Source organism: Stegostoma tigrinum, chromosome 23, assembly GCF_030684315.1.
Source record: "Stegostoma tigrinum isolate sSteTig4 chromosome 23, sSteTig4.hap1, whole genome shotgun sequence".
Classification (NCBI taxonomy): domain Eukaryota; kingdom Metazoa; phylum Chordata; class Chondrichthyes; order Orectolobiformes; family Stegostomatidae; genus Stegostoma; species Stegostoma tigrinum.
In genome coordinates, this window is record NC_081376.1 from 5,456,201 (window position 1) to 5,528,289 (window position 72,089).

General features: G+C 41.3%; 2 protein-coding genes across 6 annotated transcripts in view; one reads left to right on the forward strand and one right to left on the reverse strand.

Annotated features, from left to right (window-relative positions):
• Window positions 1-30,752: 30,752 nt before the first annotated feature.
• On the reverse strand, window positions 30,753-50,893 carry ubald1a (UBA-like domain containing 1a). Of its 2 annotated transcripts, XM_048551995.2 has the most exons (3): window positions 50,514-50,890; window positions 50,292-50,351; window positions 30,753-32,288 (listed from the first exon to the last, which is right to left on the reverse strand). In XM_048551995.2, exons 1-3 carry the CDS (start codon window positions 50,631-50,633, stop codon window positions 31,995-31,997), a joined length of 474 nt encoding a protein of 157 aa, XP_048407952.1. In that variant the 5' UTR covers window positions 50,634-50,890; the 3' UTR covers window positions 30,753-31,994. The 2 variants fall into 2 exon arrangements, with proteins under 2 accessions (XP_048407952.1, XP_048407953.1); XM_048551996.2 differs by lacking the exon at window positions 50,292-50,351 and having other exon boundaries at window positions 50,514-50,893.
• An 18,060-nt stretch (window positions 50,894-68,953) lies between these two features.
• The window catches only part of LOC125462244 (E3 ubiquitin-protein ligase MGRN1-like), a 149,119-nt gene continuing 145,983 nt past the window's right edge, over window positions 68,954-72,089 (forward strand). For all 4 annotated transcript variants that reach the window (XM_048552043.2, XM_048552044.2, XM_048552045.2 and 1 more), the window contains exon 1: window positions 68,954-69,427. In XM_048552043.2, the coding sequence (XP_048408000.1) occupies window positions 69,340-69,427 (88 nt within the window). In that variant the 5' untranslated portion in view covers window positions 68,954-69,339. The remainder of the gene's footprint in view (window positions 69,428-72,089) is intronic.

A 72,089-nucleotide genomic window follows, 5' to 3' on the forward strand; every position in this document is an offset into this window, starting at 1 on the left:
CACCACCAGTTACATTCAGAAACTGTGCCTGAAGTGCAAAAGTTTGACCAGCAAGTAATGTTGTATTGTGTTTAAAGTTGTACTGTGAGCCTTGAGTCAATTAGAGCAATTTTCCTTCAGCCATTCTCTGCGATTTTTGTAATATCGGTAAAAAGTTGGAGTGCATAGTGCGAATTGGCCAACCCATGAGTATTGGTGAGAGGATCATGCTAAACTGGTTGCGCCAACTGTTTCACATGATTGCTGATGCCACCGCTAACTCATCTGGTGGTACTCCGATACATCCCTGGGAGACCTGACATTTGAGGGGCTAGAATTGTATAGTCAACTGCGTGTGTCTTAAAAGGGAGCTGCATTGTGGTTACAAGTGTGGGACCCATTTGACAACTGTGTCTGCATTTTGAGAATTTGGAGAAATGACCAACCTTGCAACAGAATGGGTCCCAAGATTTTCGGTGATTACCTTGGAGGATGTTGTGGGAGAGGTGAAAAGAGGGAAAGGCTTTTTAGATAGATGCTTAGGAGTTGGAAGGATGAATTGTTAGTATGGTAACTCAGTGGTTGGCACTGTTGCCTCACAGCGTCAGGGACCTTGGTTCGATTCCGCCCTCTGGTGACTGTCTGTGTGGAGTTTGCATGTCCTCCCCGTGTCTGCGTGGGTTTCCTCCAGATGGTCTGGTTTCCTCCGACAGTCCGAATATGTACAGGTTAGATGGATTGGCGATAGTGCCCAGGGATATGTGGGCTATGTGGATTAGCCACGGTAAGTACAGTTATATGTATAGGAAGTGGGGTGGGTCTGGGTGGGATGTCCTTCGGAAGGTTGCTGTGAACTCAATGGGCTGAATGGCCTGCTTCCACACTGTAAGGATTCTATGAAGTAGAGGCGTAGGTCAGTGATAGGAGAGTTTCCACAAGAATGCGGCTGCATTACAGGAAATGGTTAACAACCCAGGTCAAGTTATCAATGTCAGTGAGTACTGGCAATTCCACTAACAGTACCACAAAGCTTATCTATTGCTCAGTACTATAGACCTCCATCTTCTATCAACTAACAGCTCCACTAATCAGCACCCAGCCCTGAAGTTTCTAGGCTTTATCTCATTGTCACATATCCAGCACTGTTGCTAGACTCATATCAACAGTTCACACAGGTGTGGACATGCTCACTGAGCGTTTTAACCTCTGGGGGAGATAATGCTGGCCATCCATGTGGCTACTGGTAAAGCTGAGGCAATTGTTATTGAAGGCATTTGCGTACCTTCATAAATCATAACGCTTCATCATCCCTCAATTGCTTCTGTCTCACAATTTGCAGATTGTTTTGGCACAGATTACTGACTACCCCTTCTGTCACCATAACCCAGACTTCGCCTTGTTTCCATTTTAGCTAGGCAACCAGTCAATGGGGGATGAGGAGGACAAAGATGTTGAAGACAGAAGCACCATCACTCAATCTTACAATAACAGCACAACCTCAGACACAGACAATGTATGTAATTTAGAGGCTAGAATAGCAGAGTGATCAGTACCAGTACACAATAGACAGGGCAGAAGGGAATGAAGCACAGGAGCCAGTTTGCTGCTGGGCACTTTCACACACTAGTTCTTTTGCAGAGGAGCAAGGTGGGCACCTTGATGTGCCAGGCTGTAGAAGGATGTGGACATACCTGTCTGGGTCAGCCTTCATTGCCAATCCTTAAATGTTCTTGAGGAGATTGTAGTGAAAAACCTACTTGAGTCAGATGGACTAATATTTGTTAGAAATGGATTTCCACGATTTTGACCCAGTGACACTGAAGGAGCAGCAATATGTTTCCAAGTCAGGTTGGTGAGTGGCCTGGAGGGGAGCTTGCAACATGTGGTGTTTCCATGTATTTGCTGCCCTTGTCCTTCTGCATGGAAGTGGTCGTGCATTTGGAAAGTGCTGTTTGGGTAGAATTGGTAAATGTCTGCAGTGCATCTTGTACATAGCACACACTGCAGCTACTGAACATCAGTTGGAGAGAGTGGACGCTTGTTGATGTGGTGTTAATCAAGTAGGCTGCTTTGTCCTGGATGGCGTCAAGTTTCTTGGGTATTGTTGGGTCTGCACTCATCCAGGCAAGTGGAGAGTATTCCTTGTGCCATGTAGATGGTGTACAGATTTTGGGAAGTCAGGAGATGAGTTACTCATTTACTCCAAGTCTCTGACATGTTCTCACAGTCATAATATTTATACAGCTAGTCCAGTTCAGTTTCAGGCCAGTGGTAAAACCAGGATACTGATATTGGAGGATTCAATGATGGTAAGGTCATTGGGTATCAAGGGAGATAGTTATATTCTTTCTTATTAGAGGTGGTCATTGCCTGTAATTTGTGCACCATCAATCCACCTATCAGCCCAGGCATTGATGTTTTCCAATGCCTTATTGCTTTCGGGCATGTAAGGGTCTAGGATTTCAGGAATCACGAATGTGTGAAACATTGTGTAATCATTGGCAAACATCCCTTCTTCTGACTTTGTGCTTGAAGGAAAGTCATTGGTGAAGCAGCTGAAGATGGTTGGGCCTAGGGCATTACCCTGAGGAACTCCTGCAGGATGCCCTGGAGCTGAGATGATTGACCTCCAATAGCCAGAACCATCTTCCTAAGTGTCAGGTGTGACTCCAACTACCAGAGAGTTTGCCCCCTGGTACACATTGATTCCAGTTTTGCTATGGCTCCTTGTTGTCACACTCAGTCAAATGCAGCCTTGATATCAAGGGCTGTGACTCTCACTTCACCATCGGAATTCAGCTCCTTGGTCCATGTTTGAGCCAAGGCTGTAATGAGGTCAGGAGCTGGGTGGCCCTGGCGTAACCCAAACTGGGCGTCACTGAGCAGGTTATTGCTGAGCAGGCGCTGCCTGATAGCACTGTTACTGACACCTTCCATCACTTTACCGATGATCAAGAGTAGACTGATGGGGCGGTAATGGGCCGGGTTGGATTTGTCCTGCTCTTTGTGTACAGGACATACTTGGGCAATTTTCCACGTTGTCGGGTAGACAGTGTTGTAACTGTACTGGAGCAGCTTGGCTAAGGGAGCGGCAAGTTCTGGAGCACAAGTTTTCGGTACTATTGCTGGAATGTTGTCAGGGCCCATAGTCTTTGTGGTATCCAGTGCCTCCAACTTGATATCACTTGGAGTGAATCGAATTGGCTGAAGACTGGTATCTGTAATACTGGGGAGTACTGGAGGAGGCCGAAAAGGACCATCATTTCAGCAATTTTGGCCGAAGATTGCTGCAAATGCTTCATCCTATCATTTTCACTGATGTGCTGGGCTCTTCCAATCTTTGAGGATGGGGATATCCAGTGATTTGTTTAATTATCCATCACCATTCACAATTGGACATAGCAGGACTGCAGAATTTAGACCTTATCCGTTAGTTGTGGGTTCGCTTAGTTCCATCTGTTGCATGCTATTTATGCTGCATGGCATGCAAGTCAAGCTGTGTTGTATTTTCACCAGGTTGATATCTCCTTTTTGATACGCCTGGTGATGCCCCTGACTTGCTTGCCTATAACTTTATTTGCCTATGATACTTGGGAATGAGACAATGCGGAATGTGCCAGGCAATGTGCTTACAGTTTGTGCTTGAATACAGTTGTGCTGTTGCTGATGGTCCACAGTGCCTCCTTGATTTGTGTTGCTAGATCTGTCTAAAGTCTGCCCATTTCGCTCAGTGCCACCCAATATAATGAAGGGTTTCTTCAATTGTGCAGATTTTGTCTGTGCATGGACAGCCATTCCCACTGATAGTGTCATGGACAATGTGCTTATCACAGCTAAGGCTGAGCTCCTCTTGTTGGTTCTGCCAAACCAATCCAGCAGTGAGATAATACAGTGTGAAGCTGGATGAACTCAGCAGGTCAAGCAGCATCAGTGGAGCGGGAAAACTTGACGTTTCGGGTTGGGACCCTTCTTCGGGCTCAGTCAGCAGGGATGCAGCCAAGCCATTCTAAATGAAGCTCCCCCACATGGAGTACATTCTGTGCCACTTGTTACCCTCAGTGCTTCCTCTAATTGGCTTTCAACTTGGAGTGGTATTGAATCATCAGTTGAGGGGGAGCAGGGGATATGTGGCATGTGTTAATGAGCAGGAGCTCTCTTTGCCCATGTTTGACCTGATTCCATGAGATTTTATGGGGTTCAAAATCAATGCTAAAGACTTGTAGGACAACCCCTTCCTAACTACATGTGGCTGTGCCACTCCCTCTGGTGGGACCACTACTGGCAGTGGTACAGGACATATCAGGGATGGTGACAGAGCTGTCTGAGACATTGAATAAGTCAGGCTTGTGGAAGCTCCCTCCCAGTTTTAACACAAGCTCCCCAGTGCTAGTGAGGAAGAAGGTCAGCAGATCTTTATGGCTTCCAGTGCTTAGGTCAATGCTTGGTACATTGTCACCCCTGTTTCTTTTTGTAAGATTTCAGTTTAATACCCCTGAGTGGTTGATTTACAAAGGACAGTTAAGAGTCAAACCTCAATACTGTGTATCTGGAGGCACGTGTAGGCTAGGCTGGGTAAGGCTGGCCAATTTTCTTCCCTAAAGGGCATAAGTGAACTGGATGAGTTTTTACACCAAAAATGTCATGATCATTCTTTGATTCCCATGATTTCATGATCTTCAATTTATTAACTAATTTTAAATTACAGCATTGGTCATGGTGGGATTCAATCCCAGTCCACTCACATTACCACAATGCCACTATCTTATGATTGTAGTGGTTTAAATTGCTCCTGTGCTGTGGTAAAGGCTGGCCATTAGGGCAATCAGATCAAGGTGAGTAAAATCCATGATGGATGGAGTGATTTTGTTGGCCGTCTCTAACCTGGCAGTAAAGCAGACTCAGAGACGAGAGCCCGTAAACACCTTTCACGTTGGAAGGAAATGCAGTTTTTAGACATTGCTCCCATCTGATCTTGCCTTGTCAACCCCAGACACATTTCGGACAACTCATGTGCTTGCTGCTGAAACCAGCATTTTGGGATGAAGTCAGAATTAATGACCTATTTGTATATTTCAAAGGCAGATCCAGCAACACCATCGGTGCTTTGTCTACATCTCTGGACTTGCCCTGTTTAAAAGAAGTTTAATCACTTTGGTTTTTGACAGGCTAGCACATTTCAAGGTCTAAATTCTATGTATGCACTATGCCTACCCAGCCTGCTCCAATCAATTTATGCCCTAATGTCCAAGAAGGTCTGTATACCGGTTTGTTGATGTCTCATAAGTTATAGTTTGCTGCTAACTTTCTAGATAGATTGTGCTGTGTCCTATATTCTTCAGAGAAGAGAGAAACTGTCTTGAAGACACATCTGCAACGGTTTGTCTTCTAACTCCTGCTCATTGTTTCAGCAGTTCTTCCAGCATCTAGCTTTGGGCCCCTCATATTTCCGACTGTGTTCTGATTACCTTTTTGTTCTGTAGGTACGCTAACAACACCCAGCTCTAGTTGACAATCATCCGTCTTGGTCCCTCCACTCTCCGCTTGCATCCAATGAGGGAGAGCCTCTACTTACTCCAATTAAAAGTTGTGAAGACATTGTTGTTGGCGCTATACAGTCCCAGGTGGAGCCAAACTGTCCACAACTTTGGCATTCTGTCTGGACTGGAGCTGAGATTTCGAACCCACATCAAATCCATTGCAAACGCTTCCACAATCATAACAGCACTCATCTCTATGTCTGACTTAACTGACTGCCTGCAGAGATCCTCATGTGCACTTGTCAAAATCAACTAATTCCAATTGGAAACAAAAAAGTCCTGGAAATCACAGTGGGTCAGTGAAGAGAGAACAAGTTAATTTTTGAGTCTACATGACTCTTCATCAGTGCTCTGATGAAGAGTCATGTAGACTTGAAATGTTAGCATTCTCTTTTTCCACGGATACTGCTGGTCCTGCTGTGATTTCCAGGATTCCAGCATCTGCAGTAATTTGTTCCTACATTCAGCTAATTCCAATTTATTTATTTGCCACCTGTCACCCTGCATAAACTTATGCCCTTCCAAAACTCTCCTTTTCAGAACTCCTACACTCTCATTATTCCCATATTCTCAATTATCAGTTCACCAGCCTTATCATTTTAAAGTACTCATTGTCATGTTCTAAGGCTTTGTTCCTGGATAACCTCAGCAATATTCTCCAAGATATAACCAATAACAGCAAAGAACTCTTCAATCCTCTAATTCTGATGACTTATAAATCCCCAGTTTAATTCCACCCACTATTGCAAGCCAAGTGCTTAAATGCCTCATTCCTAAAGCTTAGAATGTTCATACTAAACTTCCCTATCTCTTCACCTCTCTCTGTTCCTTTAAGTTTCATGGTGAAATTTACCTCTCAGAGCAGGGTCTTTCAGTGAATTGTACATATTTATCTCAGAATCACAGAGGCAAAAGGAGACCATTCAGGCCATCTGTGCCAGTCCTATCACTGAGTGTCAATCTCCTACATTTTCCCCATATCCATACAAACCATTTCTAACCAAACAACAATCCAATGCCGCTCTTGAATGTTTCAATTGAATCTGCCTCAACCACATTTCCAGGCAGCACATTCTAGACCCTAACTTCTCTGTGTGAAAATGCTTTTTCTGACATCATCCTTGTTTTATTTACAAAATACTTTAAACATCTTATCTTACAATATACCACAAAATCTGCAAATGCAAATTCACCCCATACATTTATATGTGTTCGTGCGCATGTGTGTGAGAGAGGGAGAGAGAGGAAGAAAGTGTGTGTGTGTGTGTGTGTGTGTGTGTGTGTGTGTGTTTGCATGAAGCTGACAATTAGAGTTAGAGGATTCTCTACACCCTATTAACAGAGCTACAATGGAATGATACTTATTGGATCAATGTTAGCTTAGGAGGAAAACTCAAGGTGACAAGTTGAGTCAGGCTTTCTAGAATTCAGACTCTTATACCAGCAATTCTAGCCACTCTTGTTATCTGGTTGCTTGCCATAGTTAGGGATTTAATTACAAACCAAATATTTGTGGTGGAAGTGTTTCATTCAGGAAGGTGCAAAACTTATTGCTTAAACTTTGCGAATTATGTCAGGCAAGGAATTAGTCCCTCACAGATTACTAAGTGATGCAAATAAAAAAATCGCTGAATGTTTTCAAAAGTGAACATTAAGGTCTGTACTGGAATCGTATGTTTATACTTGATTGAAATTTATTATACAGATATTACTTGTGTAGAGTAAGAACAATAGGGCTGTTCATCCATTTACCTTAAATTTTGCTCTGAGCCACAAATTGAAGGGCTTCAAGAAGTCTATGTCAAAATTTGGGGAGTATCCTTGTTAAAAGTATAATTGAAAACTTGGACAAATCATTATACCACAGTCAAAACTTGGTGGTGAGAACACTTGCAGCTATTGAGTGTATAATAAAATAACAGTTGCATTTTTGCTGTGATTCCATGAACCGACAATGTTCAAATATACTGACTTACTTACACTGCAGGAAGTCGCCCAGTTGCACATCATTCAGCATTTTACAACAGAAGAAGGGTGTTAGTGTTTTAAGTGATTATCTACACACCATACAATTGTCATACAAAGTATCTAGGGACAAATGAGTATTTTTTTTCGTCATCCATGGGATGGGGACATCACTAGCTGGGTCAGCATTTATTGCCCATCCCTACCTGCCCCTTTGAGAAGGTGATGTGAGCTGCCTTCTTGAACCACTGCAGTCCACATGTTGCGGGTTGACCCACAGTGTCCTTAAGGAGGGAAATCCAGGATTTTGACCCTGTGACACTAAAGGAACAGTGATATAATTCCAAGTCAGGTTGGTGAGTGGCTCAGAGGGGAACTTGAAGGTGATGGTGTTCCCATGTATCTGCTGCCCCCAGACTAGACCCCAATTGTTGGTAAGTGTTTGCTGTTGTCATTTAAACATAGAACATAGAACAAAGAACAGTACAGCACAGTACAGGCCCTTCAGCCCATGATGTTGTGCTGACCTATTATCCTACTCTAAGATATACCCTACATTTTACTATCCTCCATGTGCCTATCCTAGAGGATTGTCTCTAAATGTCCCTAAATGTTGCTTAAATGTCCCTAATGTATCTGACTCCACTACCACTGCCGGCAGCGTGTTCCACATGCCCACCACTTCCTGTGTGTAAAGAACCTACCTCTGACATCTCCCCTATACCTTGCTCCAATCGCCTTAAAATTATGCCTCCTTGTAATAGTCATTTCTGCCCTGGGAAAAAGTCATTGGTTATCCACTCTATCAAAAGTTCTCATCATCTTGTACACCTCTATCAAGTCACCTCTCAACCTTCTTCGCTCCAATGAGATAAGCCCTAGCTCCCTCAACCTTTCCTTGTAAGGCCTGCCCTCCAGTCCAGGCAGCATCCTGGTAAATCTCCTCTGCACCCTCTCTCAAGCTTCCACATCCTTCCTATAATGACACGACCAGAACTGTACGCAATATTCTAAGTGTGGTCTAACCAGGGTTTTATAGAGTTGCAGCATTTAAGCACTTGTCATGGAATAGACACACTTAAAGGTAAAGTGGACAATTCTTGAGTTCCTTCTGGGCTACCTTGTAACCCTCTAGAGCACTATCCAATCCTTGCTTCCTCAACCTTTAGTAAACTTCTTTCTTCCTGTTGACTAGGTGTTCAACATGTCTTGTCATCCAAGGTTCCATCACCTTACCATCCTTTCCTTGCCTCAATGTGACAAACGCAGTCTGGTGCCGAGGTCAATGCAAAGTGAGTGTGTCCAGTTCCTTTCATTTTTTGAGACAGCTTAGTGGTTGATACAACTGAATGGTTTGTGAAGTCATTTAACAGTCAACCACATTGCCGTGGATCTGGTGACACGTGTATGTCAGACAATGTCAGGATAATAGATTTTCTTCCCTAAAGGGCATTGGTGAGTCAGATGATTTTTTATGACAATTGATTCATGGACATTATAAGACTCTTAATTCCAGATTTTATTAAATTTAAATTCCGCCATTTGTTGTGCTGGAATCCCTGGAATAATGTCTGGATCTCTGTATTACTTGTCTAGTAACAACAACTCTATGTCATCATCTCCCATTGTGAAATGTCATATTTAACGACCTTACAGACTATCTCTTTGTGTGCATTTCTTCTCTAGCTTTGCGGCAGTTTTGGTTTCTGCTAGATGCCAAAATTACTGCATATATTTAAATTAAGTGTCAGGCCTGATTTGAAGGTGAAGCAATGTGAGATTACAGTAGATGGTAGGAAGTGCAGATGCTGGAGAACCTGAGATAACAAAGATGTAGAGCTGGATGAACACAGCAGGCCAAGCAACATCAGAGGAGCAGGAAGGCTGATGTTTCAACCCTAGACCCTTCTTCAGAAGAGGAGCAGGAAGGCTGACGTTTTTGTCTAGACCCTTCTTCAGAAGAAGGGTCTAGGCAAAAACGTCAGCCTTCCTGCTCCTCTGATGCTGCTAGGCCAACTGTGTTCATCCAGCCCTGCACCTTGTTATCTGAGATTACAGTAGAATGGTCATCCTCACACTAAACTTCAGTATATGGAACTGAACTCTGAAGGAGTGTCAAAGTAGGTTCACAAACTCCTTCTGATTGAAATGTTTACCACATGCAGTTGCTGCCACTATACTCTTCAAATATTTAGACATTTCCGCTCAGGGAACGGAACTCTGTGTACATGCTGTCCCCTGAGCAAATTTGCATCCTGAATGATAAAAGCAGTGAACATGGAGAATGTTGTGCTGAAACAAGTGTCAGTCACAGACTTGTGTAACTGCCCTAAAAGTCCGTCTTCAGACATTGTTAAGAAGCCAAATGTAACTGGCAAGCTATTGCATTTTTGTGATGAATTGATAGAGTAAACTTCAACCCTTTATGTCTGAGCATAAAATTAACAGAAGAAAAGTCAAGCATCTCTGGTAAACATGGCAGATTCCCTCTCTGGGGACATATAACTAAATGAGATGAGCTTTTACACCGATCTGGTTCATGGTTACCATTGCCTACACTAGCATTTTATTCCCGATGTATTCATTGAACTTAATGCTGCAATTGGATTTGACCTGCTCTCTCCAAAGCACTTGGCCAGGCCTCTGGATTATTAATCCTGCTATGTGACTGTTTCCTACATTAGAACAAGTACAACAAACACCCAATGGGAAAATAGACTGGAGGAATCGACATGAACACTTCAAACTTCACATTGGATTACACATGATACACAGCTCAAAATTAGGCTATTTGTCCAAGCCTGCCCATTCTGGTGTCCATTCCCACTCAAACTACCACATAGCTTTGCTCATCAAAATCTACCACTGGAACCATTCTCCCTCCTACGCTTGTCCACTTTGCCTTTAAGTGTGTCTATTCCATGACAAGTGCTAGCCAGTTCCATATTCTCACTAATCTTTGGCTGAAGAAGTTTCTGTTGAATTCTCCACTTGATTTCTTGGTGACTATCTTGTATTGATGGTCTCTGGTCACAGTCTTCCTCAGAAGAAAAAAAATCCCTATGCATACACTCTATCAAAAACTGTTCATCATTTAAATACCTCTGTCAGTGTTTAATCTTCTTTCATCAAGAATATGATCAAACCTTCTTGATACCCTACATTTCTGGGGTATTTATTGACTGGTGCATTTGCCCCACAAAATCTCTTTGTCCTTCCACCCCACCTGGACTTGCATCTTCCAAATAATAAGTGATCTCCGTGCTCATCCTGTCAAAATGTATTACCTCTCAATTATCAGAGTTGAATTTCATTCGGCAAATATTCGCTCTTCCTTCAATTTGTTTCAGCCCTCCTCAGTACTGACTACCTCTCCATTGTTCTCCCCACCCACTTCACCACCATGGCCATTTGACTCATACAGCAATTTAGCATGGAAGCAGTCCAACGAGTTCATGCTGACCGTAACCCCAAACAAAACTAGACCCACCTACTGCATTTGGCCCATATCCCTCAAAACATTTCTTATTCATGTACTTATCTAAATTTCTTTTTAAATGTTGTAACAGGACCCATGTCCATCGCTTCCTCTGGAAACTCATTCCACATATGAACCACTCGCTGTGTAAAAAAAAAAATTGCCCCTCGTCTATTTTTTTAAAATCTTTCTCATCTCACCTTAAAGAATATGTCCCGTAGTCTTGAAATTCCCCACCCCAGGGAAAAGACACCAGCCATTCACTTTATTTATACCGCTCATTATTTTATAAATCACTATAAGGTCACCCCTAACCTCCTACGCTCCAGTGAAAAAAGTCCCAGACTGCTTCAGCATATAACTCAAATCCTCCATTCCTGGCAAAATCCTGCTAAATCTCTTCTGAACTCTCTACAGATTCATTATATCCTTCTTATAACAGGGAAACCAGAACTGTACACAGTACTCCGGAAGAGGACTCACCAACATCCTGTGTGTCAATGCAAATCTGTAAATTGTGTTTTCAATTCCAAAGTTCAATTTGTTGATGCAAATTGTGAATAGCAGTGATCCCATCCCTTGAAATACCACCTCCAACCTACTGTCACTCTGAACAGCTACCCTTCACTGCCATTCTCTGCGTCTGCCTTAAAGCCAGCTAGCAATCCATTCTGCGATTTGTTTCCTAACTTCTCATTCTCTGACCTTTTCTCTCTTTCTAGCGTTCATGTTGATACTTTGCCTGTATTTTTATATTTATCCTGGTGTCATACTTATTACCCACCCTCAAAACACTAAATGCATCTCTTTATTTACCGGTGGGAATCCAGCTTTCAAAGCAAATTTATTTTTGGAATGAATTTGATTTGAGTCCTTTCCATTTCCTGGTTAAATATTTCCCATCCCTGTTCTATTTTCCTTCCGTTTTAACGGGGAAGGTCCTTTTAATCTTGCTATGGGTTGTTTGTCTACAAATCAAGCTCTCTTATCCTTGACTTTCCCTTTTCATCTTTAATACATGTGAACGTCAATACATTGTGGTCGTTATTTTCCCAATGGTTCCCTCCTTTTAGATTGACCAATTGCTCTCCACATCAGGTCGAGTTGCTCTTGGTTCCTGGTTGCAGAAACAAAGTACCAACTAAAAAAACACTTTAAAAAACTCTTCCTTTTTCACCTATTGTTTCCTAATATCCAACATTCTCTTCCCTGGAAATAACCTTTCCGTTTTGTCTAGAGGTTACATTACTTAGCATCAGTGATCACCATTGATTCCAACCATATCAATTGCATTATGGATGTCAGAGGCACATTTCCTCTGATGTACTGAGTATAAATAGTTATTTATTCTGTAAAAGAAAGTCATGTCTACAGCACTACACATCTCAATGAAAACCCAGGCGATTCTGTTTTAGCAATCTACATCAGGCTTGCCCATTTATTATACAATTACAATTCTCTCTTTAATGAAATAGCTTTATGTGGATCAAACCTCTACCTTTAGCCATGTCAGACGTCTTTTATAGTGAAGTGTGAGGCAGTATTTTTAACCATGGCTTGGGAACTGAAAATTGTGTGAGTACAGTGGTCCCAAAAGTGTACTCTGGAGTTAGGACTCAGATGTTCAGCCATTTAAAAGACCAGGGAGGGGGCTTGCCATCCTAGCAGGGATCTAGGTCCAATCCCAAGCCACCATCAATTAAAATGATTCAAGGTCAGGATGGAGGCATTTAACTGGCATGGAAGCTGACGCAAAAAAAAATTCACACCCACCTGACTCCAGGAGAACCCCACATTTTGAAAACCAAGCCCTACATATTAACCACGTACCTTGTCGACATGCTGGAATCTATAGAACTTCACTCTGCTGAAGACCATTTGGTCCATTATGTGAATATTGCCTCTTTGTAGGAATCAAGAATAAACATTACACTGCCTTATCTCCTGCATCTTTCTCTGTTTGAGAAAGTTTCTCTGAGTCTGCTTAATTGTTATAAGAAAGCATTGCATATTCCAACAATTCTATCCTTCTCCAGCATTACTTTTTGCTTCCTTGGTCATGTGTTAAGCTGTTAATCTCTCTCACTGATTTCCCTGTTCAAGAAAATAGTCCTTCTCTATTCATTTTATCAAAACCAATGACATTATTTAAAATCTCCACTAATTTACCCATTAGCATGTGCTATTGCTGTGGAATTAAACCTGGTATTATATCTCTCGTAATAACATTTGTTTTGCTGCCCTGATACAATCCTGCAAAGTCACTGCTCACACCCAATGCCTACTAGAGCCTGGCCAATGTTTAGAAAGATTTCGTCATTACTTCTTTACCATAGTCTTGTATTCTCCTTCAATGCCACAAAATTCTATTGATCTTTCCTGTAGCAACTCTGCACTTTGAATTCAGAAAATTAGTTAATTGAATGCCAACAAACACAGCTGTTTTTTTTCAGCAAGTACATTATCATTACACCAAGTGCTTTATTGATCATTCGTGATGGAAGTCCAAAATTCTCTTCAAGGAAACAAACAAATAACTTAAAAGAATTTCTGAGTGAATCATTGAGGAGCCATAAACATTTATGTACATGTTTTCTTCAACAGAATGCCTTAGGTGGTTATAATATTTCACCTGTTTTCCTTAGATTTTGTTCTCAAACTGCACAGTCCTGCTTTAGGAATTTGCTGTTAGCTCTTAGGTTTCAGTCGCACAATGGTTATTTGTAGTACTAGAGAATTTTTTTTGAGAAGACAACATTAACTTAGCTGTTACCATTCAGTTTGAAGTAACCATCTAGTGTAATTTGAAGTAGATTGTAAAAGGTATTACAGAGACTAAGCATTTGTTGTAGAACACAGACATGACAGAACACTGTAACATTCACAAAGAAAATGCTAACATACTAGGCAGGGTGCCAGGTGAAGAGTTCAGGCCAGCATCTGCGTGGAATGGATTCCACTGTCTGTTTCCTCTTAGAAGATCGCTTATCAGTTGTCAGTTCTAAAAAGAGGGTCAGATACAGAGCAGGAGACATATCCATGCAGTTTTAATGTGGTCAGTGAACCCTGGCACTAAGAGTATGTTAAATCAAAGAAGCAGGATTAACAGAATTTGCCAAAATCCAGGCTAATTGCCAGTGGATAGCCCTTAATGCCCAAAGGACATCAGGAAACTTCCAAGTGCGATGGACTTTGACCTGCTGTTCATGACAGGGAAACACTGACTAGGCTGCGGTTATTTTCCTTGGAGCATCAGAGGCTGACCTTATAGAGGTTCACAAAATCATGAGGGGCATGGATAGGATAAATAGACAAGGTCTTTTCCCCAGGGTGGAGGTGTCCAAAACAAGAAGACATAGGTTTAAGGTGAGAAGGGAAAAGGTACCTTAGGGGCAACTTTTTCACATAGAGGGTGGTGCGTGTATGGAATGAGCTGCCAGAGGAAGTGGTGGAGGATGGTACAATTACAACATTTAAAAGGCATCTTGATAGGTACATGAATAGGAAGGGTTCAGAGGGCTATTTCTGCGCTGTATAACACTATAACTCTATGATTCTATAACCGGAGGTTAAAGGAGTGCTACCCTTGTAGGTCGCAGTATCACTATTGAAATGCACTATCAGCAAAGTGACATGTGTACAACAAGTGAGATGCTGGATCATATCTAGCCAGTCTGCAAACCCCATCTTCATTCATTTGTCACTCTCTGGTAGGACAGAATGAAACACAGTGAGCCCTCTATTAAGGGAGAACATCAAGGATGCTCCTTACACAATAACAGACAATAAACTGTGAGATGTTCCAGATATCTGCACCTCCAGCCTGGGAAGAGTCTAGCATAGAAACACTATGGTCAACTATACAGCCACTGAGTGCGGTCCATAACATGCAGTTGTGGTTACAGCGGGCATCAGATTTCAGACAGTGTATATTTACTGAAACACAGACTTCTCACACATTGTTCCTCACTGAGAATTTCAGTGGAGAATTTCTCCCTGAATAACCTTCACGGAAATGATCTCTAGCCGATAGCTTCCTTCACTCTTTCTTACAGCGGCCTGATCCACATTGCATGCCTTCAAATAAATGTGGAAGTACTGTTGATGTCAGAAATCTGAAACAAAAGCAGAAGTTGCTAGAGAAACTCAGCAGATCTGGTCAGTGCAGAGAAAGCAGAGTTAATGTTTTGAACCCAGTGACGCTTCTATAGAACTGGTGTTCAGTATATATTCTAACTTGTCCGGTTGAATGGATAATTACCTAGTTGGCATCAATTGGCACCCAATGCTAGAAGACAATTCTTTACGAGCTGCCACATTCACACATTGTACTAGAAGTGTGCAATGTCATTATTGGTCAAGGAAGGCTTTTTTGGGGATTCTTATTATGGTCGATAAGTGCCTGAAAGTCACTGTCCCAATGTAGCATTAGCATTGTCATAATGCAATGTACAACCGGATAAATTATATATCTCAGAGCTTCTTATCAAGGCCTCCTTGCAAAAGATCCTTAGAAACAGTGTCAGTGAATAAAATGACACTTCAGAATGTTTGATGTAAGGGCTTAGGAGCTGTGTTACTGGCATGCTGTTCAATCTCTGCATTCCCTGCAGATTTTGGGTTTATGGAAATGGATCCCATGTTGGAAGATTCATTGGTATGACTCCAAGAGGACATTGTCAGCCAACCCAGTAAAAACTGCCTAGCCTCCAGATGGAGAATCAGCAGAAGACAGGGGAGAATGACCAGACTCTAAATCCACCAGCTTCCATGACCCTATTTACAGCTGTATTAAAGTCATAGAGTCAGTGATGTACAGCCCTCAGCCTTTGATGTTCCAAGGAAAACAGCCCTGGCCTATTCAACATCTCCCTATAGCAGGAGAAGAACTGAATGTTTGTGCCAGCAACTCATTCAAAAGAGCATCTGGGCAGGCTGTGTGGCATCTTCCAATCCTTGACCTATAAATGCATCCAGGAGGTAACTGTGACCACATTCCCCAAATAACACCATCTAATATGTCCATGTTAAGGGAAGCCAAGTTGCTCAGACATTGGGTTCGCCACAATCACTGGCTGCCCCAGGTGCAGGGCACTGTACACTGCACTGAGGGTGCTTTGAGTGCAACCTATCACAAACTTGCAGCATCTATTAACCAAAAAAGTCTTCAACCCTATCAGTGTCCAAATAATCTGTGACCATTGGTGCCAAATTGTGAAGGTGTGCACCAGATATCCGAGCAGCTGCCATGATGTGTAAGATCTGGAGAACTCACAGACGCCTCCTCCTTCCAAGCCCACGTGGGATTGGCTGATGAGGGACAAGTGCTCCAAACATGACAGATGTCATCTTTACAAAGTGAGATGCAGAACGGAGATGCCTCGCTGCCTGTGCTCCTACCAGGGCCACATTGGAACAGACCATAAACCTCCTTATGATAATGCTTGGACCTCCCCAGCAAGCCTTGCAGTTTAGCTTGGAAAGGGCACGTCACATTATTCTGGCAAACTGTGCCCTTCACAACAGGAGTGGACAAATGGGGAGTCTGGGATGCACACAATAAGGGGATTGGGACCAATCCTCTAAAGTTGAGGGTAAGAATCAGGAGGGCCATCCAGTTGATTGTGATAAAGCTATGCACCATTAAGTTCAAAACATCAGACAGAACCTCAATAAAATCCACTTCCAAGATGAATAAGCTGGGATTGAACTTTCTTACATTCTGTAATTGGTTACATGGCAACCATCCCCTGGGGAGTCGGACTTGTTTATTTCTGCACGCCTTGAACGTTTGTGCTACTAAACAAATGTTTTATTATCCCTTATGATTGCAGCTTTTTTTGAAATCAACCAGTTTGGACATGTTATGATTGCATAGTTGTTATCTTTAGCTGATCCCAGCATCAGGTAAATGGCAGGTTGCCTTTTATTGCAAGAGGATTTAAGTTCAGAAGAAAGGGCATCTTACTACAGTTATACAGGGCTTTGGTGAGACCACATCTGAAGTACTGTGTGCAGGTGTGGTCTCCCTACCTAATAGAGTCTATACTTACCATGGAGGGAGGATGGTAGCACTATCATATGAGAAGAGATTGGTTCACCTGGGATTGCACTCACTAGAGTTTAGAAGAATGTGAGGGAATCTGAGCAAAACATATAAAATTCTAACTGACTGGATGGACTAGATGCAGGGACGATGTCTGCCTTGATTCAGGAGTCTTAAAGAGTCATAACAGTCATACAGCGCATAAATAGACCCTCCAGTCCAACATGTCTATGCCAACCATACTTGCTAAACTGAAATAGTCCCATTTGCCTGCGTTTGGCTCACATCCCTGTAAACCTTTCCTATTCGTGTACCTGTTCACATCTTTTACGTGTTACAATTGTACCTGTGCCTACCACATCATCTCGCAGTTCATTCCACATATGAACAACCCTCTGTGTGAAAAAGTTGCCCCTCAGGTCCCTTTTAAATCTTTCCCCTCTCACCTTAAAAAATGTGTCTAGTTATGAACTTCCCCACTCTACGGAAAAGAATATTACTATTCACCTTACCTATGCCCCTCATGATTTTATAAATCTCTACAAGGTCAACTCTCAACCTCTTTTGCTCCAGTGGAAAATGTCCCAGCCTATCCAACCTCTCCTTATAACTCAAACCCTCCATTCCTAGCAACATCCTCGTAAATCTTTTCCGAATTCTCCTGCTTTTAATAACATCTTTCTTGCAGCAGGTCAACCGGAATTGTATGGATGCAGGCTCAGGATACAGGCAGATTATTAAGGAATGAAAAGAGGAAAAAATACTTCACTCAGAGGCTGGTGATCCTGCGGAATTCTCTGCTACAGAAGGCTGTGGAGGCAAAATCATTGAATATATACAAGGCAGAGATTGATAACTTTTTTAGATTTTAAAGGCATCTAAGATTATGGGAAGAAAGCAGGATTTGTGAGAAAGGGGACAAACTCTGATCATATTTAATGGCAGAACTGTCCTGAAGGACTGAATGGCCTATTCCTGCTCCTGGTTTTGATGTTCCTAACAAGCCTCTGCTTATTACAGGTCCTCTTCACCATTCAAGAGAAAGCAATCAATATGAAACGGAGGCTCAGTGGTTAGCACTGCTGTCTCTCAGTGCCAGAGATCCAGATTCGAATCCACCCTTGGGTGACTGTCTCTGCGGAGATTGCACATTCTCTGTGTCTGCGTGGATTTTCTCCGGTTTCCTCCCACGGTCCAAAGATGTGCAGGCTAGGTGAATTGACCATAGGAAGTGCAGCATTACAGGAATGGGCCTGGGTGGGATGCTCTTCGGATGGTTGGTGTGGACTCAATGGGCCGCATGGCCTGCTTTCACACTGTAGGGCTTCTATAACAGGGAAGTAACATTGCTTCGCATTGATGTTCGGCAGTTCTAAGGTTTCAATCATCAATACAATATCCGAGTTTTGTCCAGTGCAGTCCCTGTAATAGGAAGCAATCCTGAGATACTTCCTTTCCATCATCAGGTAGCTTTCAATGTGGCAGAGTTTGTGTAAACTGCTCCTTAAATGGTCCAGAAATGCTTGAGCATGTTGTAGAACTCCATTTAAACTAACATAGGCTGTGCTTGTATTGGCAATCCACTGTGTTATTGTATACCTCGCAGCACTGAATGGCAGCGCATTCCCTGGAAGGATAGAATAAAACATTGCCTGCAGACATGTGTAGGATCTTCACTGATCATCATTGCAGGATATAGACAGGTGAACCAAAAAAAAACTTGGCAGATGTAATATTATATGAGAAAATGTGAGGTTATGCACTTTGGCTGGAAGAATAAAGGAGCTCAATGTCATTTCAGTGGAAAAAGAGTGCAGCAGATTGCAGCACAGCAGGAACAGGGGGTTCTTGCGCATGAAACATGAAAAGCTAGCACCCATGTTCAGGGATAATAGGGAAGCAAACTGAATGTCAGCCTTTATTTCAAAGGGAATGGAGCATAAAAATATAATGTCTTGCTAAAATTATACAAGGAGCTAGTCACACTCACCTGGACTCCTATGGACAGTTTTGGTTGCCTTATCTGAGGAAAAATATATCGGTAAATAGGCAGTCCAAAGAAGGTTCACTTGGATAATTCTGGATATGGAGGGATTTCCTTGTGAGGAGAGATTGAGGAGGTTGGACCTGTACTTACTGGAGTTTAGAAGAACGTGAAGTGACCTTATTAAAACATATACAATTCTTAGGGGATTTGACAGGGTAGATGCAGAAAAATTGTTTTCTTTTCTAGGAGAGTCTAGGACCAGAGGGCATAATCTCAGAATAAAGAGTTGTACATTTAAGACAGAGATGAGGAGGAATTTCTTCTCTCAAAACAGCAGGAAATTTGTGGCAGCATTTACTTCAGAGGGCTGTCAAGGATGAGTCATTAAGTGTATTCTGAGACAGATTTTTTTATCAGTGAAGGAATCAAAGGTAGAGGCAAAGGCAGGATGGTGGAGTTGAGGATTATCAGATCAGTTGTGATCTCATCAAATGGCAGAGCAGATCAGAATGGCACTACTTCTGTTCCTATGTCCTAGGTGCACCAAGACCTTTCTGCAATGCAGCATTCTGCAGAAATTCTCCATTTAAATAATATCCTGTTTTTCTATTCTTCCTGCCAAAGTGGACAACCTCCCCAGGCTAACCAGTGAGCCACCATACCACCCTCCCAGCTCTGAATGGGTGATAAAGTGTATTTTAAGACTATCTTTCATTGGGAGTTATGGAATAGCTTCTTAAATGTCTGCCACTGGTTGTTTATCATCTTATGTATTAACCCATTTTTTTACATCCACTTGATCCAACTGTCTCACATTTTCCCACTTTATACTCTACATGCCAAACTATTGTTCACTGGCTCAAACTGTCTCTCGATCTGAATTTCCTGGTTCTAAATTGGGCTAGTGTCAGATAAAAAGAACAGCCAGGGATTGTGCCCTAAAGCCCACCTCCATTGCCAGTATCAGCTATTTTCACTAGCATGAGAAAGGTCAGGGATTGGACTACCTGATATTTAAATTACAGACACCATTTTAAAAGCAGCAGGCCAGATCACCTATGCTTTTCACAGGAGGAAACCAGTAGCAAGAGCACCTCTTGATTTACATCTGATAACTAAGTATGTGAACCATGATCTCGAGGAAGGAAGACTACTTCTTGTTTTGCAGTTCATTAGGAGATTCTATCATCTGCAGTGTATCTCACAGAATCCCTACAGAGTGGAAACAGGTGATTTAGCCCATCAAGTCCACACCAAACCTCCAAAGAGCACCCAGGCCAACCCCATCCTAGTGACCCTTGGCTAACACACCTAACCAACACATCCTGGGACACGATGGGCAAATTAGCAAGGCCAATCCATCTAACCTGCACATCTTTGGACTGTGGGCAGAAACCCATGCAGACATGGGGAAAATATACAGACAGTTGCCCAAGGCTGGAATCAAACCTAGGTCCCTGGCACTGTGAGGCAGCAGCGCTAACCAGTGAGCCACCATACCACCCTCCCAGCTCTGAATGGGTGATAAAGTGTATTTTAAGACTATCTTTCATTGGGAGTTATGGAATAGCTTCTTAAATGTCTGCCACTGGTTGTTTATCATCTTATGTATTAACCCATTTTTTTACATCCACTTGATCCAACTGTCTTCATATTCGTGTAACTGCCTTTAAGAGTTTCAGACCTACATTTCCCACCCTGAAACTGAATATGAATTTATCACCAGTCTTCTCTAATGGATCCTTCTAATTCATTTGTTTGAACTGAACTAGCTATTCTGACTTGATATTGGAAAAGAGTAATGACTATGTTAATGAGTGAACAGTAATTGTTGATGGTCTACACTACATGTCATAAGACGGTTCTTACTTGCCAAAGAAAATCTGTTTTATGATTAGAACATATTTTACTGTGGTGACTCATGACTTAAAGATTGGTGGTTTTAATAGCCAAGTAAATTAATGGTAAAGGATTAGTTTTGATTAAAAGCAATAGGGAAAAGCTGATTAGGCTAGGATTACTTTCCCTGGACTATCAGAGGCTGAGGAGTGACCTTTATAGAAGCTTATAAAATCATGAGGATCATTGATAGAGTGAACAGCTAAGGTCTTTTCCCCAGAATAAGGAGTCCAAAACTAGAGGGCATAGGTTAAGGTTAGAGATAGAATATTTAAAGGGGCCTGAGGGACAATCTTTTCATACCAAGATGTGGCGCATGTGCGGAAGTAGCTGCCAGAGGTGGTGTTGGAGGCTGGTACAATAACAACACTTAAAAAGCATCTGAATGGGCATACAAATAGTAAGGATTTGGAGGGATATGGGGCAAATGCTGGCAAATGGGACTAGATCAATTTAGGATATCTGGTCGGCATGGATGAGTTGGACCGAAGGGTCTGTTTTCGTGCTGTACAATTCTAAATGCTTACGTATCCTGCAGATACAACCAGTAATATACCTATAGATAAAATAAGGTTGAATTATTGGTACATTTTTAACTAATATAATGTATAATAGCCACAAATCATGCTGGCATCAATATCAAATCTTATCTCAACAAAAGTTGGTAAGGTTTATAACACAATCATGAAACTTTCTGTGGCAATGGACAGTGTCTGAACTCATCTAACCAGTTACAGGAACAGAAACTGAAAACAGTTGGCTGAGCTCCCTTGTTTATTCAGTTGCCAAAGGAGCACAAACTGTTTGAAATTCAATCTTTATTTGAACAGATTGAAGGGAGTTTGGTTAGGGAGGTATCAGCGCACTGCAGTTGGTCTCAGTACCTGTATAGATAGAGACAGAAAAGTTGGCTTAGTTCTGAATGGCTACCTCACTAACCATTTTTGAATAATGTGATCTGGAAGTCTGTGAGAATGTGAATGCAATAGGAAGACATATTCGGAATATGATATAATAATCCTCATGTTCAAATAGCCAGCTGATATCTGGGTACAACAACAATTTATATTTACATAAGCACATTTAATTTATTAAAACATCCCAATTTGTAGGTGCAATATCAGGCATAAATTCTGATATTGCCTTGTCTGGTTTAAGTGACAGACATGTAAGAGATAGGTTGTAAAAAGTATCTTAAAGGGAGGGAAAGGTGGAAAGATGAAGAGTTTTGACGTCAACTGCCCTCAAAAATGGCCAAATCAAGCTGGTCAGTTTAAGAGCAATTAGAGATATGCAACAAATCCTGGTCTTGCTGCAAATCACACCCTCCATGAAAGAGAAAAAAAATTACAAATATATTTTCATTTGAAATTCATTAGTGAATTCAGAAGACTTGGATATTGCAAATATGATTCAAATGTTAAAAGAGCATATACAATAAATCCAGGGAAGTACATACTAGTTAGTTTAAAGTCAGCTGTGGGAAAGGTAATCAAATTTTTACCTAAAGATGAAATAGAAAAATATTTCAAAAGCAAGCATATTGCAGTGGAGACTGCATGAATTTCCAAAGGCAGAGTTTCACCTGATCAATCTTTGAAGTAAAAGAAAGAGACAAAGAGCAATTTAATATATTTGGGTTTTGTAGGATATTCAGTAAGGGCTTACACAGAAGACTCATCCCCTTAAGGTGAAGTCAAGGAATAATCAGCAGACTAGATAGAGAGTTTGTTTCAAAACAGAAAAGTTATTGGCAGTTACTTAGAGTAGCAAAAATTTGGGGAGATTTTGTTTTACAAGGTTCAGTTCTGGATCCACTATTTACCACCTATTTAAAAAAAAGGTTGGTCATCGAATCCCTACAGAATGGAAACAGGCCCTTCAGCCCATCAAGTCCACACTGACTGTCCAAGAAGCATTCCACCTAGACGCAACCACCTACCCTATCCCTGCAACCCTGCATTTCCCATGGCTAACCCACCCAGCTTGCACATCCCTGGACACTATGGGCAAGTTAACATGGTCAATCCACTTAACCTGCACATCTTTGGACTGTGGGACAAAACCAGAGCACACGGAGGAAACACACACAGACAGACAGTTACCTGAGGCTGGAGTTGAACCTGGGTACATGGTACTGTGGGACAGCAGTGCTAACCACGGAGCTAGTGTGCCACAAGCATCAAAATTTGTGGATACAGTTAACAGTGAGGTCTGAGGCAAAAATCAGCCAGTCTAATATTTTCTTATGTGGCTTGGTGTAAAACTACACTTTATAAACTCTGCTGTAAAGCACTGGGGCTTAATGATACCCTTTACTTTCTTTCAGAGGCAAGTAGGCAATGGTGTACAAGCATGGCAGGAAATACATTCTGCTCCTTTATAATTAAGTTCATCTGTTAAACAAAAAATTTTAATACAACTAGTAATAATTAACACCAAGATTTAACTAATTCACTTTTTAAGTATTGTATGTAGGTTTAAAAAAACACAGAAGTAACAAATATAGCAATATAGCAAATAGCAAAATCCAAATTCAGAAAAGAATCCATTCAGAAATTAACAATCAGAATTGAAAAAGTAGGAAATATAATGATCTCAGTAAACATCATTACCTTACAGCTATGGTCAGCTCTGAAGTCCATGAAGATTACTATGAAAACCATGACTAGACAGAAGGCATTGTTCTTTGTAGCAAAATGCAACCAGTGTCTGGTGAAAATTGAAAACATGTAACCATTTTAAATAAGGTCGTGCAATCAACTTGTAACTCAGTGGGAATGTTGAAATTGACATTAATGATAAAATGGCAAATCTATTTATGCCAATCTGTATTTATTTTGAAGAACGAATTTTGGCAGATCAGGAAACTAGACCTCATGGCATAATACTGTCAGAATTTCCTCCAACCCAGTGAAGGCAATTACCAAATAATTATAGCCCCTGGAATTTTTTGCTCAGAGACAAATAGTGAGCACGTTTCTTAAGCCAGACAAATATGTGGTTGAGGATGGAATTAACGATTATGGGCATAGATGTAAACAATTAAATATACATTTTTTTAAAAAATGGTGGTTCCTGCACATTTTAGGGTGGTGAGAGATTTTGTTTGTGGTAGGCAAAAACCTAGAACTGAATAATTGTTCAGAATTAACAAAGCTAGGAAGGAATTTCTATACAGGATTTTGCTCATGAATTTAAATAGAGCAGAATTTTTGTGGGATTGAACTTTACGACTCATTCTGATTTTTTAACCTTACCACAGTACTATTGTGAGATCACACAACAATAATTATTAGAATCTTATGGGATGTAGATGTCACTAGCTAAGCCTGGATTTATTGCCCATCCCTAAATGCCCAGAGGCCAGTTAAGGGTTAATCAAATTGGTTATATACTCTGGTTGGTCTGAAGTCATTTGTAGGCTAGATCAGATAGGGATGACAGATTTACTAAACCAGTGGATTTTTACAATAATCAAACAGTGGTTATGAGGTCATCATTATTCTTGCATTTAATTCCAGTTTATTGAATACAAATTCCACCACCTATCACGTTGGGGTTTGAAACCATGGCCACAGAACATAAACCTGGGGGGGGTCTAGGTTACTTATCCAGTGATACTACCACAATGCCACTGCCAGCCCTTTATGACGGTAATCTTTTTGAATGGTCAAGTAGGACTGTACAACCTATTGAATCCTTTACATATTATAAAGGATAGCATTCAATTAGCCCCTTGATTTTACTGAGGTTGGTTGGCTCACTGAGCTGGTTTGTCGTTCCGCAGGCGTTTCGTTACCGTGCTTGGTAACATCCTCAGTCAGCCTCCGATGAAGCATCGGTGTGTATTCCCGCCTGGTTTTTAAACTCTGGGGGTCTGTTGCAATGGATTGCCTCACTTCCAGGTTTCCTCCATAGTGGAACATATATGGGGCCGAGTTCAATGTGTTTATTAATATCCTGCTTCGTGGAGTGCCATGCTTCCAGGAATTCTCATGCTGGTCTCTGCCTAGCCTGTCCCAGGATCTTGGTGTTGTCCCAGTCGACGTGGTGGTTCTTCTTGTCCATGTGGATTGAGATGAGTGAGTATTGGTCATGTCTTTTTGTAGCCAGTTGGTGATCATGTACTCTTGTCGTTAGTTTCCTTCCTGTTTGTCTGATGTAATGTTTCTCGCAGTCTCTGCAGGGGATCTTGTAGATGGCATTGGTCCAGTCCATGGCAGGGAGTGGGTCTTTAGCTCGGATGAGCACTTGTTGTAGGGCTGATGTGGGTTTGTGTGCCTCTCTGATGCCCAGCGGTCGTAGGAGTCTTGTGGTGAGTTCTGATGTGTTCCTGATGTCAAGTAGTGTGATGAGTGTGTCGGGGCATGTAGAATCTTTCTGATGCTGTTCCTGTAGGCATCTCCTGATGCAGTTCCTTGGATAAAAACCAGGTGGGAGAACACACTGATGCTTCAGAAGCTGCACTGAGGATGTTACCCAGCATGGTAACAAAACGACTGCGGAACAACAAACCAGTTCAGCAAGCCAACCAACTTCAACACCCACAACCCGAGCTACAGATCTACTCCAAAATCCTTGATTTTATTTTTTTTACCTGTTAATGGTATTTTAATTGTCTGTGTACCTGGACCTTCCCTGTTTATAGCTTTTCATCATTTAGAATCTACCTGTTCTATCGTTCTTGAGTTAATGTCAATGAAATTACATTTGAATCACAAAATCCCTAAAGTAGAAATAGAAGCCATATGGGATTTTAGTATGCTTCAACCATCCTGCCCAGACCTCTCCACCCCATCCCCGTAGCCCCACATGGCTAATTCACCTAGGCTGCACATCACTGGGCATTATGGCTAATTTCCCATGGCCAATCCACCTAATCTGCACATCTTTGCACTGTGGGAGGAAACTGGAGCTACCAGAAGGAACCTATGCTGACACAGGGAGAACCTGCTAACCCCACACAAACAATCACCCAAAGAATGGAATCAAACCCAGGTCCCTAGCATTGTAAGGCAGCAATGCTGACTGCTGGGTCACTGTACTACATTGAAAACTATTTACTAACTTTGTCCATTCAATTCGACCCCTGATTACTGTGGCAATCTGACACTAGCACCACAATGTTGCCCATCATTGCATCGGTAACAAATTTGGCTGTCTCTTTGCTGCTTAATAAGTAGGTCAATTTATCCAAGTCGAATTGTGCAGAATAAATCAATGTGAAAAGTGTATCTCTTCCTTTTGAAGTACATAACACAACAGTCACCCAACCAAATGTTTAATGTTTTGTAGCTTGTGTACCATCTTTGGCTTGGTAGCATATGTTACACTTCAGTCTGAATGAGTGGATTCAACTCCATCATATCCAGGCCCATGTACATCATCTCAAATAACAGTGCAGCATCGAAGAAGGGCTTTACATTGAATATAGTCACCGACGGATCACAAACCCTTTCTGATGAGCACAAGAAACTTTTGGATGGATGCGGGCCAAAGGCAGGCAGGTGGAACTAATTTAGCATGAGATTATGGTCAGGATGAGCTGGTTGGACCGAAGGGTCTGTTCCCATGCTGAATGACTCTATGATGCCTGCAAAACATCCTGTGGCACTGAGGAAAGACAAAAGAGTGGGTGTAAATTAATTTAGGGTTTTTATGGAACCTAAACTCAGCTCCGTAATCAAACAGAGATAATGGGATGAAGGGTCTAGGCCCGAAACGTCAGCTTTTGTGCTCCTGAGATGCTGCTTGGCCTGCTGTGTTCATCCAGCTTCACACTTTGTTATCCATAATCAAACAGACAGGTTTACAGGTCACTAGCAGAGGCCTACAGCATTCTAATGGAAAGAGCTCCATCTCAGTTTTTTTGGGGTGAAAGGGGTAAAGATGCATTGATTTATTCTGGTTCCAAGAAAGCTAGGAAATGCAGATTTCAAAGTCTCTTGCAGCAGTAGAATTCCTGTGTTATGCAATCACAGAATCATACAGGGCCAAAACAGACCTTTTTGATTAACCCATCCACACTAACCAGGTTTCCCCAAATCAAACTAGTCCTATTTGCCTGCATTTGACCCGTATCCCTCTAAAGCTTTCCTATCCAAATATCTTTTAAAAATGTTGTAATTGTATTCCCAACGCAGAAACCAAAATAAAAACCCAGACCATTAAAACATACTTATGTAGGTTTTTATTCCTTGTTGGGAAGATTTTAGCTAAAGAGTCTAAATGGGTAAATGATCAGTGTGACTTACAACTCATAGGATTTAAATCAGTAATGCAAAGTTTGATTGCATTTCTAGTGAGTTTAATGGATAGTGCACATTATGAATGACCTTTGGATTTTTATATTAATCTTCCTGTTCAAAAATTCCCAGAATCCTTTTAAGTAGCAGATCAGATCTAAAAGAAACCATTTTAAAAGTTGAGCTACTTAAGTCAGTTTCCTACATGAAAAGATGGGGTGAGAAAAGGCTATTTGGCATATTGACACGGATTCTCCTACCTGACTTTGTAGTGTACTTTTGCAAATTTTGTAATTTTTGGAAAAAAGAAATGTGCACTGCTGTTGATTTACCTCAATTCGATTAAGCCTGAGGGTAAGTGAATAACCAGCATGAAAAGCCCAGAGAATTTCATGTTCCAGGAGAATGGAATTATGGCTGTGTTTATTACTCTACATATGTAATGCATAACTATTTATTCACTTTTTAAAAGGAATGAAATGTTCCACGTTCACCATATCTATTCTGAATTTAAGAGTTGTTTGAAACTTTATTCCATCAGTATTCAAGGTCTGGAATCACTTATATAGAGGAAATGCTAAAACTTTCTAACAGCCATAAATTATTCTCAATGTCTATAGCTGTAGTTAAGATTATTCCAGGAAACTGTCAGGACTAAAAAGTCTGACTGGAGGGACTGAAGAGACTCAATAACGCATGCAAGGCTGTTACGGCAGTGAAAAAGCAAATTGTCAACTGGTTGTAGGGGGGAAACTAGCTTGTCTTCCATTTCATGCTCTGTCCCAAATTAGCCTAAGAAATTGGCTTTAATGAACAACTTAGTGTGTTGTAACAGATGCTAAAATTAACACAGTCTGAAATCTAGATCTTTCAAACATTTGGGTCTGGAAGCCAGTGCAGCACTCGAGGCAGAGCGCTGTCCTTCCTAACCAGAGACAGGGTCATTTTACTCAAAAATTCAAACAAAGTCACCATTGCAGAAAATGTGCTTTGGAAGTACTGTACACATTAATAGCTGTTGACTACTAGTAAAAAAATAGAAATAGGAAAATAAGAAATCATATGAAATATGAACTTGACAGCTCATCTGGCAGAGTCAATTGAAATATTTAATAACTAGGAGCAGGAGTAGTCAATTCTCAAGCCTGCTGTGTTTAATACAAACATGGCTGATCCCACCCAAACCTTAACTCCACACTTTACTGTCTTTCTCATAATCCTTCAACACATTAGAGTAACTAAAAACATCTCTCATCCTTAAATTTATTCACTGTCCTAGCATCCACCACAATCTAGGGTTGTAAGCAATCTTTTCAAAAGTAATTTCACTTCATCTCAGTTTTAAGCCTGCCATCCCTGATCCTGAAACTATGACCTCTTGATCCAGATTGCCCTACAAGAGGAAATATCCTTTCTACATAGTGTCAATCCCCTTTAATATCATTTATACCCCCATTAAATCTTTTCGCATTCTTCTAAACTGTGGCAAGTATAAGTCTAAACTTCTCAATCTCTCTTCAAAAGTAAACACCCTCACCTTTAGTATTAATTTAATGAATCTCCTCTGAACTGCGTCCAATACAACTATATCCCTCAACTTAGGGAACTAAAACTGTGTGCAATATTCCAGGTGCAGTTTCACAAACATCTTGCACATTTACAGCAACACTTCCCTACTTTTGTAGTCTATTTCTTTATCATGTGATGCATGCACAAGGACACCCAGTTCCCTCTGTACCGATGCACTCAAGTATCTCTCCACTTAGATAAGTTGCCTTTCCATTCCTCCAATCAAAATGGATAACCTCAATTATCCATATTACAACTCCATTCTGATTTCAGCCTATTCATCCAACCTAACCGTACCCATTCGTAAATTTCTTTAAAGCAACTTGCTTTTCCACCTTTTTAGTGTCATCTATAAACTTGTTAAGAACAATTTCTATTCTTACAAACAAATAATTTATCCAGATTGTAAACTCAAGAACAGAGTCTGTGGCATCTCACAAGTTACATTGTGCCAAACAGAAAAAGATCAATTTATCCAGAGTCTCTGCTTTCTTTTCATTGGTGAATCCTATACCTAAGCTAATAAGATCACATTGAGTTAGGGGTAATTTTATCTTGTGCCTTTGCCTTTTGTACAGCACTTTATCAGATGCCTTCTGGAAGACCAGATATCTATGTTTACAGGATCCCCATTATCGACTTCACTTGTTCCATTGTCCAAGAGTTCCAAGAACTCTAGCAAAATTAGTCAATCATGATTTACCTTTCATGACATTATGCTGACTTAACAAAGTATTACAGGACATTTGGAAAGAATGGACTCTTAATTTTCCAATGACACATTAAACTAACTGGTAGTAATAGGCAATGGAATCCCTACAGTGTGGAAACAAGCCAGTCAGTCCAAAAAGTCAACAACAACACTCCAAAGAGTATAGCACTCAGACACACCCGCCCTACCCTACCCCCACACCTCCCACGGCTAATCCACCTAATTTACACATCCCCGGACACTATACACAATTTAGCATGCCAATCCACCTAACTTGCACATCTTTGGACTGTGGGAGGAAACCAGAGCACTCAGAGGAAACTCATGCTGACACAGGAGAATGTACAAACTCCAAACAGCCAAACAAACAGTCTCCCACAATGAATGTGGGCCCCTTGCACTGAGGCAGCAATGCTAACCATCAAGCCACTCCAGACTCTCTGCCTTCCTCCTTTTGGGATAAGGCCATTATATCAGCATGTTTCCAATCTGCTGGAATCGTTCCCACATCCAGGGCATTTTGAAATGTCATAACCCAGCGGGATTCATGATCTTTGTTGCTAGTTCCCTCAAAATTTTAGGACACAGGCCATCGGGCTGTGGAGACTTGTCTGCTTTCAATCCCAACAGTTTGCTTAGTACACTTCCTCCACCCCACCCCAGTGATGATGATTATTTGCAAACTTGCATTTTAAAATACTTCAACTTAACCTAATTTTAAAATGAGACAAATAATTCAGAATTTCATACAGTGAAACAAGGTGCCCTCAAAAGAAAAAATGTCTTTTCCAATAAGTGTGCAGATGAATATGAGAAGACAGTTGACACACCTGCTAAGATGCATTACTGGCTTATTTGTAGCAGATAATGAGTGAATCAACATTCCAGTGTTACCTATAATATCACTTTAGGTAGCAAATGCTTAAGTTTGCTAGTATACACTGTATACATAGAAAATAAAATGTTTAGCAAATATATTATTTGATAGTAAGTATTTATACAATTTCTCACCATGTACAATATCGGCCACCTGCGTCTCAACTTTCAGCAATTATGCTGTTATCAAAACGAGAATTTTTTTAAAATTGAAAACACTTTGCAAATTGGCAAGTTGCATTAAAAATACTATCAAAATGGGTTATATTTGCATGCAGTCTTTGGACTCGAGTGTTATAGTGATACAGCATAGAAACAGACCTTTCAAACAACTTTTTTCAGTTTGCTGAGCATCTTCTATTTAGCAGAACCAGAACTGCTGTAGGAAGCTTGCTGAAGCAGATGCATGCAGCTTAGGAATGAGTCCAGCTAAACAATTGAATCTTCACATACACATCATTTCAATTCATTTTATTGTGCTTCAGAATTATTAATTTTTTTTAAACTGATGGCATACTTACCACCTGCTAAGGTTAAATATAAGATCAGTACAGGAGGAGTACCATTAGTACATACAATATTAAGCAACACAAAGATAAGTTAATTATTCATCAGGTACTCCACAAATATTGTGGAACAGTTACCATTAAACAAACAAAAAAAAATCAATCAATCTATTCAGAACAAGCAATCCTTAAGAAGCGTGAAATCTCCATTTAGAAGTAAAGGAAATAATTTGTGCAAAGATTTGTTTTGTCAACTTTGACCATAAAACATTCCAGGATTAGGGACATGACAGCATAGGACAGTTATGAAAGAGGAAGTGATAAAATAGATAAAACAGTTCTAGAAATAATTGGTACTCCCTGTCTGTGCATAAACGTAGTACAAAAAATTTATATAGTCCAAGTTTGACAAAAAAAGACAAACCTGTATCCATTGCAACTGTTGCTAAAGTGAATTTAAATTCTATCACACGGTTGTTAAGAGTAGCAAAACACATTTTTTTTTGATTTTTTTAAACTTGTTTTTTTTCAAGGTTTATATTTTAATGTACAGTATCATGCAATGGCACTTTTTTTTATAAAACATTAAAACCTTACTGTAGTAGTCTGTCTGCAGTCAGTACACTATTGACTGCTTTTCTGAGCTCTCCCTCCCCATCCCAAAGAAAACCTCATTCACAAACCAAATACAAAGATAAACAATGATTCGAAAACCTAATTTGCAATCCCTGTATTAAAGTTTTTTTTTTAATTGTCCGTTGTTGCAACTCCGTACACTCCCACCCTGTAATTCTTTAGACAACTGCCACAATTTTACTGCAAAAAAAGTTATGGAGTAATCCTTAAAAGCCATTAGTGATCTTCATGGTTGTCTCTGATATAGCAGCTAACCACTGATAGGTTCCTTTTGAAGGGTCAACGATCAAAAACAAGTTTTTCAAAGTTAACAATTCCATTTTGAAGTCAAGTTGATGGTCTTGAAAGTCTTTTAATTGTGTCACACACATGCAAACTCCAGAAACAAGGCTTGGTTTTGAAAATTGCTGGACCCATAATTCTTCTGCTACGAAGGTGAATCTTCCCTATTGTATTCCTTCAGTTCAGATTAGCTGCAGCACAATACAACAGAAACTATTTCATATTGACCCATGCAAGATTTTTCCCGTTTCATCTACAAGGCCTTAACTGGGCCTCATCTTTCAGCCTCCATGGCAACATTAACCTTCTGTTCTGAGGTGGTTTGTTGGGACATTGCTGCTGGCCAGCCTGTATGTGGAGTTGGTGACGCTGGAGTCCACATGCCCTGCTGGTTTGGAGGAGACATGGGCCAGCCCGAATTGAAGTTTACAGGAGGAGGAGGAGATGTTGCCATCGAGGCAATTGGGCTACTACTATTGAAACTTTCTGAAGCTTTCAGTCTTGAGAACATCGTAAGTGCATCTGGAAAATTAGGAGGCGTTGCAGGTGTGTTAGCTGGAGTGCACATCTGTAAAAATAGAAACAAAGTTAACATACACATTAAATAACGATGATTTAACAGTATTGAATCATAAAATGGTACTGCATCAAATCAAACAATAAATCATTTCAATAGCATAGTTATTTTTTGATTAAGTCCAATTTTGAAAATGTTATTTACAATGAAATATTCTTGGCTAGCAATTAGCTGGTTCAAGAATTCCTCTTAAAGTAGAAAAAAGGAAAGCAAACAGTAAAGAAAGCTCACAACTACCTTGCGTATCTAATGTACAAAACTTTGGAAAGCCAAATTGGGTGCATGCTATGTCAAAACAGTTAACTAAAAAAAACGGACAAAGGCTAGTCAGTTACAGCCACAACCACTTCCAAACAAAATATTATGGAAGCGATAAATTAAGGCTGTTGAAATTATTCAGCTGAAATTTGAGATAGCTAGAACTTAAATCACTTCTAGCATGTGTATGATACCTTTGTGATAGAACAAAATTAAGAACATCCTCGTTATTGTGCACAGACATACTCAACCAATGGTTCATTAATCTACAGCAGCCAAAATACACAAATAGAGATACCCAGGGTCAGCACTGAATTAGCTGGAGAGCTTCAACTACCTGAAATAATCACGGAAATGTATACTAGAAAGCATGCACACTTCTGGAGGCAGAGTAAAAGAGATGTCACTGTTTTATATGCTCAGATAGCAAATTACTTTATATTCATAATTCTCTGTTGTCTTAAACCAAAACAGTTAAAGTAGCATGTCCATTACTATGAGATAACAAGGTGTAGAGGTGGATCCAGCTTTACACCTTGTTATCTCAGATTCTCTAGCATCTGCAGTTCCTACTATCTCATGAACATTACTATGTTGGCTTAACAGGATGTCATACTGCCCGAGTGAAACAGTTGTAGCCAAATCTTCAAAAATTGCCATTACCATTCAAAGGCTGAACCGCACTACCAACTCAAAAGAGGACTGTGTAGTATTTATGCAAAAGCATCAATTTTTACTTTTTTCTACACAGAACATTTGGATTCAGAACTGGCTCCATACAGGGTGGTGGTCGAGGTCACTCTTCACACTGGAGGCCTGTGACTACTGATGTGCCACGAGGATCAGTGCTGCGTCCATGGCTTTTTGTCATTTATACAAATGATTTGGATGTGAACACTGGAACTATGGTTAGTAAGTTTGCAGGTAACACCAAAATTAGAGGTGCAGTGGACAGCGAAGAGGGTTACCTCAACAGGCTCTTGATCAGATATGCCAATGGGCCAAGGAGTGGCAGATGGAGTTTAATTTAGATGAATGTGAGGTGCTGCATTTTGGAAAGTCAAATCAGGGCAGGGCCTATAATATACTTAATGGTAAGGTCCTGGCAAGTGTTGCTGAACAAAAAGAGACGTTAGAGTGCAGGTTCACAGTTCCTTGAAAGTGGAATCGCAAGTAGACAAGGTAGTAAAGGTGGCATTTGGTATACTTGTCTGTATTGGCTAGTGCATTGAGTATAGGAGTTGGAAGGTCACGTTGTAGCTGTACAGGGTATTGGCTTGGCCACTTTTGGAATACTGCATGCAATTCTGGCCTCCCTGCTATAGGAAAGATGTTGTGAAATTTGAAAGGGTTTAGAAAAGATTTGCACGGATGTTGCCAAAGTTAAAGAGTTTGAGCTATAGGGAGAGAGAGATTAGGCTGGGGAAGGGTCACTCGACCATAAATGTTAACTTTGATGCTCTCTGCAGATGCTGCCAGACCAGCTGAGCTTTTTCAGCAATTTCTATTTTTGTCTTCAAATAGGCGGGGGCTTTTGTCCTTGCAGCAGAGGCCGAGGAGTGACCTTATAGAGGTTTATAAAATCATAAGGAGCATGGATAGGGTGAATAGACAAGGTCTTTTCCCTGGGGTGGGGGAGCCCAAAACTAGAGGGCACATGCTTAAGGTGAGAGGGGAAAGACATAAAAGGGATCTAAAGGGAAAATCTAATTTCAACAGCCTTAATTTATCACTTCCATAATATTTTGTTTGGAAGTGGTTGTGGCTGTAACTGATTAAAAAAAAAAGGACAAAGACTAGTTAACTGTTTTGACATAGCATGCACCCAATTTGGCTTTCCAAAGTTTTGTACATTAGATACGCAAGGTAGTTGTGAGCTTTCTTCACTGTTTGCTTTCCTTTTTTCTACTTTAAGAGGAATTCTTGAACCAGCTAATTGCTAGAATATTTCATTGTAAATAACATTTTCAAAATTGGACTTGATCAAAAAATAACTATGCCATTCACGCAGAGGGTGGTGTTTGTATGAAATGAGCTGCAAGAGGAAGTGGAGAAGCCTGGTACAATTACAATATTTAAAAGGCATCTGGAATGATGTAAGAATAGGAGGGGTTCTGAAGGATATGGGACAAATGCTGGCAAATGGGGCTAGATTAATTTAGGCTGTCTGGTCAGCATGGATGAGTTAGACCAAAGGGTCTGTTTTCATGCTGTACAACTTTATGACTCTATGAGTTGGATTAAGCTACAAAGAATTGGTAACAAAAACATTAACTATTCAATGAAACATAGGCTTTAATATTTTTCTCATAAGGTGAGAAAAATATTTCCAAGGGAATGCCAATGAATATCCAAGTAAGCTATTCACTTTTATCTTGACAGGTTCTCAGAAATATATTAAAGTCTATACTAGAAAAATTTAGGATACGGTAGTAGTAATGCATTTGAACTATTTTGTTATGAAGCTACAAGGCTTAATGGGTAAAAGCATTACCTGGAGACACAATGCACAAAATAAACACAATCAAGGAAGGTCCAAGATTTTATCAGTAGCATATGTTAACTATTTAGGGAATAGGTGAGAAAAGGAAAGGAAGGTATAGCCGGCAAGGGTTCCCAATTCTGATCATTATTCAGACCCCCAGCAGAAAGTGTGCTTCAGATCATACTCCCTCCAATCAATTAGTCTCGGTACATACATACTCTGGAATTTTTTATAATACTAACACAAACCATTTGGTTCATCTAGTCAACGCTGGTATTTATTCTATGCAAATAGTCTCAAAGCCGCATCTTAATTCCCAATTTCACATCCAATTCCTTGAACCACTATCACTAAAGTTAAACAAGGTCTCTACAATAAGCAGCAACATCAGTATTAAATATGTTCAAATGGTCACCTGGGTGGTAGCAATATTAACGGAACTGCAATCTGTATATCAGAAAAGGTGATAAGTGAAAGCATTTTCTAATTGCAATCAGAAAATTGGTGGTGGAGGATATTGCTCTTTGAATAGATTATTTTAATCAAATACAACATATTGTAAGCCTCAAAATTTGCAAGGTGTTACAAGTGTTGTTTGTTACCCTGGTAATTCCACTCTTTGAGGAACTCTTCCTTTGGAAATTCTGATCAGTTATAAACTATTTTGCAGCACATACTACACGAAAAATTACTGCACCCGGGGTTTAGGTTCATTAACAAAAAAGCTAAACAAAGATCGCTTGGGACAAGTCACAGGACTCTATTTTCATATTTCTTTAAGCTAGAAATTGGCAGACAATCAATATTGCCAAGTAAATTATACTGATTTAGATGAATATCTAAATATTGATTAATTCTGTAGCAGTTCAATAATTTAATGCTCATTTGCAATTAGGTATGAAAATTTATGTTTGATCAAAGATGCAAAATTCATGACATCCCAAGAGTTAGAGTCATCAGGCTTTCCAAGAAAGAAAACATTGTTAATATCTCATCTTATAAATGTTCAGTCCAAATCTGCAAAATTATTCTACTTATATAAAAAGTTTTCTTCTACTTTGCCTGTCATGGGTTAAGGATGTACTACTGCAATATTAAATGGACATTATGTGTATTTGCCAAACCTTTTGCTTGCCAATTTAGTGAGCTGTGAAATAATTCACTAAGTCTAAAGTTATGTTGTATAGCCTCTGGGTACAGGTGATCCAAGGCAATTTTGGCTTTGCCCCAATCCCACCTGGAGCAATTCTGAAAATTATGGAAATTACACTTCAGTGAACACACACTTGTTCTAATCTTTGAATCAATATATATAATCAGTTTAGATATACATTGTGGGGTAAATCACTGAATAATTTAATTTCCATCTTACAATGCACAGTTAACAACAACTCCATTAAAATGGGAAAGAAAAATACTGATATATGTATAGGTACATGCAAGACTGCAGTTAAGCCTTCAGTGATCTGGACTTTGTACACAGTAAATTCATGATGGCTAATATGAAATGGAAATGTCACTGAATAACCTAAACATAATGAGCTACATTTATAGACTTTGCTTACTGAATGCAAAATTGTCAGGTTGAAAATATTTGTGTTTAACAAGTCATCTTGCAAGATACAATGTTTTGGCTAGGACAAGATAATTACTTGAAGCATCAGGATTAGTGTCTTAGTAAGTATTATGAAACATTTAGATGCATAAATTTTCAATCCCAACAGATTCCTGCCAGTTTTGTTATGTCTTGAAATTTCAAAATCACATTCACATGCAGCTCAAGTACAGTACAATATGTTCAGTGTAAAATTCACACCAGCCCAGTAGGACAAATATCACACTAATCTTTTCCTTGTTGCCAGGGCAACAACTGGAAAACTGGCTGCTATCTGGACATTGTACCTATATTTACTTTTTATAGTAGAGTGCATTATTACAAGCCTGATTTTAATTTGGCTAATGTACTGATGAAAGTAACAGCACAGTGAAACACTTTTAAAAAAACTTATGCTGTCAATAAGTTGGAAAGCATTAATACTTTACTGTAAAACAGCCCTGTTTTCCCGTTGAAATATTCTCAAAATTAGATTTTTATGATGGTTTTAAATACACTTGCTATTCCCACAAATTTCTAAATTGATTCAGAATACCAAAATGTCATTAAAATTTGCACTATAATCTTTGCAGTTGCGAAACCTTCCACTTAATGTTGTCAGTAATTCAATATAGGCTGAATGGAAGACACACACAAAAAAAAGAGGTGTTATAGCTATAATAACAGTTTCTCCCAGTAATATTTTGGAAAAAAGCTCATGAATGGATTGCAAGTTGTAAAAAAAAACAAAAAACATACGCACAGAAATTTCTCTTTGGTGTAACTAAAATGCCAAAGTTGAGTGCTTATGTAACTGCAGCTAAATATGAAACTGCACTGAAAATGACTGTGCCTAAGGAAACTTTTCATGTAAATTTTACCTAACCCCAAAACAGCATACCTAGATTGTCTCACTCTCAGAATCTGACCCAAATGTGAATGATGAAACAAGGTAGAAACTTTAAACATGTGGCAATAATTATTTTGCATTTGCTGACAGCCACAATTTAGCAATCAGATCAATTAAAATATTACAGAAAGTGAGGAACTCATGGCATTTTCCAAACTTCCAATGTTTTGAATTTATGGATTCAAATTATTTACAAACACATCTGCTACAGGTGGCTATGTAGCTCTGCTTAGGTGGACTGGAAGTGTCATTCATTGCTAACTGAATTTAATCTAGCAGTTGCTGGTCAGGTAACAAGGTGGAGTACTTCAATTAGCGGTGAACTGGCACAACTGGTTCCTTTTCCAGTCAATGATAGGGCAGCATTGAGGCGTGGTGAACTCTGTAATCCAGTAAATGAAAGTATAGTGACAACAGGGAGTAGTCAGTAATGTAAACATAGCTTTAAAAAAATGTTATACACTGCCAACCATTTGCAGGACTCCCTTGCAAGTAATTGCACCTCATACTTTAATTTTCCCATGACACACCTAAGTCAACAAATATGAATGAAGTGTGCTGTCGCTACTTGCTTTTAAAAATTGAGAATGGAAGTGAAATCTAAAAAGTGGTCATCAACAGAAACGGTTGTACCTTCCTTACCCTAATCAAATGACATTTATTGAGGCAAGACACTACTGTTCTGGCAACATTTTCATTTTAACATATCACCTAAACACACATGGTCAGAATTTGAGGGGGTGGGTGGAAAAGTCACTGAGTATAATGCAGGAGGTGCCATTTCTACATAGGCTATCCTGCAATAATCACTTTAATTGTGAATTACCTCAAACCAATGGAACATTTGCGCTGTTCCAGTCAACAAGATGAAAATGGCATCTCCCTGTCAACCTCCCAGTGAGTTAATAAGATGCTGCATTAAATACCAATTAAACACATTTCAGAAAGTTAGGATTTGTACTTAAGGCATCTCAGTTTACGTTTCCATAATGTGGCCCAACATCTCTGAACCAGACAGAGATAATTTGATTACCAGAGTTGTATTCCCACAAGATAGGTCAAATTATGATCTCAGCAACCTCCCAGACAAATTCTCTCTGGTTGAGATGTCTAACACTGGAACCTTTGGGAATTTTTATCCTCCCTAATCTGGGTTTATTAGGGCCATATGTGACAACATTGAATTACTCAGAGCTAAATTAATCTAGAATTCAGGATTAAACTTGGGACTTTCATCTAGATGGTTCCATTACTGATAAGAGTTGGCTGATGTCAGAAATGTTATTTTTTCATTTAAATTAATTATGTTTTAGTTAAGTGATTGAGCACAGATTTTTAAAACGGACTATTTTGAAACAGTTTTATTGATTTCAGTAATACAAATGCAAATTACCGCAGATACCAGAAATAAAAACAAAAAAACTAGAAATGGTAAGCATTCGCTGAATAATCAAATTGAAACATGAAAGTCTGTTTGTCTCCAACTGCTGCAGCATGACTAAAGTTTTGTTTTTATCTGTTAATTTTGGTATTCTATGTTGTTATTTCACACAAAAGGATGGACTTATTTTCAAACAAGCGCAGGGTACACTGGATGATTAATACAGAAATCCATGTGGATTTTCTGACAAGTGGTACTAATACTGCTGGGTTGAATCAATCTTGAGCTAGGAAAAAACAGGCACTGATCACTTCCACCGAGTTCCTGGTGCAAACTCATCTGTTAAATGTTTCCATTTGTATTGCATGCTCATATTATTTACTCCCATCTAAACCAGAGTGAGAATTTCATTATCAGTACCCATGAACAGGGTCTTCGTTCAACCTGCTGAATCTCTACATATTAGAAGTGTGTTACTTGTGTCCATTTGAACCCTATCTTAAAAAGATAAACTGCATGATCAAATGGCATTTAAAATCACAGGTCTATAGATGGAATCATTTTTGATGCAGTTTTCCTGGCTTTTAAAACAGAAGACAGTGAAAATGTTCCTGACAGCAGACAATCAAAACAATTATTGTTTATAGTATCGGAAAAACTTGGTGATCAGTGAAACAGGCAAAGAGAATCTGTAAATGCTAATAAGTCATTTCACATGAAACTGAAGCTGCAGAAAAACTGATGAGTAAATTGGGATTACTTGACAATACTGTGTATTCAATCCCAGTGCTTTCTCTTGGTGGTAATGTATGAATTAGATTTCCTAATCTTCCTCTTGTGGATACACCCCCAGTGGCAGGAGGTGCCCACCTACCAGGCATTAGGAGAAAATTTTTCACATGAAGTTTCAAGTCCTTCTGCTGGGCCACAAGGTAGTTCCGCAATTCATCCTCTGTAGTCGTTCGTAGTGTTTTGGACTTTTGTTTTTCCCTGCCAAAAGCACTAATTTTAACAATGCAGGAAACTATATTATAGAGTTATATACATTGTTATGCTAAGGTAGCAAACAGATCCATCCCTACCCAACATTAGGCTTCAGATTCTTTTCCAACCTTGGTTCAGACAAGCATAGTTTCCAAGACACGAGAAGCATTTGTTTTTAGTTTGCACAAATTGTGGTTGTTAGATTAGAATGTGTTTCCCATAATTAATTGCCCTCAAGAAGATGGAGGTGATCTGTCTTTTTGACCTGTATTTCTTATGGTGTAGGTACATCCATGGTGCTATTAAGGGAGTTTCAGGATTTTTACCCAGCAATAGCAAATTAACAGCAATGTACCAAGTCAGCGGAGTGTAGGATTTGGAATTATATAATCATTCCTTCAGAGTTTTCAGGTCAAAAGCTCCAAACTCCTTAACAGCTCTATAGATGCACTGACATCATACAAACTTCAGCTGCTTAAGATGGCAGCTGACAACCACAGCCATCTATATGCACAACTGTGAACAAAATAAGTGATGCTAACATTGCACAACAAATTAGCAAAGCAAAATAGTGTGGAGCTTGAAAGCAAACTTGCAGGTGGCGTTCACATACATCTGCTGCCCTTATTCTTTTGGGAGGTAAAGGTTTGTAAGGTATTGTAGAGACGTTGTTGAAGTGCATCTGTATATGGTACTCACTGCTGGCACTACAGGTTGGTGATGGGAGTGAATGTTGGAGATGGTAGCCCAGTCAAGTGAGCTGTTCTGTCCTGTATGTTATCAAGCTTCTTGAGTACGGTTGAAGTTGCATTCATCCAGGCAAGTGGAGAATGTTCAGCTGCACTACTGACACTTAACTTGTAGATGGTGGATGGGCTTTTGAGAGTCAGGTGATTAAGTCACCTGCCACAGAATGCCTGGCTTCTAACCTTCGCAATGTGTTTATATGGCTGGCCTAGTCAAATTCTAACTAAGATGTTGACAGTAAGAGATTCAGTGATGACAATGCTATTGATTGGAAACCGAAGATGGTTAGGTTCTTTGTTAAGGGTGGTCATTGTCTGGTACTCATGTCATAAATTTAACTTGCTACCCATCTACCCGAACATAAAACACTGTCCTGGTCATGGATACAGAAGGCTTAGTTATGTGAGGAATCATGAAAGATGGAGAATGTGTAATTATCAGCTATCATCACTTTTGATCTAATGATGAAGAAAAGCTCATTAAGGCAGGTGGAAAATGGTTCAGCCTAGAACCCTATCCTGAGGAACTCCTGTAGTGATATACTGCAGTTGAAGTAATCAACTTAAAAACCACAACCTCCACCACAAAAGAAGATGGTTATCATTAACCAGAAACTGAACTGGACATCAACACTGTGGCTACAAGGGCAGTCAAAAGCTAGGAATTCTGTAATAAATAACTCAGCTCCTGACTTGGAACTATATCAACATTCCTTCACTGTCACTGGGTTAAGATTCAGGAACTACCTTACTAACAGTGCTGTGAATGTACCTACACAGAACGGATTGCCATGTTAAAGATGATAACTCATCATCAACTTTGCTATTTACAATTAGGGATGATTAACAAATGCAGGCCTTGCAAGCAATGCTCTCATAACTTAAAAGTTTGAGAAGTTGGGCCTTGTTAGTAGGTACTAACTTTAGCACGTGATCATGTACTTAAACAGACCAAGGGCAAAGAATCATTAATAATAACTCATTCTACTTGGCACACAGTTCAAAATTAATCCAACTGGGTGTGGAACATCTATTCCTTGACAGGTCTGCAGCAAAAGGCTCGACAGTCACTTTACACCTCATGATGGACTGAAGTACAAGTAGAGCCACTGAAATCCTCCACACCTATCAATACTTGCAGGGTTTTAGTCGTATCGGTAACAAGTGCTCAAGATAAGTATTGTTACGGACATAGGCACAATAAAGATGGAATTTCAAAACACCATAGCCAAGGCAAGATGTAACCTGATCCTCTAAGTTTTGTTCTTCCTGTTTTTGCTTAGTGCTTCACCTCATGCTCCCTTCTAACAATCATTACCCAAACTCCCAGCATAAACATGCTGTGCAAAAATGTTAGGAACAAAAACAAAGTTGCTGGAAAAGCTCAGCAGGTCTGGCAGCATCTGTGGAGGAGAAGCCAGTTAACGTTTCGGGTCCGGTGACCCTTCCTCAGAACTGTGCAAAGATGTTGCATTCTTCAGCAGCAGTGCACTCTTTTGCACACACCTTTTGAAAAGAAGAATAATACAGGTTACAGTGCTGGTTGTGTGACCTCCCTTTAAGTGCTGTTTCCCCAGAAAACAATGTGGACACTATGGTATCTGCCTTGGGGGCAAGACATGAGTGAACAAGACAGAAAACCTAAATTGGAAGAGGGCTAATTTCATTGAAAAGAGAAGCAATTAGTCAGGGTAAAAAGGAACCACAGACGAACAGGAAAAATGGTAATTGAACTACGGAGACCTCAAAGGAAGACGTGCTTCTGGTATAGGCTAGGGAGATTTCACCAATTTTTTAAAAACCAAGTAAGTGATGTTTGGCTAATCTTAATTGATTTTTTAACAACCCAACAGAAGATTGACAATGTTGTTGTCTGTCAAAGATTTTAAGAAAGCATACAACGAAGAACTGCATAAAAGGTTAGTTAGAAAAATGGAGGTTCATAGATTAGGAGGATCAATATGAATTTGGTTTAAAAAAATTGGCACAATGACAGAAACCAATAAGTTGTGTTTTTTTTGGACTAGGTGGCAGACAGTGGTGTTCCTCAAGGTTCTGTTTTATGACCGCTGCAATGTTTGCTATACGTAAACAGCTTGGATCTTGTATTACAGAAAAAAAAGTTACAAAATTTGTCAGTAATTTCAAACATGGATGAGTAAACATTGAGGACTCAAATTGTAAAAGGACTTAGACAGGCCAGCAGAATGGACAGACAAGTGACAGATGAAATTCAATACAGTGAACTGTGGAGTTATGCATTTTGGCAGAAGGAATAGAGAAAAGCAGCACAGACATAATGGCACAACTTTAGAGTGGACACAGGGTGTGTTTGACGAGGACACATTGTCAGGGTGGTGAGTAAAACATACAGAATCCTGGGTTTGTTAAATAAAGGCATCGAGTACAAGAAAAGGAAAATTTTTCTGAACTTATATTGTATGAAGCTTTTGAGGTTCGTTAGTTTTCTGTCCAGTTTTGGTCAACATATTTTAGCAAAGATGTGAAAACCTTTGAGAAAGCACAGACAATATTTAGGTAAATGGTTCTACAGATAAAGACGGCTTTAGTCACAAGGTTAAGATGGAAAGGCTGCGATTGCTCTCCTTGCAGCAAGCCAGATTGAGGGGAGATTTGTTAGAAGTGCATCAGATTATGGCTGGCTTAGAATAAGACAGACAGGGAAAATGTCATTCCATTTGCTGAGAGTAGCAGGACTAGAGGGCACAACTGTCAAGTTTTGGCCAATAGAAACAGGGCAAATGAGAGGAAATTTTGTTTTAAAATGCAGCAAGTAAGAACACTGCTAGTCACAGAGTGGTGAACGCAGAAATAAATGATTTCAAAAGAAAATCGGGACTAACACTCAAAAGGAAATAAATTCTGTGGGCTGATGGTGCAGACTTCGTTGGTTGAATGGCTTCCATCTTGGATAAGTATTTCCACTTCACCTTGTCCCATTCTTGACATCCTATGTGCTTGCACTAGCAGTAATGGTATCTTTTTATGTACTTCAGCTTTACATTACAGGTGTTTTTTTGGGTGATGCACTGTATGGATGAGTATAGCATGAATAAACAAATAAAGTTGCTGTCACAACTCTGCCTTCGCAAGCCCACCCAGCAGCAAAGTGTTGTAAGCTGCCCTGAATGGGAACTTGTGGAATGCAGAGATTTTCAATATGCTTGGTGCAAGGTCATGCGGATAGTCTTACCATTGCTGAATTGCTGTGTTCTCCAAACAAAATCTGTATTTTCAGTTAAGGTCCTCTGCACTATGGAAGCTGCACAAATGGGGAACACCGCCTGGTTCAGCTCATTTCCGCACAGTCAAACAGTGCAATTTTTTTCTCATTGCAATCTGAAAATTTTCTACCATATTTGACTGTTTATGATAACCTTCAAGATATTTCATTGCAATGCAAACCACTCAACTTGTTAAAATGTTATGTAAATGCAAGTTACGTCACATTTCTTTCAGTATCACCTCCACTAGCCTATCAGTAAAGTGGGGGCTTTTGAATATAGACCAGAGAAAATTTTTTTAGCCAAGAAAATACCATCCCTTGTTCAACAGCTGCTGCTGTTTTAATTCCCCACACAAAATCCAAATATCCCACTTGCCCAAATGCTGATCCCCAAATATCTGGTGTAATCAACATGGGGAAATGTTATGAATAGATAATCAGGTCTGATCCAGAAAGATCGTGGGTTTAAATGTTTGCAAAGATTGTCGCACTGATTTCTAACTTGGCCTGCAAATTGTGTACACGATGTAAGCTTTTTTTTAAACTCCCCTGCATGCACTGATTATTTAAGATATAAACATGGCTGCAGGCTTTTAGGTCCATTCTATACCTAGTACAAAACAAAGTCATTAGGTACGTCAAAACCTCTGGGACAGCTTCCCGAAGATACATTAATTTAGCCATTATCAACAAGATTTTGTTTTTAACAATATTGTATCATACTAAATTTCATATTGTCTCCATAAATCTTTTATAGAAGTAAATGAATGTTCAATAACACACCCCTTTCCTTTTAGTTTAAGCTGTGAAATTACAGTAGTAATAAAATCACAAGATTCACCTGAAAGGCTCTCATATTTCCAGTCTTTTACTGCCCTGAAAGTCACTCACTATCTGTTCCCTCATGTGCTGACTTGTTTCTGTCCTCGATACTTGTTTTTCGGTATAAGCCTTTCTCGCTCCCTTCATCTTCCTCAATACATGTTCCACCCACCCCCACTAACATTTTCCAGTAAAAGTTTGTCCTCTATTTTGACTTTTATCTCCAATGTGAAGAACTAATAAATGACAAAATATTCAACTTAAAATCCACATTGAAATTACAAAAGGCATCATCTCCACAATGAAGGAAACCGCAAGAATCTTTGAAACTCTAAAAAGGAGTAATTAAATTATAACATGCCTGGACCCATTAATTTACAATTGTATTGTTTTAAGAAGATAAATCACCCCATATAGTAGACTTAAATCTCCAGTTATACAGCCTTACATCATTCAGTACTTCACTCTTTGGAATTCACCCAATACGTTTCCTCTATTGAACAGTTTAGTGCTGCTGCTTGCTTAAAATGTCTGCCATCACACTCCAGCAGGACAAAGTTTAAAACACAAAGGCTACAACATCACAACCTCAAAAATGCCTTCATAAAACAAGGAGAAAGTACAACATTGGAATTATTCTGCTATCCAACATTACACATCCAGTCATGTTTAGACTATACTAAACATGTCAACAGACCTAATATTAACTGCTACAAAAAGACAACTATTCCTCTTACACCACTACGGGTTAACAAATCTATTTCTGAAACGGTACGAAGAATTAATTGTTCCAATGAATCAAATCCTGACTTAAAAGGCCAGTTTAACTATAAACAAACATCCCATCTCCTTCAATAAAATTGCTATTTTAAACAATTATCCTCTACTCCCTGACATTTCTTCAAACACCCTCCCAAACAGGGTAACATAAGAACACTGCAATAGCTATACAGTCTTACTTGAAAATTGCCAATATTACTTATCATTCAAACTTAATTGCTCATCTTACATTGAACTTATTCTGAACCATTGTTGTGGTCATATTTTTCAAGTGACCGAAAGCAAAATGTAATTATTGGCGCAAAAAAAAAACTGATTTGGTAATAAGATGGCACAGGCAAATGCATTTTACTTAGCATTAACTAATGACTTTAAATAGTTCTATTTTTAATTGAAGACTGCTTCATTTTAGTTTATTCTGCAAGTAACTAAAACATATTACTTGAAAAATCCAGACTTGATTCACAATTTGTCTGGAGTTATCTGATTTCAGCCAGAGCAGTGATAGCAGCACAACAGTCAATCCCCTTGGGCCTGGGATAAGAAAATTATAATCTGTGTACATTATATGAGGATAGAATATGGCCTGACTACTGCCCTTCCAATTGTCAAGTATTAAGTGGATATTTACGTGCAAAGCCAATTACAATTAGAGAAAAAAAACAACTGTCTAGTGCTTAAATTCCTTGCTGGTGTATAATTCAATGTTTTCAGGCCAGCAATGGGAGAAAATTGGTAAGACAAGAGGAAGAATAGTTTACAATGGTTCCTTAGTAAAAATAAGTAAGTATCCTCAGATAACACACAAGCCATTCAAGTTAATTGCAGGCTCCCAAATACACAGATAATCTAAGCAGTATACCAGCAACTTCAGCTCCATACTTTTGTTTATCCAGTCCGTGATACACTCAAATTATACCTACAAAAAAGGTAGCTCTCAGAATGGGAGGACATACCTTTACAACTCAAAAGATAAAAGCACAAAGGATGTGCGACAGGCCAAGGTGACTTTTCAAAACAGTTCTTAAGACTTTAAAACACACTGGACTCTCATTAAAACCTACTGACTTTAGTAGTCAACTGAGCCACTAAACCTTGTTAAAAAGTTAATACTTATCAATGCTGTTTTGGTCCAAAAAGTAGGACAAAAGTTACAAATTGAAGTGGAAACATCATTCATCTTTAGCTTTTTCCTGTTGGGCGTTTGGTTTCAAAATAAAGAAAAAGAGGGGAGTTAAAATCAAAAATGAAATTAAAGACAAACAAATCCTGATTATACAATATCATTTATCCTATTAAGAAAAACCTGCTTTAATTTAAACTAAAACTAAATAAATCATTCCATTCCAAAGCCTCCTTTCTATGAACATAATTCATGTTCAAAACATTTTTTAAAAAAACTAATGTATATTTAAAAATTATCACAAAAACTAAGCCCAAACATCTGGCATTTTGTAAATATGAGTTTTGTCTTTAGAAAATGTCTCCATAAAAGAGTTATTTGTTTATAGTAACAGTTTCTACTTTAAATGCACACCCTATCTTTTTCCACAATTTTGATTATATATTTTTATGTCAATGAAAAGCAGCTGACGCCAATATAACATTAAGCATATGTTTTGCTTTGTTCACAGCAAAAAATTTGAATGGTGATCACATCATTTCTTTCATTTTGTCAGCCTTGTATCCACTAACGTCTGATTTCCAACAATCTCAGCCTGGTCTGGCAGACGAGACTAGGTTGCTTGAGGTTTGGCTATATCTGATGCAATTGAAATGGCAGGTCACATCTGGTTCTTGAATAAATACGGATATCACTTCCAGATCTAAGGTCTCTATTCATAGAAATCAGAGTTTTCCATACCCGAGCCCAAAGAGGACAAAATTCAAAATATTTCTTTGAAATAATAAGTGCCGAACAATCTCCCATTCACAGGAAGTTTTTAATTTGACCTACCTCCTTAAAGCTTTTGCTTAACAACCACACATCTAAAAAGTGTATTTTACTAGAAGGCAAAGTACAACAGCATTATTAGTTATGTTCTTTGACCATCTGTATGCGAAAGGTTAAAACCAAAGCTAACTACAGCCCACAGATCATTGTACTGGTGATTAGCATTTATACACTTCTTAAGAAAACAATTCAAAGAAATTGCAAGTTTTTAAAAAGTGTTTTTAAACTTATTTTTAAAATCAAAAGTAATGGAATCAACAACTACTTATTCTAACAACGTGGATTTCTAAAAGCAAACTTCAAATGCTGTAAAATTGCTGTTTCATTGAGAATCCATTTTAGTTCAACTTCCTGACAAGTGGGAAATGCGTGTGTTTACAGAGAGGTCTGTTTTTGAGAGAATTATCACGTGGGGGGGGTTGGTTGGAAGAACTGCTGGTAGGAAATAAACGTGGTGTCACATCGCAAACACATGGATCAGAGGCACAGTAAACAACACCCACTACCAATCTTTTTATACTGCCAATGACTTAAAAAACTAAGGCAAAGCCATGTTGTTACTTTCTAATTTTCTGTAGACTCAATAGCTTTCTGCATAATCACTTATGTTCTTTTGAAAGCTGTAAATAGTGATTCAATGGAAATGAGGCCCCATACATTACTTCACCAGCCCATCTGTAGATGGTGCAAGGAACAAAATTAATGTATTTTAGAACAAAAGACACAAAAATGACCGAATATTTTACTGGAACTGTTCAGATTGTGTGCTTGAAAGTCCGCTTCCTGGAGATCTAGCAAATGAGCGTAAATAATTTGGAAATAAAACAAATGGTACAATGGTTCCAGAAGAAAAACAAGTTTTGTTCAGAATTTGGTAATTTCATTCAGAAGCTTAAATAAGATCATTGTGAGAAAAAATGATTTACTGGGGTTTTGCTGGGAGCAGGGGGATGGTTTGTGTTATAGGCAGAGCGTGAATAGGCTGGCCCTTTCTTTTTGGAGCATTGGAGGCTGAGGGATGATATTTTAAAGGTTTATAAAATCCTGGTGGGGGCTTGGATAAGGTAAACAGGCAAGGTATTTTTCCTTGGGTGAAGGAATCCAAAACTAGATGGAATAGGTTTAAACTGAAAGGGGAAAGATTTAAAAAGGACCTGAGGGGTAACTTTTTCATGCAGAGGGTGGTGTATGGAACAAGCTGCCAGAGGAAGTGGTGGAGGGGGCTACAATTACAGCATTTAAAAATACCTGTCCAGATGTCTATGAATTGGAAGCATTTAGAGCGATATGGGCCAAATGCTGGCAAAATGGGCCCAGGTCGGAGTGGGATGTCTGGTTAGTTGAACTGTCTATTTCTGTGCTGTATGACTCTATGACAGTGAATATTAATTTTTAAGTAGTTAGCCAGTGATAAGATGTATCACGCATGCTTAGAAAAACTGCCTCAATACAATCCACACTTTCAACATGCCAGTTATCTCTTTCAACCTAAAATGGATTAATGTATCTAAAAACAACGCTTAAAACTTTCAACTATCGTGCAGATTACCAATACAATGTTAAGTAACACAAATAAGGATATTGTCACAAGCTTGTGTACAAGCATTTTTTTACGTTAAACTAATTCAAATCAAACATGGCTTCCTCATAATTTTCGACCTTCTAAATACAATCTGCATCTCTACAAATGCAGCCTCTATATTTTTCGCCTCGTTTGTAAATATGTTAGCAGAAAAATGTGGAAATTTCGTTACACAACCATAAAACAACTTTCTGAAAATCAACATTATATATCCGCACACAGGTAGATATGCATTTTAAAACAGACACAATAGATTATCAACTGACATCTAATACGTTAGGCACAGCATGAGGCCAAACATAGCAACAGCCGGATACAACCACACAGCCTCTTTCAAAGAAAAACCCAGGAAAGGGCGGCGTTGACCACACATGAAATAGGTGCTGCAACAACTCGAAAAATATTCATTTCTGGGATTCGTCGTTATCACAGAGTTAACAAGAAGATTACGAACAGACAAAGTAAAAGTGCGGGACACACAACAGCGGCACGTTTTCAAAGGGGGGGGGGAGAAGAAAAACAAATGCTGGTGATCTTCAATACGAGCGTGAACGTGGCGAGCGGAAACCATAACATTACGATCAAAACATAGACGGTGACAAACTCTGCCAACGAACACATTCGTCGTCGAAGGGGGTGGGGGGGCGGAAAGAAGAGAACCATTTAGGTTCTTCTAGGAGAGAGAAGACAGTGTGTGCGCATTTTGGTAGCGAGGAAGGGGGAAGAGGGTGTCCATTTTGGTGGGGGGGGGAAAGAGTGTGTGTGCATTTTGATCGGGGGGAGTGAGTGTGTGCGCATTTTGGCGGTGAGGAGGAGGAGGGAGAGTGTATGCATTATCGTAGTGAAGAGGGGGAAAAGTGTGTGCGTGTGTGGTAGTGAGGAAGGAAGGGACAGTGTGCATTTTAAAAACGAAGAGGGAAAAGTGTGAATTTTAATAACGAAGGGAAAGAAGAAATATACTTAAGGAGGGAACTATTTTTTTAAGGAAGGGGGAGTTTTTAAAATCCTCTCTGAGGGAGCTCTCTAATCGAGTTGCCAGGATTACTGTAGAATCCATCTCTCTCTCTGTGTCCGACATGATGAGCCGGCTCTCACTCTGTCTCTGTTTATTTTCTCTCTGGCTGCCCGATCCCAACATGGCGGCGCCGGCCGGTCCCCAGTGAGGATGGAGGAGTAAAGAGACAGGAAGATAAAAACCCCGAAAATACCACATTTCCTCTCACCTCCCGCCCCCTCAAAGTTCCCCCTTACCATCTGATGGTGATGATTGTACGGGACGTTGGCTTCCTGGAAGAAGGCGCTGAGGGCCGTCTACGTTTGAAACAGAGGGAGAGAGAGAGAGAGAGAGACAAGGGTCAGAGCGGGCAGCATCGCGGCGGTTCACACTATCACACTATCACCCGCCACCCTCCCCCCCCCCCCCCAATCACCGTCCGATTCCCCACAGACACACACACACAACCACCGTCTTACCTCGAATTGCCAGTGCGCGGCCTGTAAGAGCTGCTTGGCCTGGTCGGCCGCACAGCCTGCGGTCAACACGAACTGATTGATCATCACTTGGTGCTTCAACTCGTCCATATTAACGGACATCCCGCCTGCCCCGCACGCACTGCTCCCTCAAAGGGCTCTCTCCTAGGATCGATAACTGAGTGAGTGAACGCCTGTCCGGCCGCTCTCTATCTGTCTATCTATCTCACTGTTGTTGTTGTTATTATTGTTGTTGTTGATGTTTTGGTGCTTCCCGGGCTCAACTCTAACGTGCTCCCACACACCATGGACTCCCAAACACCAATACAAATATTTACCAAGGCACTCCGACAGCCCGGCTCCGCCCCTCATCCTCTGATTGACAACTTCCCTCCGCCCTCCTCCTCCTACGTCAGCGCGAACCCGCCTCCCGATAGGCGCTTCCCTGGGCACGCCCCGTCGCGGCATCACGCCCCTGACGGACAGCTGCCCTCCGCTCGTCAGGGCGAATGATCCCCGCCCGGCCCTCAGCCTGATTGGAGATAATGGGAACTGCAGATGCTGGAGATTCCAAGATAATAAAATGTGAGGCTGGATGAACACAGCAGGCCAAGCAGCATCTCAGGAGCACAAAAGCTGACGTTTCGGGCCTAGACCCTTCATCAGAGAGGGGGATGGGGGGAGGGAACTGGAATAAATAGGGAGAGAAGGGGAGGCGGACCGAAGATGGAGAGTAAAGAAGATAGGTGGAGAGGGTGTAGGTGGGGAGGTAGGGAGGGGATAGGTCAGTCCAGGGAAGACGGACAGGTCAAGGAGGTGGGATGAGGTTAGTAGGTAGCTGGGGGTGCGGCTTGGGGTGGGAGGAAGGGATGGGTGAGAGGAAGAACCGGTTAGGGAGGCAGAGACAGGTTGGACTGGTTTTGGGATGCAGTGGGTGGGGGGGAAGAGCTGGGCTGGTTGTGTGGTGCAGTGGGGGGAGGGGATGAACTGGGCTGGTTTAGGGATGCAGTGGGGGAAGGGGAGATTTTGAAACTGGTGAAGTCCACATTGATACCATATGGCTGCAGGGTTCCCAGGCGGAATATGAGTTGCTGTTCCTGCAACCTTCGGGTGGCATCATTGTGGCAGTGCAGGAGGCCCATGATGGACATGTCATCAAGAGAATGGGAGGGGGAGTGGAAATGGTTTGCGACTGGGAGGTGCAGTTGTTTGTTGCGAACTGAGCGGAGGTGTTCTGCAAAGCGGTCCCCAAGCCTCCGCTTGGTTTCCCCAATGTAGAGAAAGCCGCACCGGGTACAGTGGATGCAGTATACCACATTGGCAGATGTGCAGGTGAACCTCTGCTTAATGTGGAATGTCATCTTGGGCCTCAGCCTGATTGGTTGTGTATTCGCCGTGGCGACGCCCTCAGGCTCGTTATTGAGTACGTCAGGCAACCCCACTGCCCTTGACGTCATCCGAGAGGCTTGGACAGTTCAGTCTCCAGTACATGATTGGTTGCTGCTTAACCTCCACCCACTCTACTGCTCGATTGACAGCCGCTGTCGGCCAGCCCCTTTCCCTTCGCCGAGCTTTACCTCTGGGGGTGAACCTCGGGCCTCCGCCTGATTGGTCGTTTGTCCCGACGAAGGTCCACCCACGTGCTGACGGACAGCAGCTGTAGCTAATCACTGGCTCCCGGTGACGTCACCGGCCCGCACACCCTAACGGTTTGATTGGGGTGGTGGGGGAGGGGAGGCGTTTGGCAGTTTTAAATCAAAAGTAAGGCATTTTCCCAACTCACCTTCCAGACTATTAATCAGGCTCATCTTGGCATAGGAACGTGATTATCTTTACTCCGCCCCATCCCTTTGCTGGCTGTTCACACTCAAAAAAATACTTTATTTTGAAACAAAATTCCACGGTTCGCCCACACCGGCCTCCCGCCCCCGCGCGGAGACCGCGTGAGCCCGAAGGTTTCGGCTGGTTTTCCCGTGAAGCGGAGGTGACCACCCAGGGCGGCTACAGGATGAACAGAATGACAAGTGAATGTGTGCAGGGGCAGAGTAATCGAACGATAGGTCTAAGTTGTGCGTCCGGGAGGTAATGGCACTTTTTGGTTGGGGGGGACGGGGTGATTACAAGGGCTCCCGGCATTCCATGGTCCTCTGGCCGCCGGCCCATTCGCGCTGTGATGACGCTACTTGATTGACGGAAAGGCGAAGCCAATCAGGCGCCAAGCCGTGATGGTATCGGACCATATAAGGCAGCCTTCGAAAGGAGAAGGTAAACACTGAGGCTGCTCCAATAAGAGTGCTTGCTGGGTGATGTATCAAAGACAGCTAGAGTCACATGAAGTGTGGTGTTTGTTAATGGACATGCTGAATACGCGCCAGGGAGGGAGTGGTAATACTAACTGGTATGCACTGATGCAATTGCATATTTGCTAATGAGAATGCAAGCGCGCAGGCTTTAATCGGAAAATACCATAACATTTCTTTCATGTCGCTCCCTGATGCATTCATCGCCCATGCTCATGTTGTAAACAAGCGTGTGTGCTTTTACTACCGCGGTAGAAGAGGTGCTGCTGTTGCGTTTGATCACGCTGCACTGGGCTCCAATTTCCTATGAGAATAACTTACTTGACCTTGTACTATGCTCCGTACAGTGGGAGCGTAATTTAATTGGGAAAATACCTATGAGTCGCGGTTATTTTCATTTAAGCTTACATTTAAATAGTAGTAGTTGAAGTATGCAGAGGGACACATTTTGGAACTGCAGGAATTTGATAGGACCCTGGAAATTTACATGCCAATACATAATACCCACTATTTATAGTACTATAACATCGCCGTTCCAAACGGAAAGGAACAGGCCGGAATCAGTTGCAAAAAAAGTCAAATATTTTAGAAATCACATGGAAACTCGCAGAAATAATGTAATAATCCATGATAATTTGATCAGTAGGTCATGATTTTGCATGCCTTCTAATATCATTCGACATGGAATCAAATATCCAATTGCTGTTAACAATCTGAAACATGCATAATGAAACGAACATTCAAACTGAAACTATGGGGAATCTACTTCAATCTCTTGTAATTTGAAGAAAGCCCACTGAATTTCGTTTCATTTTACATTTATATGACATTGAGAAGAAATAGAAACAGAAACGTTAAAACTTGGAGCGCAGTAGGCCATTTGTCCCTTTGAGCCTGCTCTTAGTGGTTAGCACTGCAGCCTCAGCGCCAGGGACCAGTGTTCAATTCCAGCCTCGGGCGACTGTCTGTGCGAAGTTTACACGTTCTCCCCGTGTATGCGTGGGTTTCCAACGGTTTCCTACCACAGTCCAAAGATGTGCAGGCTAGGTGGATCGGCCGTGCTAAGTTGCCCATAGTGTTCACGGGTGTGCGGGTTAAAGCGGGGCTGGGTCTGGGAGGGATGCTCCATGGGGCCGATTGGACTTGTTGGGCTGAAGGGCCTGTTTCTACACTGTAGGGAATCTAATCTACCTTTCAGTATGATTATTGCTGATCATCCAACCCTATTCTCGCTTTCTCCCCATATCCTTTTATCCCTTTAGCCCGAGGAGCTACATCTATCTCTTAATTTCAGAAGAGAGTAGATTAATCAAAGCTAATCAGTGTTTGTCGCAAACAAAAGCTATTCATACTAATGTAAAAATTGAGCTTTAAAATACTTAGAAAATTATCTCGTGTGTATTTCATTTAAAGTAAATCCCTGTATATAATTAGTGTAAACATTAAGAGACCTAGTAGTCTAAATTCAGTTTCATACGCTGAACAAACAAGATTATATTTATTCAGAGGTAGTGGGAACTGCAGATGTTGGAGAATCTGAGCTAACAAGGTGTAGAGCTGGATGAACACAGCAGGCCAAGCAGCATCAGAGGAGCAGGAAAGCTGACGTTTTGGGTTTGGATTCTTCTTCAGAAAATATATTTATTGCTTATTACTGCTGTATAATAAAAGATAATTCCAGACAAATCAAAAGCTATGTTGACTTGTGTCTCTGGGATCTCCTATCTGAAGGGAGTCGCTCTTGACTGGCTGAGGTCTACTCTCCTTAAACTTTGAGATGTAGCCATTTGAAACACGTGATGTGTTTTATCTGCTGCCACAAAGTGTAGCTGTGCCGTTGACACAGCATGAGAAACCTCTTTGTTTGGAGGCAGGACAAGACAGACATGTTATGCTTAGCTCTGGCTGAGGGGGCAAAGAGGAACATAGCAAGGCAAGAGAAGGCAGGGATACTATGAGCATCCAGGTAGTGCAAAGTGGTTGAGCACTAAAAGAGCAAAGGAGCAGCCTTGAGATACAGCCAATCCAGTGAGCAATGCGTCAGTTCCTGTGCGCTAACTGTTCTTTCAGCAGGAATGTATTGAGAAATGCCAGTGCATTCCAAAATTCAGAAGAGTCATGATACGTCATGATAGGATGGAGAGACAACCCTGTGTCAAATGCAAGTACCCTTGATGGTTGAGTGTGTGCAGTCGCTGGCCATAAAGTGTGTCCTGAGATGTTGGTACTGGGTGTACAAGATGGCGATTCAGAGGAACAAGTAGTGAATTGGTGCTTGTTCTGACTTTTATTTTGGGAATTCTAGGTATCTAGTTTCTGTCTGGAGTTTGGTAGAATGGCGATCTGCATATTAATTGGGTGAGATTTGGTATTAGGGACGGTATCATCATAGAATCTTTGCAGTGTAGATAAAGGCCATTCGTCCCATTGAGTCTGTACCAATCCTCCGAAGAGCATCTCACCTGCCCCCGCACTGTACTCTATCCCTGTAATCCTGCATTTACAATGGCTAAGCTGTCTAGCCTGCACAACCCTGGACACTATGGATAATTTAGCATGTCCAATCCACCTAACCTGCAAATCTTTGGACTGTGGAAAGAAACCAAAGCACCCAAAGGAAACGCTCCTAGACACCGGGAGAATGAGCAAACCTCACACAGACAGTTACCTAAAACTGAAATGGAACCTGGGACCATGGTGCTGTGAAGCAACAGTGCTAATCACTGAACCACTGTATTAAAGGGCAATGTTCTTGTTAAAGGCATCTTGCTGTTCACTAACAAGAATCTCGTCTCAAAGCCTTGAACTCTGTTGGAATATGCAACCTGTTGCCTTCGATGTTGAGAAAGTTCTTGCTTGAGTTCCTACGTTGGGGCCGATGTCCTTAAGTGTCTTATAAAATTCTGTCCATAATATTATTAGCAATAGCCGTGGTTCCTGTAAAAACTTGACTCAGTCGCTGGAACCCTATCGCAATGAAGTGGACAGCCATATCTTTTGATATGTGATTACATTGAAAGGTAATGAAAAAGAAGTGTCTTAGTCACACTAACCTGTCCCTGACAGATCAATTTCTGCTACATGCATACTTTTTGATGACAAACAACTGGATGTGTGGCAAGAAAAACAGTACCTTTTGCTTACGTATTGAAAAAATGCAGCTCTTTTGTGTGCATCATTGATCGAAAATAAAAGGTTTAGACAAAAGTCTAATTTGGCTTTATTAATTGTTTCAGTGTGCATTTAATTGTCTCAAATGCGTGTGTGCCTCTCTTCTGAGGTTACATTTGTGCCGGTTTCCTTGGAGACGAAGCATGTGGTGTCTGTCAATGCTGTTGATGCCTTTACAGAGAGGTGGGCGCTGTATGGATACAGTGTTCCACTGCAACGATTTAGCCCCTTCCCTCCCTTCACCTTTGCTTTGCATTGTCCATAATGGGTTTTGCTTGTAAATACACAATTAGCTACAAGAGTGTTTTTAACTGTATTTTTTATTTCAAGAACATTCTTTATTCATAGAAAATGTTTCTATACATTCAATTCTGTCCACTCTTTACATACAGAGAACAAATAAAACCAAGCCATTTCTTACTTATGCAAGCTAGTATTTGCAGGTATTTGAGGCACGAGCAGGTTGGCTAACTGAACGGATCACCATTGCCCGAAAAACTTTATACCGTTGTCTTTCCCCACTGAGCCTTGCGGCAGCTTCCCCAAGCTTTAGTGCATCCCTGAGCATGTAACCCTGGACTTTGGAATGTACCAGTCTGGAACACTCAGTAGGGGTAAACTCTTTACACGAGAAGACAGTTCTCTTTCCTTAGTTTCCCTCGGTTCAGTGACTCTTGGGCTCAGGTGCCAACTCAGACACATTGAGGCCAGGCCTCATCTAACCTAGGCTCATGGCTGGCTCTGGCTGGGGTGCGGCAGTCGCAGTGACTGTAGCATCGGCAGTGGAGGAGCCTGGCGCCAGGACCCCAGCAACTGGTGACCGGTGGCAGTGTCTGGAGGAGCACTGGAAGGGGAATAGGAAGTATGAGTCCAGGCCCATTTCTCCAGCTCAATCATGGTGGTTGTGGTAGCAGTGGTAACAGCAGGCCCGTTACAGAGACCCCAGTTGATGTCAAGCAGCGAATGGAGGAGCAGCGGAGGAGGAACAAGAAGAAGAGAGAAAGATGAAGTCTATTGCAGTAATATCTTGCTTTTTATTCAGTGTTTCAAGATGGCAAGCCTCGACAAAAGCCATGCATCTTTCTCTAGATTTCCTTGGCGATGGAACATTCCAGAAGGAGATGTTTGACAGTCTCTGTGCCCTGCAGCTGCTTCAAGGGCAGTGTACTGTGATGCAGAGAGACTGGGAGTACATGAAGGGTCTCACAGGTAGTGCCCTTCCCAATGTCTTGGTGACTGTTGCTAAGTTCTATTGATGTACTTTGACAGTCAGTTCTGGGAACAACCCAACAGTATCTGCCCTCCTTTTCTCTCAGAGTCTTGAGGATGCTATGTATTGACCACTGTCTGGTGGATTTGTGGTCACAGATGTTCTTCTTTGCAAGTTTCTCCCAGAAGGACAGATGACGTGGAAGGGCCTAACCACATAATCAGCTGGGCCAATAAGTCTTAATGGACAGATGGAGCTTAAGTTAGATAAATATAATGTGCTGCATTTTGGAAAGGTAAATCAGGGCAGGACTTATACACTTAATGGTAAGGTCCTGGGGAGTGTTGCTGAATAAAGAGACATTGGAATGCACGTTCATAATTCCTTGAAAGTGGAGTCACAAGTAGATAAGATAGTGAAGAAGGTAATAAGGTGTAGAGCTGAATGAACACAGCCGGCCAAGCAGCATCATAGGAGCAGGAAAACTTGACGTTTCAGGCCTAGACCTGAAAAAGGGTCTTGGTCCGAAACGTCAAGCTGTTCTACTCCTATGATGCTGCTTGGCCTGCTGTGTTCATCCAGCTCTACACTTTGTTATCTCAGATTCTCTAGCATCTGCAGTTCCTACTACCTCTAGTGAAGAAGGTGTTTGGTATGCTTGCCTTTATTTGTCAGTGCATTGAGTATAGGAGTTGGGAAGTCATGTTGCAGCTGTACGGGACATTGGTTAGACCACCATTAAAATACTGCATTCAGTTCTGGTATCCCAGCTATATGAAGGATGTTGTGAAACTTGAAAGGGTTCAGAAAAGATTTACAAGAACGTTGCCACGGTTGAAGTGTTTGAGCTATAGGAAGAGGCTGAATAGACTGGGGCTACTTTTCCCTGGAGCTTCGGAGGCTGAGAGGTGACCTTATGGAGGTTTATAAAATCATGAGGGGCATGAATAGGGTAAATAGACGAGGTCTTTTCCCCAGGGTGGGGGAGGCCATAATGAGAGGGCATAAGTTTAAGGTGAGAGGGGAAAGACTTAAAAGGGACATAAGGGGCAACGTTTTCATGCAGCAGATGGCGCGTGTGCGGAATGAGCTGCCAGAGGAAGTGGTGGAGGCTGGTACAATTACAACATTTAAAACACATCTGTGGGTATGAATAGGAAAGGGTTAGAAGGATACTGGGCAAGTGCTGGCAAATGGAATAGATTTATTTAGGATATCTGGTCAACATAGGTGAGTTGGACCGAAGGGCCTTTTTCCATGCTGTATATCTCTGACTCTATATTTCTACTTAGAGTTCTGCAGCGCTGAGGCCGATCCCCATCCTTCGCAAAATTTGATGGTTAGAACCTATGTACCTGCATTACTGGTGGTAACTAACAGTTTTAATAAAAAGCAAAAAAAAAATGTAGTGGTGATTATAGTGGTGAGAAGATCATTCGAGTGTGAGTGATAACACTTCTTGGGTAGAAGAAAGAAAAAATCAAATACACGTGTCATAAAGTTTGACTTATTCTTGCAGGCTTGGTTTTCTCAGCTTTTTCATGTGGTACATTGCTGAATATATAAGCTGATAGTATCACAGCAAGAAAAACTGCCCATGTGTGCACAGAACATGCAAAGAAGTAGGTTCCTTAACCAATCAGATATACTTGCTTAGACGGAGTGCCTCCTCTCCTGTCAGTATCAGTCAGCTAAACATGCCTCTGTAGCTCTTCTTTATTAGACCATAAGACATAGGAGCAGAAATTAGGCCATTCAGCCCATGCTCTGCCATTCAATCATGGCTGATAAGTTGCTCAACCGCTTTCTCCCCATAACCCTTGATCCCCTTGATAATCAAGAACCTAGCTATCTCAGTCTTAAATGTATTCAATGACCTGGCCTCCACAGCCTTCTGTGGCAGTGAATTCCATTGATTTACCACTCAAGTTTCTTCCTGTCTGTGTTCTAAAAGGTCTTCCCTTTACTCTAAGGCTGTGCCCTCGGGTCCTTACCTCTCCTACCAATGGAAGCATCTTCCCAATATCCACTCTGTCCAGGCCATTCAGTATTCTGAAAGGTTTAATTAGATCCCTGCTCGTCCTTCTGAACTCCAATGAGGATAGACCCAGAGTCCTGAAATGTTCTTCACATTTTAGGTTTCCCGTTCCTGGGAGCATTCTCGTGAACTCCTTCTGAACCCGCTCCAGGGCCAGTACATCCTTCCTGAGAAATGAGGCCCAAAACTGCACGCAATACTCCAAATGTGGCCTGACCAGAGCCATATAAAGCCTCAGTAGTACATCCCTGCTTTTATATTCAAGTCGCCTTAAAATAAATGCAAACATTGCATTTCCTTTCCTGACTACTGACTCAGAAGTCTGATGCTTTGCGATGGGCTCCAATATTGAGAAGATTTGTAGCTCAGGTTGAGGTTCTGGATGTGAGTTTGCTCGCTGAGCTGGACGGTTAGTTTTCAGACATTTCGTCACCATTCTAGGTAACATCATCAGCGAGCCTCCGACGAAGCACTGGTGTTATGTCCTGCTTTCTATTTATCTGGTTAGGTTTCCTTGGGTTGGTGATATCATTTCCTGTTCTTTTTCTCAGGGGATGGTAGATTGATTTGGAGCCAATGTGTTTGTTGATGGAGTTCCGGTTGGAATGCCATGCTTTCATGACCCACTATCACTCGTATCCTTACATACACATAAGGAAGGACACCACTTTGATTGGGACAACACATCCATCCTAGGACAAGCCAAACAGAGACATGCACGAGAATTCCTAGAAGCATGGCATTCCAACCGGAACTCCATCAACAAAGACATTGATTTGGAGCCAACGTGTTTGTTGATGGAGTTCCGGTTGGAATGCCATGCTTCTAGGAATTCTCGTGCATGTCTCTGTTTGGCTTGTCCTAGGATGGATGTGTTGTCCCAATCAAAGTGGTGTCCTTCCTTATGTGTATGTAAGGATACGAGTGATAGTGGGTCATGAAAGCATGGCATTCCAACCGGAACTCCATCAACAAACACATTGGCTCCAAATCAATCTACCATCCCCTGAGAAAAAGAACAGGAAATGACATCACCAACCCAAGGAAACCTAACCAGATAAATAGAAAGCGGGACATAACACCAGCGCTTTGTCGGAGGCTCACTGATGATGTTACCTAGAATGGTGACGAAACGTCTGGAAACTAACCTTCCAGCTCAGCGAGCAAACTCACATCCAGGGCTCCAATATCTTACCCATGACCGAGGATAGGCTAATCGTTCTGTAATTTTCCGTCATTTGCCTTACGCTCTTTTTAAACAGGGGTGTTATGTTAGCGATTTTCCAGTCCTCTGGGACTGTCCCTGACTCTAGCAATTCCAGAAAGATCAACACTAATGCTTCCATTGTCTCTTCAGCTGCCTCCTTTAGAACTCTGGGGTGTAGTTCATGTAGTTCAGGTGATTTTTCCACTTTCAGGCCAATCAGTTTTACTACCACCTTTTCAATGGTGATGGCCATCATACTCAGCTCTGCCCCCTGACTCTCTTGAATTTTTGGGAGATTACTCATGTCTTCCACCGAGAAGACTAACGCAAATTAATTATTCAGTTCCTCAGCCATTTCCTTGTTGCCCAATACTATCTCTTCATCATTTCCAGCAGCCCAATGTCCACGTTTGCCTGTCTTTTGCCCTTTATATATCTAAAGAAACTCTTTCAGTTTTCATTTATATAGTTGTCTAGCTTACCCTCATATTTAATCTCGTCCCTCTTTATTATTTTGTTGCCCTCTGTTGCTCTTTGTAAGCTTCCCAGTCCTCTGGTTTCCCATTGCCCTTCACCACATTAGATGCTTTCCCATTTGCTTTTATGCTATCCCTGACTTCCTTAGTCAGTGACGCTATCTCTCTGTGTGATTTTTTAAATTCGTTTATGGGATGAGGGCGTCACTGGCTGAGCCAGCATTTATTGCCCAGCCAATAGTTGTCCAGAGGGCAGTTGTGAGTCAGCCACATTGCTGTGGGTCTGGAATCACATAGAAATGCCTGATTTCCTTTCGTACAGAAAACCAGATGGGGTTTTCCAACAATGGCAATGGATTCATGGTCATGGTTGGACTCTTAATTCCAGATTCATATTGACTTCAAATTCCACTATCTGCCACAGTGGGATTCAAACCTGTGTCCTCATGGCATTACCTGGGTCTCTGGATGAATAGTCTAGTGATAATACCACTAGGCCATTGCCTCCCCTCTATATACCTAGGACCGTCTATTGTTATTATTTGGATTTCGATTGAAGGATTAAGAAATAAATGCTATAGGAACTGACAAAGAAGATTAAATTAGAATGGATGAATTCAACAGTATCAAAAGGGAAATAATGAGCAGGAAAGAAAGACAGAGGGGAAAAAAATTTAAAAAGTTTTTAAAATCTCTGTAACTGAAAAGAGAGGATAACATTTTCAACATTAATTTTCAGGGTTTTTTTTAAGATTAGATTCCCTACAGTGTGGAAACAGGCTCTTCAGCCCAACAAGTCCACACTGCCCCTTGAAGCATCCCCCTATAACCCACACATCCCTGAACACTATGGGCAATTTAGTATGGCCAATCCACCCAACCTGCACATCTTTGGGCTGTGGGAGGAAACCGGAGCACCCGGAGGAAACCCACGCAGACACAGGGAGAACGTGCAAACTTCACACAGACAGTCACCCGAGGCTGGAATCGAACTTGGATCCCTGGCGCTGTGAGGCTGCCATGCTAACCACTGTGCCGCCCTATAGTAGTTCCTATAGTATTTATTTCTTAACCCTTCAATCGAAATTCAAATGATAACAATAGACGGTCCTAGATATATAGAGGGGAGGCAATGGCCTAGTGGTATTATCACTAGACTATTCAACCAGAGAAAGATTCAGAAAGGTTATTTAGCAGCAATGATCACATGCTATTAAAAGGCTACTTATATGTGAAATGACTTGTACTCTCATCACATTTCACTTTTACTTTATACATACCATAGAAATAACGCAAGTTAATGCCAGTCAGTACTTTTCAAAGGTGAGTCAAATAGTTAATTGTAGAATGGCACAACTTGGAGAGCAAGCTTTGGATATTTGGAATTGACCAAGCAACTAGTCCTTGTCTGATGGCAACCTCACTACTACTCTCTCAATTGGCCTGCAATTACTAAGTTACCAGACTACTCACCTACCATTTAGTACTGAATATGCAGAATTTGCCCAATTAAATATTTGGATGACTAATGTCTTTGGTTCCAGTCACAAACTCCGTTCCCTAGCTTCGGACCCCATATTTAGATCTCCCTGGCCTCTGTCTTAAGACAGAATTAGAATGTTCATACAGTTATTTTCATATGTGAATCTGAAATAAGCTTCTGATCAGAAATCCATTTCATCCCTAAGACTTCATATTTCCTCCTTGGTAAAATTGTCTAAGCTGCACCAACATCAGCTCATTTGATGAAATCTACATCCACATCTTTGTTACATTTGGATTTGTCCATTCCAATTGCACTGTTGCCTGGCCTCTAACGTTGTGCCTTCAAAGAACTTGAAGCCATGTAAACTTTTGCTGCCTGTGTCTTTATATCAAACTCCACTTATTTATCGCCTCTGTGCTGGCTGACAGACACTAGATCCCTATCAAACAACACCTCATTTTTAAAATTCTCACCCTTATTTTCAAATTCACCTCTCTGTCTCTATGTTCCCTATTTCTGTAATCTCATCTAGCCCTTCAGCCTTTCAATGTTTCTGCATGTATAAATTCTGCTTCACTATTGATAATCATGCTCTACTGCATGGGCATTCAGCCCCAGAATTCCCTCCCTAAACCCCTTTGTCTCTGTACCTATCTTTCCTCCTTAAAGATGTTCTTTAAAACCTACCTCAATACCCAAACTTCTAGTTGCATTTAGTATGGCATTGAGCTACTTCACACATACTGAGGTCATTTTATAACAAATGCACCCTTGCTGGGGAAAAATGTTTTATGCTTCTATTGGGTGCAAGTGTGTGATCGGGGAGGAAGCCATACAGTCTCGGCCATGTCCCTGTAACTCTTGGGTGAGAACATATAACATGAGAACTTCCATGATGGTGGACACAGTGCGCATAACGTGTTTTAATTGACATAATAATATAGAATAATAATATTATTTAGCATCATTATGCATTTTAATTGGACCTTGCTCAGGTTAATGTCTTATTAAAGCATCCTCTTAGAAAAAAAATCTTCGGTACAGTCATTTTTTATTTGTTTAACCAAATGAAGCACAAATACCTCACTAGAAGAGTATGTATCCAAATGATTTGATTGACAGGAAAACATTTGTCATACTATCTTTTGACTTTCAATCATTATTTAAATAAGCTTCCCTTTATTTAAGTTCCAAAATTCACAATCCAGTCTGCCCAAGGTGTGGCAGTATACATAATCTTGGTATTAAAACATGGATGCTTCATTGATAAAATCATGCCTCACGACAAGATTGTTTACAGTAACCCATAATGACTCAGCAAGTTGTTTCTGTGAGTGACTGAGGTGAAGTATAAGTCACAGAACACCTAAGAGTGTTTTTCCAGTGACTCCTGCTGGGTGTACTCCTATACTAAAGACTGGGGTAGCTGCCGCCAAGGTGTAGTGGGGAAAAGCCACTGTCTGAGGTCCTCCTGCTGAAGTTAAATGGGGGTCTATTCAGTTATCAGACACTCATAGTGCCTCACAACATGCAAATCTGGTATCGTATGTGTAAGAGAGATAATGGGAACTGCAGATGCTGGAGAATTCCACCTGGGCCATCTCCAGCACATCCCTCACCTTCCTGGACCTCTCAGTCTCCATCTCAGGCAACCAGCTTGTAACTGATGTCCATTTCAAGCCCACCGACTCCCACAGCTACCTAGAATACACCTCCTCCCACCCACCCTCCTGCAAAAATTCCATCCCCTATTCCCAATTCCTCCGCCTCTGCCGCATCTGCTCCCACGATAAGACATTCCACTCCCGCACATCCCAGATGTCCAAGTTCTTCAAGGACCGCAACTTTCCCCCCACAGTGATCGAGAACACCCTTGACCGCGTCTCCCGTATTTCCCGCAACACATCCCTCACACCCCGCCCCCGCCACAACCGCCCTAAGAGGATCCACCTCGTTCTCACACACCACCCTACCAACCTCCGGATACAACGCATCATCCTCCGACACTTCCGCCATTTACAATCCGACCCCACCACCCAAGACATTTTTCCATCCCCACCCCTGTCTGCTTTCCGGAGAGACCACTCTCTCCGTGACTCCCTTGTTCGCTCCACACTGCCCTCCAACCCCACCACACCCGTCACCTTCCCCTGCAACCGCAGGAAATGCTACACTTGCCCCCACACCTCCTCCCTCACCCCTATCCCAGGCCCCAAGATGACATTCCACATTAAGCAGAGGTTCACCTGCACATCTGCCAATGTGGTATACTGCCTCCACTGTACCCGGTGTGGCTTCCTCTACATTGGGGAAACCAAGCGGAGGCTTGGAGACCGCTTTGCAGAACACCTCCGCTCAGTTCGCAACAAACAACTGCACATCCCAGTCGCAAACCATTTCCACTCCCCCTCCCATTCTTTAGATGACATGTCCATCATGGGCCTCCTGCAGTGCCAAAATGATGCCACCCAAAGGTTGCAGGAACAGCAACTCATATTCCGCCTGGGAACCCTGCAGCCTAATGGTATCAATGTGGACTTCACCAGTTTCAAGATCTCCCCTTCCCCAACTGCATCCCTAAACCAGCCCAGTTCATCCCCTCCCCCCACTGCACCACACAACCAGCCCAGCTCTTCCCGCCCCACCCACTGCATCCCAAAACCAGTCCAACCTGTCTCTGCCTCCCTAACCGGTTCTTCCTCTCACCCATCCCTTCCTCCCACCCCATGCCGCACCCCCATCTACCTACTAACCTCATCCCACCTCCTTGACCTGTCCGTCTTCCCTGGACTGACCTATCCCCTCCCTACCTCCTCACCTATACTCTCTCCACCTATCTTCTTTACTCTCCATCTTCGGTCCGCCTCCCCCTCTCTCCCTATTTATTCCAGAACCCTCACCCCATCCCCTTCTCTGATGAAGGGTCTAGGCCCGAAACATCAGCTTTGGTGCTTCTGAGATGCTGCTTGGCCTGCTGTGTTCATCCAGCCTCACATTTTATTATCTTGTATGTGTAAGAGATGTGTTTTGTTTGTTGGGATAGAGTCAAACTCCATTGTTTGTTTGTTTCCTTGATGTGGGGGAAAGGAAGGGTAGAACTCTTTGTTCTTTGTTCTTTAGAAAACTCCAACAAGTATAATGTCCAAGGGGAAACAAAGCAGCAGGTTAACCTATGTGGGGGTGGATCCAACTGCATGTAAAACTATGAAAAAAATGAAAGGAAAGGGGAACCATGGAACGGTTGTTAATGTCACCAGAACACAAAATAGGACAGAGTGCTTGGAAAGGGTTAGGAATCAAACTTCAAGCACACTGGTTAAACAATGACAATCAGAAGAGAAATGCTAAATACAGGACTGAAGGTGTCCTACCTGAATGCATGCAGCATATGAAATGAGGTAAATGAGCTTGTGGTGCAGATCAAAATCAGCAGGTTTAATGTAGGCATCACAGAGACATGGCTGCAAGGGAATCAGGACTGGGAGCTAAATATCCAAGGATATTTATACCGACAAGACAGGCAAGTGGGCAGAGGGGATGGGATTACCTTATTAGTAAGAAACAAAGTTAAATCAGTAGCAAGAAATAATGTCGGGTCAGGTGATGTGGCATTTGTGTGCGTAGAGTTGAGGAATCACAAGGTTATAAAAACCATGATGAGAGTTATGTACAGGCCTCCAAAAAGTAGTCAGGACATAGGGCACAAGATATACCAGGAGATAGAAAAGGCGTGTAAGAAAGAGAAGATCATTGGGAATTTAAATATGCAGGTGGACTGGGAAAATCAGGTTGGTAGTGCATCACAAGACAAGGAATTTGTGCAATGTCTAAAAGATGGCTTTTTGGAGCAGCTTGTGGTAGAGCTCACCAGGAAACAGGCAAGTCTGGATTTAGTGATGTGCAATGAGGCAGACATAATAAGGAACTTAAGGTGAAGGAACCCTTAAGTAGGTAGTGACCACAACATGATACAATTTACTGTTCAATTTGAGGGAGAAGATGGAATCAGATGTAACAGTATTACAGTTGAATAAGGGCACCTACAGAGCTGACCAGAATTGACTGAGAGAGGAGCCTAGCATGAAAGACAGTGGAACAGCAATGGCAGGAGTTTCTGGGAGTAATTTGGGAGACATAGTAAAAATTCAGTCCTTGGAAAAAGAAGCATACTAAAGGGACAATCAGTCAACCATGGCTGACAAGGGAAGTCAGGGTCAGCATAAAAACAAAACAGAAAGCATATAATGCAACAAAGGGCATTGAGAAGCCTACAAAGACAAACAGAGGACAATGAAAAAATCAATAAGGACAGAGAAGATTAAATTTGAGGTAATCTAGCCAATAATATAACAGAAGATTGCGAGAGTTTCTTCGGATATATAAAGGGCAAAAGAGGCAAAAAGGGACATTGTGCCACTGGAGAAGTAGTAATGGGGAACAAAGAAATTGTGGAGGAACTGAACAAGTACTTTGGCATTAGTCTTCAGGGTGGAAGACATGAGTAACATTCCAAAACTTCAAGACAGTCAGGGGACAGAGTTGAGTATGGTGGCCATCTCCAACGAGAAGGTGCTAGAAAAACTGAAAGGTCTGAAAGTGGACAAATCATCTGGGCCAATTGGACTGCAGCCAAGAGTTCTGAAGGAGATAGCTGAAGAGATAGTGGAGACATTAAAAGTGATCGCACCAGAATTACTGGAGTCAGGTAGGGTCTCAGAAGACTGAAAAATCATTAATGTAACCCACTGTTTAACATGGAAGTGGGACAAAAGTTACAGGCCAATTAGACTGACCTCGGTCATTGGTAAGATTATGGAGACCATTGTGAAGGATGAGATTTCTGAATACTTGAAAATGCATGGTAAAATAGAGCAAAGTCAGCATGGTTTCATCAAGAGGAGATCATGCCTGACAAATCTATTAGAATTCTTTGAGAAGGTAACGAGCAGGTTAGACAAAGGAGAAGTAATGTATGTTATCAACTTGGACTTGCAGAGGCCCTTGACAAAGTGTGCACCATGATGCTGCTGATTAAGATAAGAGCCCATGGTGTTAGAGGCAAGGTACTAGCAGGGATAGAAGATTGGCCGTCTGGCAGAAAGTGAGGATAAAAGTGTCCTTCTCAGAATGGAAGTCAGTAACTAGTGGTGTTCTGCAAGGTTCAGTGTTGGGAGCACGATTTTTCATTTCATACATTAATGGTCCAGGTGAATGAACTGAAGGCATTCTGACTAAGTTTTCAGATGATACAAACATAGGTGGAGGGACAGATAGTATTGAGGAGGTGGGGAGGCTGCATAAGAATTTAGACAGGTTAGAAGAGTGGGCAAAAAAGGTGGCAGATGGAATACAATGTGGGAAAGTGTGAGGTAAGAAGAATTTTGGTTAGAAGAATAAAGACATAGCCTATTTTCTAGTTGGAAAGAAAATTCAGAAATCTGAAGTGCAAAGGGCCAGGGGAGTCCTAGTCCAGGATTCTCTTAAGGTAAACTTGCAGATTGAGTTGGTAGTCAGAAGGGGCAAATACAATGTTGGCATTTATTTCAAGAGGACTGGAATATAAAAGCAGGGATGTACTTCTGTGGCTTTATAAGACTCGGGTCAGACCACATTTAGAGTATTTTGAACAATTTGGGCCCCATACCTCAGGAAAGATGTACTGGCCCTGGAGGTTCACGGTAATGATTCCAGGAATGAAAGGTTTATCATGTGAGAAATGTTTGAGAACTCTGGGTCTACATTCAAGAGAATTTAGAAGGATGAAGGGAGATCTAATTGAGACTTACAACATAGCAACCCAAGGGCACAGTTTTAGAGTAAAGGAAGACCCTTTAGAACAGAGATGAGAAGGTAAATCTTTGGAATTCATTGCCACAGAAGGCAGTGGAGGCCAGATCATGAATATACTTAAGACAAAGATAGATAGCTTCTTGATTGGTAAGGAGACCAAACGTTACAGGAAGAAAAAGTGGAAAAATGGATTTGGGAAACTTCACAGCCATGATTGAACAGTGAAGATCCGATGGGCCGAATGGCCTAATTTGTGCTCCTATGTCTGATGGTCTGTGCAGCTGTATAGAATCGAACTGCATTTGTGACAATGTATATTTTACGATGGGATTTTTTTCATAAAGTATATTCTTGAAATACGAGAAGTGTGTTGCTATAGTTTAAGGAGAGTTATCAGGCTACTGCTATGCCTGAACAAGTTAATTGGCCTTCAACATGTTAAGGCTTAGTCACACACCATTAAAGACCTAAACCTGAGGTGACACCCTCGGAATCATATCAGCTGGGCGAGGAAACAAGGGAAGAGAAGCCTGGGTAATGCACCATTCCCCAACACCAAAAAGCTGCCAGGACACACAGGGAATGGGAATAGACAACCAACACGAGAACAGCGTGACAGAGACCGGAAGTGGCGTTTATCCTTGCGGTGCACCCTGGATAATGGTGTCTTTCCTGCCTACTGAGTGCCGTCACCGTAGGGAGCCGAGAACTACAGTTCCCAGAGTTCTCCAGTGTCCTTCCCCCTTCCACTCTGCGCATTGGGGACCGGGACTTCCGGCGGTGGAAAGTTTGCGACCGTTTTATGACGGAACAGAAAATGTTCCTTTTGTGGGTGCCTGGAAAGATGAATTAGTCTTCGTTTGGCGAGAGATTTGTTCTTTTGTAGCTTGAGTTCCGATCGAGGGCGTGCACCCTCCTCCCCCACCCCCCGAATAGTAGTTGTTCCTTGTGTTCGGCTTTAAGGCTGGGGTTGGTTAATTGAGGGCGACTGTGAAGGCCCGAGTGGGTTTGAGGACGAGATTGTTTGAGGGTGAGGGGCTGAGACGTTTTGAGGGTTTATGTGAAGGTCTGAGGGCGGAGGGTTTTGTTTTAATTAAAAGCGGCTTTGAGTTTTCAGTTGCCCCCTGCCCTGAACTCGGGACGGTATAACCATGGGCTCGGTGCTCAGCCGGAGAATCGCTGGAGTCGAGGATATCGACATCCAGGCCAACTCGGCCTACAGATACCCACCGAAATCTGGTAAGGGACAGTGACCCCCTTCGCCCATTGGAATCAGTTCTGTACTTAATGATGCAGGTGTTTGTGTGCTGTATGTTCAGTTATACTTGTGGTTCTGACCATGAATTTCCGAATAGGTGGCAAATATATCCATCTCGATCATGTTAGTTAATGTCTTTCTAAGAAATTCTTTGTTTGAGTGTTTAGAATATAGACGTAAGATTACTGGAGAATAGTATGGAGAAGTGTAAGGTTTTCACTTTGCGAAGAATACAGAAGTTTTTTTAAGTGTATGGAATTTATAAACAATACGACAAATTGCTGGGAAATCTCAGTAGGTCTGGCAGCATCAGTGTAGAGAAAGCAAGCTTCACGATTCTGGCCCAGTGATGCCTCTTCAAAACTCCAGCAATTTGTAATTTTGTAAATGTTGATTTGTAATTTGTAATTTGTAAATGTTGATGTTCAGAAGTGTATAGGTGTACTTTGTAGAAGAATCACGAAGTTAGCTGCTGGGTAAAGCAAGCAATTTGGAAAGTGTATGGCGCATTGTCCTTAATGAGAATGGGATTGGGTTGCAAAAATGAAGTAACCTATGATTTATGTAAAGGACTTTGAGGCAACTCCTGGAATACCAATCTGAAGAAGAGTCTTATCCAACTTGAAATGTTAACTCCGTGTTTTGCTCCATAGGTGCGATCAAACCTGATTTGATTTATTAATACTGTCACATGCACTGAAGTACAGTGAAAAGTATTGTCTTACATATTTTACAGGCAGATCATACTACACAAACGCATCAAGGCAAAAGAAGAGAGTGGCGAATACAATGTTAGAGCTGCTGAAAAGTTGGGGTGGGGTCAGAGAGAGATATCAATGTTAACCTATTGAATGGACCTATTTAATGTTAATAACAGTGGGAAGAAGTAATTCTTGTGTCTTACTTTATGAATACAAACAGTTATATTTTCTGCCTGGTGATACAGAGTATACCCCAGTGGGAGGGATCTTTGGTTATGTTGGTTGTTTTCTTGGTGCAGCGGGAGGTGTAGATGAAGGTATTGGATGGCAGGAGGGTTTATGTGGTTGACTGGGCTGTGTTCACAACTCTATGTAGGCCCTTTCATTCTTGGAAGGGGCAGTTGTCGGATCACACTGTGAAGCAAAGGATGCTTTCTGTGGTGTTTATGTAAAAATTTGTAGGAGTCTTTATCAACATGCCTAATTTTCTTAGTCTCCTAAGGTGTTGTTGTGCTTTCTTGACACCAGTATTAATGTGGGTGGACCAGGACAGAGCATTGGTGAATGCCACTCACAGGAACTTGACATTTCCTCAGCTTCGTTGATATAGGCAGGGGCGTGCCCTCTACTCCGCTTCCTGAAGTCAATGACCAGCTCCTTCATTTTGCTGCTGTTGATGAAGAGAGTGTTGTCTTGACATCATGCTGTTCAGCTCTTTATCTCCTTCCTGTAGTTTGTCTCCATTGTTTGAGATATGCCCTAAAATGGTACTGTTGTCAAATTTATAAATGTGGTGGGTGTGGAATTTGGCCATTCAGTTGTCTGTCTGTGTATAAGGAGTATAGTAAGGGGCTATGTACACAGCTTTGTGGAACCCTGGTGTTGAGGGTTACTGTCGAGGAGGTGTTGTCAACTATTCTTATTGATTGTGGTCTGTTGGATAGAAGGTCGAGAATCCAGTTACTGAAGGGGGTGTAGAGACTTAGTTTCTCGAGTTTGAACATGAGTTTGTTTGTGATGCTGATGTTGAAGTTGTAGTCAATAAATAGGCACCTGATGTATGTATCCTTATTGTCTAGATGGTCCTAGGTCCAGGGAGATGGTGTCTGCTATGGTCCTGTTGCAAATTACAACGGATCAAGGCAACCTAGGATGCTGAAGTTGATGTGAGTGATGACCAACTTCCCAAGGCACTTGAGATAACAAGATGTAGAGCTGGATGAACACACCAGGCCGAGCAGGAAGGTTGATGTTTCGGGCTTGGACCCTTCTTCAAAAAGGCCTCCCAAGCACTTCATAACTTCATAATTATGGATGTCATAGATACCAGGTGATAGTCATTGAGGGATGCTGCATAAGTTTTCTTTGGTACTGTGATGATGGTGGTTGTCTTGGAGCAGGTAGAGACTTCAGGTCCTAGTAAGGAGAGGTTGAAGATGTCGGTGAATACTCCCGCCAGCTAGCCCACACAGGATCTGAGTGCATGGCCATTTATGCCGGTCGCTTTCAGTGAGTTCACCCTTAAGAATGCCGGTCCAGTGCCTGTGGTGGTGACCAAGGGTACAGATGCATCTGAGGCTGATGCGACAGGCGCCATCGTTTCTCTGACCTTTTGTTCAAAGTGAGTGTAGAGTGTATTGACATCTTCAGATAGGGATGTACTGTTGTCCGCGATTCTGTTTGACTTCGCTTTGTTGTCGGTTATGTTGTGTAAGCCTTGCCAAAAACAACAGGGGTCCATGTGGTTAGTTTGGGTCTCAAGCTTAGTTTGGTATTGCTTCTTGCCATCCCTGGCGGCCTTGTGAAGATCATATTTGGATTTCATGTACAGATTAGGGTCGCCCAACTTGAATGTCTCGCATCTGGACTTCAGCGAGGGAGTGGATCTTCTAGTTCGTTCACGGTTTCCGGTTAGGGAACTATCGGATTAACTTCTTTGATA

Bases quoted from the DNA above. Each gene is read 5' to 3' on its own strand.
- ubald1a (XM_048551995.2), bottom strand. From the start codon at position 50,633: ATGTCCGTTAATATGGACGAGTTGAAGCACCAAGTGATGATCAATCAG. The intron at 50,352-50,513 runs GTAAGACGGTGG...TTTCAAACGTAG, and splicing joins CCGCGCACTGGCAATTCGAG to ACGGCCCTCAGCGCCTTCTT. The intron at 32,289-50,291 runs GTAAGGGGGAAC...CTATTTTTACAG, and splicing joins ACAATCATCACCATCAGATG to ATGTGCACTCCAGCTAACAC.